The 72,089-nt window shown below is 35.0% G+C and overlaps 4 protein-coding genes and 2 pseudogenes across 6 annotated transcripts; 4 read left to right on the top strand and 2 right to left on the bottom strand.

Moving 5' to 3' along the window:
- The first annotated feature begins 9,346 nt into the window (after positions 1-9,346).
- On the top strand, positions 9,347-11,424 carry LOC145605903 (peptidyl-prolyl cis-trans isomerase CYP19-3-like). 3 transcript variants are annotated; one of them, XM_081661967.1, is made up of 2 exons: positions 9,347-9,508; positions 10,581-11,424. In XM_081661967.1, exon 2 carries the CDS (start codon positions 10,600-10,602, stop codon positions 11,128-11,130), a length of 531 nt encoding a protein of 176 aa, XP_081518093.1. In that variant the 5' UTR covers positions 9,347-9,508; positions 10,581-10,599; the 3' UTR covers positions 11,131-11,424. The 3 variants fall into 3 exon arrangements, with proteins under 3 accessions (XP_081518093.1, XP_081518092.1, XP_081518091.1); XM_081661966.1 differs by having other exon boundaries at positions 9,349-9,508; positions 10,559-11,424; XM_081661965.1 differs by having other exon boundaries at positions 9,351-9,508; positions 10,578-11,424.
- Positions 11,425-11,720: 296 nt separating this feature from the next.
- Positions 11,721-13,411, bottom strand: LOC145605902 (rubisco accumulation factor 1.1, chloroplastic pseudogene; annotated as a pseudogene).
- Positions 13,412-14,898: 1,487 nt separating this feature from the next.
- Positions 14,899-17,144, top strand: LOC145605325 (pentatricopeptide repeat-containing protein At1g11290, chloroplastic pseudogene; annotated as a pseudogene).
- On the bottom strand, positions 17,108-22,737 carry LOC145605326 (uncharacterized). Its single transcript, XM_081661361.1, has 5 exons — positions 22,294-22,737; positions 20,704-20,993; positions 20,507-20,596; positions 17,614-17,969; positions 17,108-17,527 (listed from the first exon to the last, which is right to left on the bottom strand). Exons 1-5 carry the CDS (start codon positions 22,505-22,507, stop codon positions 17,263-17,265), a joined length of 1,215 nt encoding a protein of 404 aa, XP_081517487.1. The 5' UTR covers positions 22,508-22,737; the 3' UTR covers positions 17,108-17,262.
- Positions 22,738-48,493: 25,756 nt separating this feature from the next.
- LOC145605045 (AT-hook motif nuclear-localized protein 14-like) lies at positions 48,494-58,622 on the top strand. Its single transcript, XM_081661059.1, has 6 exons — positions 48,494-48,960; positions 49,539-49,585; positions 55,784-55,915; positions 57,634-57,786; positions 57,886-58,126; positions 58,280-58,622. Exons 1-6 carry the CDS (start codon positions 48,564-48,566, stop codon positions 58,342-58,344), a joined length of 1,035 nt encoding a protein of 344 aa, XP_081517185.1. The 5' UTR covers positions 48,494-48,563; the 3' UTR covers positions 58,345-58,622.
- A 2,759-nt stretch (positions 58,623-61,381) lies between these two features.
- On the top strand, positions 61,382-69,640 carry LOC145604711 (protein EIN4-like). Its single transcript, XM_081660633.1, has 2 exons — positions 61,382-63,852; positions 68,738-69,640. The coding sequence occupies exons 1-2, from the start codon at positions 62,134-62,136 to the stop codon at positions 69,251-69,253; spliced, it is 2,235 nt and encodes a 744-aa protein (XP_081516759.1). The 5' UTR covers positions 61,382-62,133; the 3' UTR covers positions 69,254-69,640.
- Positions 69,641-72,089: the final 2,449 nt, after the last annotated feature.

The raw sequence follows: 72,089 nt of genomic DNA, 5'->3' as shown, positions 1-72,089 counted from the left end.
AGCTTTGCCCTGGAGGCATGAGCCCTCATGAACTTGTGTTGAAGATAAATAGTCCTGTGATTTTGCTGCGAAATCTTTTACCATCATCGGGCCTGTGCAATGGAACACGGTTATTATGCAAGCGTTTCTTTCCTAATCTTATTGAGTGTGTGATTGCTGTTGGGCAGAACAAAGGAGAGCATGTGTTAATACCAAGGATAAACCTAAGACCTTCTGCGTCTTCAGAATATCCTTTTCAGTTTCAACGAAAACAGTTCCCCTTGAAACTGAGTTTTGCTATGACAATCAATAAGGCACAAGGACAAACACTTAGTAGGGTTGCAATCTATCTCCCACGATCATGCTTTTCGCATGGACAGCTATATGTTGCCCTTTCGCGGGCTCAAAAGGCAGCTAATGTCAGTGTAATTACTGAATCACAGGATGATCAGGAACATTCTGGTCAGGTCAGAAATGTCATATCTTATGACATTCTCAAAATGGCTGGAATTGTATAGCTATAGGAGCAGGTAACAGAAAATATAGCTTCCTGCTGTTTTATTACAGTACTTATGCCCTTTATTATGCTGTGTGGTGTATAGATACAACAGCTGATAGTAAAATACTTGCTGGTGTAACAACACAATCATGCAGGTCTGCTTGATTTTTGCTGCAGGACACTTTGATCACTGTGTAGAAATTCATCTTCAGGTGTCATGTGATTTTCAGGTATGAATAAGCCATTTATATAAAGGATTCAGGGGAATTTTTCTCACATATTTTGTTTTGCACTTTTTGCTTCCATTATAATGACATTCTCAGACTGCTTGCAATTAGTTAACTATGTGATCAGATAATAAGACACTAGCTCCTTATATTTTACTATACTACTGGTATTTATTCTCATTGTCAATAGTCTTTCTGTTATGAATCTTTTTTTTTTTTTTAAATATTTTAGATATTCTATTTTTGCTCTAAATTAAGATTTACTCTTGCACTACCATGTTTCGAAAAATTACAGTTGTATCTAATGTACAGGGCTAAACCAAGGAGTCAATGATTCTCAGGTTGCTGAAGCTAGAGTATTTATCTAATCTGCAATTGCATAGCAACCAATCTACAGTTCTGGAATTGCAAAGCAAGTTAATATTTTGTTTCTATGTAAAGACTAATAGTCAGCTTAGAAAAATTAAGAGACAATGCTTCTATAAAGTAGATGTATATGCATATGCATATGTCTGCAGACTTTTCTTTGAGTGCATAGCTTTTAGTTTAATGCAATTAAGACAATGTTACATTGCTCCAGGCATGTTACATGTATTACCTAATAGTATGATGACAAACTTTCTAAATGGTATGATCAAACAAGGCCACATAGTTTTGAAGGAAGGGTAAAAAAAAAAAAAAAAAAGAAGAGAGAGAGAGAAAAATGAAAACAAACAGAAATATAGATTAGATTAGGTTGGAGTTTGCTGACAAATATTTATAGGATTTTGCAGAAAGACAGAATAGATGAAAGGGAGGGAGTTAAGGAAAACCATTTGACCATGAACTCTTAGAGCTTCCTTGAAAAAACTATAGTACAATTTTATTTGCTGCAATGAAATTTATAAAAATGAACTTATTGTGTTAGCATAGTTAAAAATTTATGGTCATGTTTTCGTAGCTCAATTAAGTGGCATCGTGTTGTCCGATGATATAATGCAAGAAATATGAATAAATGATTAGCATAAAATCTGAAAATTAAATCATGATCAATTCTACATTAAGGGTCAGTTTTTGACAGCTTTCTTGAAAAGATTAGAGTAAAACTCGATTTAACTGCAACGAAACTTAATGCAACTGAGTTTATTAGGTTACCATAGTTTAAAATTCCCGGTGGTATATTTGTCTTTGTGTAGTCCAATTAAATGACCTTGTATTTTTCGATGAAATATAGCAAGAAATATGACTAAATAATAAGCAAAAAATTTCTAAGCTTAATCATGATCAATCTTATATTGTAAGGTAATTAGAATAATAAATTGTAATTTGCTAATTAGCGTATACTCTTAACGAGTCACGTATTTTAACGATAATTCGTAGACAATGCAAATTAAACGTAACTTCCTCTAAAACGCATAAGTACAATTCTATATCCAACAAAAGAAAGTATGCAAACACATCATAAAATAAGCCAGTTAAAGTACAGCCTACATATCACAAAAAATCATCTTAGACAAACTAGGAGCATTGAATGCTGATTTTAAGCAAAAAAAAACAGCAGACCACTATTTAGCCACACAGTAACTTTGAATAGAGTACCCTTTGCTAAGCTTCCAGTAAATTGAGGTCCCTATAAATTCGTTGCTACAATTGAGCTCAAATTAACATCATAAGCTAGACTATTAATCTAAAGAAGCAAGAAGAAGGAGCTCAGTAGAATAATTAATTGTTCAACGCCAACGTTGCTGTCACATTCCTTGGCTCAGTCCACTGTCAGGTATGAAGAGACCATATACCTTTCAATTTCTTTATTTGAAATGTACAGTCAATTTAAGACCCAATAATTTGCTAACTAATTGCCAATTTATGCATATGCAAACATCATAGCATTTATTATAAATCATTGGATACTATATATGTAGGAAAAAGGTATCTTTTGTCGAAATGCTAGCTGTTTATGTGATTTCGCTATTGTTATTGTCCATGCTGTTAATGCAAATGCGTTACCATATATTTAGGCGGTAATTAGATCATCACAGGACCCTAACACTCTAAAATTTGCAATTTAACATTAGTTCTGTGTTGGTATGAAAAAACGATCCTATAAAAGATGGATTAATTAAGATAAATGGTAATTCATTTACCAGTGGTTTATATTTATACTGTGCATTCTTTTATAATAGTGCTTTGATTTAATTGAATTCAATACTTTACAAGCTAATTCTATCTAATTATTGTGATGATCAGTTTTATACTTCCCGTGATTTATTAACGTAATTGTTGTTATTATGCTTGCCAAATTGAGTTGAATTAGTAATTATTTAGTCATAGGTTTGTCCACCATTTGTATGTTACTTTCAGAATAAATAATGCTAAGTTCCTCTTTATCATTGTTAAAAAATAAAAAAAAAAAATTGGCTACTAGCTTATTTAACTGACTTAGGTATTAAGCTTTGCAATCAGTGTGTTTATCAACCATATTATAGCCAAGTAAATTATTTTGTTATAGAGCAAATGCAGTAAAAAAAAAAAAAAAAAAAAAAAAAAAAAAAAAAAAAAAAAAAAAAAAAACTACAATGCATGCAAACAATTATATATTATAAACAAATCGACTTATGTGTACAATATGTGTTCTATCATTATAATGAGTAGTCCTAACATAGTAGTTTTTAAAATGAAATTTAGTTTGGTGATGGTTGCCAACTATGATGCATAAATTGGTTGTGATTCTATAATATACTTTCTAACACAGTATGTGTGTTTCAAATTCTTATATATTGTTGGTATTTTTGAAATAGTCAGTTCTGTGATGGCACCTCAACGACGGTTTCTTAATGAACTTAACGCGTCAAGCAAATCGTTTAAAGTAAAGGTCTTTATTGCGGAAAAAGGTCGGCCACAAAAATCTGAAAAGAAGATCATATACCAGTACATAATAGTGCAGGATGACAAGGTATATTCTAAATAGTCCACATGCAAATGCACAACATGCTTTCTATAGATCATTATGTGTGGATGTGTGATTACATGTTCTTGTTGTGTTTTGTGTACTAGAAAAATCGCATGATGCTCACACTCTTTGGTGATCAAGTTGAAGCGTATAAACATGTGATTCTGTTTAGAGGCAATTATGACATTGCTAATGCCTTGGTTAGGCCACTTGATCCCCAATATAGACAGAAGGAATCAGATCTTCCATTTCAGATGGTATTGGGAAGTAGAACTGTCATTCAATCCTTGGATCCTGAAGGAGAAATAGTCTTTCCAAAATACCAATCCCTTGCTTCTATTCCAAGAGTTGCTGATGATGATGCTAGACATGGTACACAATAAATCTGAGCTTCTTTTCCAATCCATTTGTGCTTCTATATACAATATGTGCATGTGTATATATCTTGCTTATCACTTAAAAGCTATTTACACTTTTTTCTTTGATGTAGATGTACTTGTTATTGTGTTGTATGTTGCAAAAGAAGCAAGAAAGATTGTGACAACCCTAAATAAGGAGTCCTTTGTACGCGACTTAATGGTGATAGATCATAGGTAATTGCATCTACTGCTTAGATAAATAAGCATGTATATTCCACAGTCACTTATCCTCAAAGTGAAATATTTATGTATCTATATCTATGTATTTTCAGCACTGATCAGCCAGTGAAGGTTTGCACGTGGAATGATTTGTCTGGACCAGAATGTGAGACTCTTGTATCGGACAGTGACCTGTTTAGAGTTATAGGAATAACAGCCCTTCGTCCTATCACTCGTAAAGGTAGCTCATGATATAGCATGAAAACCATTTGCTTAACCTGTCCTAATTTACACAGCATTAATAACATGATATGCACCTAATATTGTTCTAAAATTACAGGCTTTCAGATTGAATCAACCATGTCTACTGAGATAATCAGAGAACCTGAAGGTGAAAAGGCAGCAGCACTGGCTGAATGGTATACTAATGCAAACTTTCTTCGTTAAATTCATAGCTACATTTAAATTCTTATAATAGTATTCCAACTAATAAGAAGCACATGTTTTGATGACAGGGCAAGGAAGCATCGATGTGTATTGATTGATCAGCAAAACAGAGTTACAGCTGCTTGGAATCCACCTACTGAGAGGATTTTAACCACCATAGAGCGCATTAGAACAAAAAAGGTATATATACTATCATTATTCTAAATTATCTTAAGAATATCCAAGTGATATCATTTCATTTTACATTGTCGGTGCAGTAAGAGCTGAAGCATACATTGCATGATATAGCTAACCTCGAACTAAAATGTCTTCATTACACATAAACACTTTTAGCATAAAACCCAAGTGTTGAAAGAATTCATTTTCATTCAACAATTTGCATATCTATATATTCATCATAGTTTCTATCCTGTAAACATTCCCTATATCTAAACAAACACTTTCAGTTATGTAAGAAACTAGCATCTATCCACACAATAATATTATTAATTATATCATAATATAGGCAACAACAACACTTCCACAAGAATTCTATTGGCTGAGGGTTGTAGCACCGGATCTTGCATTTGAAAAGCTCAGGGCATACATTGGATGTTCTCACTGTGGTAAGCGCACATACTTGAATGTTGGGGAAAGCTTTAACTGCATAGCTTGTGGAAGAAATGAAGTATCTGCTACATACAGGTAAAAAAAAAAAAGGAAGAGTTTCACCGTAAAATTATTGTGGTCTTCAAATTCTATGTATAGCTGCAACAAGCATATACTAACTTATAAGTTCCTGCAGAGCAACAATCACTTTCAATGTCTCGGATGGAACTGGAGCATTACAGTTCACTGCATTTACTGAAAACTGCATTCCATTACTTGGAGTGTCGGCTGAAGATCTCTATCAGATGAAAATATTGGTAGATACTTAACTGCTTTAAAATCATGCTAGCATGTACAATTCTTTTCATGCCTAAGGCAATGTTATTTATATTGCAGGAACAAACTGATAGGTTTAACGAAATTGCTCTCAAACTAGCAAGCACATATTTTCTTATCAAAATTGGTCCTACTACTGCCTTGGAACAAAATAAGGTTCTCCAATGGGGTCTAAAAGCTGTTGTAATGGAAGACCTCGACACAGCTGCTGGAGCAGGTAGTAGCACAACATCCAGTCGTTCTGTGCCTGCAACCAATGCTGCTGCACTTACAGCCATTGCTGCTGACCCAGCAGGTGATGCTGCACATGCATGTACTGGCACAAGTGATGGCAAAAAAACAACTGATGCAGAGGTTCTGAGCAAAACAATCAAGAAGGAAACTGTTCAAGCTTTTGATTCAGAAGTCTGGAGTCAAGAAGAGGAAGATGCATGCATCTTAGCAGAGACAATGGCTGCAGCAGATCAGGCTGCTCAATCTCAGACTGGAGATTCTGGACAAAAGAGAAAGAGATCTAATGATGATGATGAGACTGTTATCACTACACCAGCAAAGGATGTCCTTGAAGCAATAACACAGACAACAGAAAAGATTTCTGACCCCATCAAGGCAAAAGAAGCAGAACAAATTGATCGTTCTGTTCTCAAAGGGAAAGCTGCTAGCATCGATGGAGAAGAAAGTATTGCAGGGAAAACAAAAGTCATTAAGCAGGAAAAGCAGACCATGCGTCGAGCCCTCGTCTTTCCAAATGATGAGTCTGATGAAGACATATAAAAGGAAATAAACCAGATAATGCACATCAGTTGGGTAACAGCTTCACCTATAAATGTTTCCTAATATATCTACTCCTTGCGGCTAGACTACAAGCTTAAATTTTTTGCATCGTGTTACTTCCATCTTAGATCGGCTATGCTTTGGTGTATATAGCTTTTGGATCTAATGGCTTACATCAGAAGTAGATATACCTAGACTATTTCTTTTGAGATGATGCAACCTCAACTAAATGAGAATGCATTATTGTTTAGCCTTTTGGAAAATGTGGCTTTGAATAGGAACAAGTTCTATCACAGTCCATGTTCCTATATAACACCACATTTTAAAGTACTAGACTAGGAAGGTTGTTGTAATTAGTTAGCTTTTGCAGCCTGATTACTAGCAAGGCTCTAGATCATTAAGCATCAGACATTATGTGCTTTTGAAAGAACAAAGCTGCTACTGCTTTACTATTGTAAGCAAGTAAAACAAGCTTATTATGTAAATATAATGCAAAATATTATTATTATTATGGTTAGTTAAATACTTTGGATGTTTTAATTACCAGATAATATGTAATATAACAAATATAAAATCTAAGACAGCTAAGGAGATACCATCAACACTTCAAAATGCAACATACTTTCATATTCCATTAGATAGTTGATCTTTACAGCCTACTTACATACTTATCTAGACAAATTACAGACCATTCACTCCTAACAAATTTACTATACTTTACCACTAAAATAAACCCCCTGGCAGACTTTAAATCTACTAACATTTCTGAATCTAGCCAAAAAACACCACACCATCAGCAAACAAAAAACAACAATGGTGTCTAATTCTTTACAATTAGCTTTTAATCGGGAATTTTCATGGCAAACATCGAAGAGTCTTCGCTTGTCTCTTCATTTGCTCCCTGGTAATTCCCCGAATCAGACTTTGCGCCGCTGTCATCATCATCATCATCGTCATGCTCATGACTCTTTGACCCGAACGATACATCAGACTCTGCAATAGCTTTTTCCTCGCTCCGAGTTTCAGACTCAGAATTCATATCACTTTCAGCATTCTCATCAGTCTCATCATCTTCCTCGGTCTCCTCCTCTTCTTCAGTATCTTCCCCTTCTTCTGACTCACCTCCTTCTTTCTTACCATCTTCCTCAGCCGTATTTTTCCCTCTAGCATCATCCTCGTTCCCTTCTTCCTCACCTCCTTCTTTAGGATCATTTAGAAGTTTTTCGCTTTCTGATTCAATAATAATAACAGGCCAGTCTCCACAACCATCTCTCTCAATTTCTCTTTTTCTCTTCCTACTGGATTCCCCTTTTTCCTTTTTTCCTTTCCCTGCTCTTGAAATTTCTTGTTCTAGAAATTCCAAGTGAGTATTCATCTTCTCCGTCAAATCTGTCACATACGCACGAAAGCTTGCAGCATTCTCTTCCTTTGATCTCAATTCATTTGGTCTCCAAATCGGAGGTGTAAACACCCTCCCAGAAGTAGCAGTGCTGTCAGTACTAGCCATTGTTGCGCAAGAAGAAATTAATTTTTTAGGAGAAAAAGAAATAGAAAAAGAAGACTGAAAAGCAGACAAGAAAGGCAAAGCAGAATTTATAGACCACGCAACCCAAGTACATCAATCGACCAATCCAGTAGCAATCTCAGCAATCATGACAACATCCAAAAGAATATAGACCTTAAGACTTCCAAAGTACAACTTTAGTGTACGTACTCTTAAACAATCTAAAAATAGAAAATAGCTTTTCATAACCTTCCCTACATGTACAATATTTATGCACGCGTGTCAATCGAGTCTCCAATTATATAGACACGCCGAACTATTACTTTAAAGACCTGTTTTGCAAAAATGTAACCAAAAATCAGACATAAAATACCCCGATATCCACTAAACTAAAGATTGCATAACGTATTATTTCTAATCGTTACCTTTTCATCAAACATTATATCCATCTAACATGGATAATGTGAATAGTGTTAAAATTATAGTTGGTGCAATAATTCCAAAACAAAGGAAGTATTTTTGATTGAAAAGTTGACTTAACATAACTTATCGATTTTTTTAGCCGGATTTTTTTTAACAAATTAATCAAATATTATTCGGTAAAAATAATTTCAATATAGTAAAAATAATTTAAGTTTAGTAAGAATAAGTTTAATACTGTAAAATTAATTTCTATTAAAATGTTCACACTATTCACACTATGCACTAAACTAAAGATTGCATAACGTATTATTATATATAGGGGTGACCACAATTTGGATAAAAACCGAAATCCAATCCAATCCAAACGGAATTATCAATTCGGATCGGATCCAAACTTTAAATCGGATCGGATCGGATTGAGATTTTTTGAAAATTCGGATTTTCGGATTGGATCGGATTGACCCATTTGAATCCAATCCAAACCGAAAACCGAATTGCAAAATTAAGCTTGTGTAAATATGTTTTTTGAAGTTTAGGTTAAATAGTTACTTCTACATAAAATAAATTAGGGAGACTTTGTATTAATTAATTAATGGCTTGATGTTGAAATATTTATTTTAATCATGATTTTGAAGACTTATATTTATATTAAAACTTTATTTTTATGATCGTATTAGACGCTAAAAAATAATGTATTATAATTCGGATTTTCGGATCAAATCCAAATAACCGAATTTTAATTCGGATTGGATCGGATTGGATCAAGAGAGAAATTTGGATCGAATCGGATTGAAAAATTGAAAACCGAATTATATTTCGAATTGGATCGGATTCGGACTAAATCCAAACCGAAAACCGAACAGACACCCCTAATTATATCCATGTTAAGTAGCAACAACCCCGGCCATTTATACCACCAAACACAACAAATCCTTAATTTGTGTCCTTTAAAACGTTCGATTTATTTCGATCCAATACGTGTGAATTGGGCTATCGCGCGCATCGCGCGCGATGGCACAACTAGTACTCAATAAAAAAAAGAAATTCCTACCACAAAAATTAAGGGTCACCAAAAAAAGAAAAAAAGAAGCACTATAGAGCTCAGCCTCTAAAGACAGACTATAGATATCAAATCAACTCCATCTTAAAACCCTAAACCTCTCTGCATCAGCATCAGCATCACCGTCAAACGCCAAGCATTCTACACTCAACACTGAGTAACAGGTACATTTTCACACTGTATTCTCTCTCCACTATCATACTCATGTTTATCTGCTTCTTCATTTTCAATGTATCTGTAGCATTTTTGTTTCCTTACTTCAATTCCACATTCTAATTTCCGCTTCATAAGAATTCATGAATCCATTAAAAATTAGGGTTTTTCGATTTTGATTGGTGTAATAATTGTTTGAGAAAGAAGCACTTATCGAAGGCTTGCTGGTTTTATAATTTTAGTAACCTGTTGAGCTCAATAGCTGTGCAATATCATAAATGTCGTCAATCAGCTTATATTATCTCTATATTTATTGGGGATTTTTTTTTCTGGGTGACGAACATTGATTACAAATTCCAAGAAGTTAAACATAAAATTAGTGTATAAATGAGTAAATGTACCCATTTTTGTAAAGATTTGTTTTAATTGAAATAAAATTTACATTTTTTTTGTTAATAATTTGATTTTAGTGTATTGGGGTTGGAAGGATTTGTCCTGTATATTCAATCCAATATTGTGTAAGCATCCGAAACGATTTCCGGCGTTTGAATATGAAGAACAAGAACTCAGTTAGGTGTGGAGATGCATAATTTAGGAGAATTTTAGTTGGTGCTTTTGTTTGGTTGAGCAATGAACTTCATTTGGATATCAGTGATGCCACTTTACTTGATCATCGCTTTTGTCTTTTGGTGGTTTCATATTGATTTGATATCTGTAAATCACAGTTAGTTTAAGTTTGCTTATCTCTGCATTGGTTGATTACCTCGTTTATCATTTGGTTTTAGTGGTTTCCCATTGATTTACATCTGTAAATCACATTTAGTTGAAGGTTGCTTATCTCTGCATTGCTTGATTATCGCGTTTGTCATTTGGTTTTGGTGGTTTCATATTGATTTATTTATGTAAAGCACAATTAGTTGAAGGTTGCTTATTTCTGTCGTTAGTTAATGAGTGTGGCTACTGGCTACTTGGGTTAGTTTGTATCTGAATATTTTGGTCAGATGTTATGTAATTTTACTTGTGTTTTCTTTTTATGTACTTGGCTTTGTTTGATTCTTGAGGTTCTTGATTTGGATTCAGTAGCAACACTTTGAAGAGCAAGATGGCAAAGCCGAATCCCAAGGTTTTTTTTGACATTCTGATTGGGACTAAGAAGGCTGGTCGAGTTGTTATGGAGCTCTTTGCTGATGTTACCCCCAAAACAGCTGACAACTTCCGTGCTCTGTGCACTGGGGAGAAAGGAATTGGAAAAGCTGGGAAGCCACTCCATTACAAGGGCTCAGCATTTCACCGAATTATCCCAGATTTCATGTGTCAGGGTGGGGATTTCACCAGGGGAAATGGAACTGGAGGAGAATCAATTTATGGTTTGAAGTTTCCAGATGAGAACTTCAAGTTGAAGCATACAGGACCCGGTATTCTCTCTATGGCAAATTCTGGACCAAATAGTAATGGCTCACAGTTCTTTATTTGCACTGCAAAGACATCATGGCTGGATGGAAAGCACGTGGTTTTTGGCAAAGTTGTCGAAGGCTATAATGTGGTTACGGATATGGAGAAACAGGGTAGTGATGATGGAAGAACTAAATCTCCGGTTGTCATAGAAGACTGTGGGCAGCTACCTGATAATTGATTAGAAAGCATCAAAAGTGCTTTAGAAGTAAGTGTCCTTCGCAGTATTCTGAGTAGTTTTTAAACCCTCATAAGTCTTCATGTATCTTATAATAGGTCGTCCAAGAAACAAGAAATGTGGTGCTGGATAAGTACGTGTACTTTCCATCAGAGATGCTAGCTTTCTAAGGCTTTATTTCAGCAGGCTAAATAGTTGGGAGTTCGAAAATTTATTTCGAATAACAGTTAGATATTGGCAATTGCCCTGTTCCACTTGTTTCAAGTTAATATATTAATCTCTCGTTTCCTGAGTATTTGTTGCGATGGGAAAACAAAATCGCCACTATGCCATTGTGGATCCTCTGGTCTGTTATTCTATGTGCTTTTTGCGCATAGTGCTATGCCATTAGATCAGCTGAATTTCACAGTTTCTGAATCTGGCATTCAAACAGAGTTGCTTGAATTCAAGAGTGCTGAGTACTATTATTTGCTTGATTAAACTAGCTGATGCATTGGCAACATTGAAGAGATATGGCAGTTTTGTCTTTATTCTTTCACTGCTAATTACTCAAATAGACAATTGATTTGCAGAAGAACACTTCAAATTACATCTCGGTGTAAAAGATTGAATAATATGTATCCATTTCAAAACAAAGAAAACAAAATTACAAGCTCTATACTAGAGCAATAGTCATCATACAACTACAATGATCTTTGGTCTCTTTTGCATCTACATGAATCTACCCCAAAAAGACTCACCCCAAGAACCCCCTTCTAAACTAAACAATCAATCCCAATCTTCATCACTCAATTGATCATCAACCTCTTCTTTAGGCGGCCTAACCACAATCACAACCGTCCCTAAGCTCTCGGCCACCCCCATTTCCTTCAAAACCGAACCTTTCTCCACCTTTAACCCTCCATCATCACCACCCTTCCTAGCAACCAAGTAAAACCCATCATCAACCTCTACTTCCCTCCTATTCCTATCAATCACCACCAAAACCGGCTCATCCACATACCACCTATTCACCCTCCACGGCAACACTTTAGCATTACTAAACGCCACCGCCACACCACCACTCCCAATCCCCGCCAACGGAATCCACCTCGGTAGCACCACCCACCTATCCCACCCCTCATTAGCAACCACAACCCCAAACTCCCCTTCACTCCTACACTCCCTAGGCACCCTCCCCACCCCACTCTCCCCATCAACCGCCTGCGAAACCGGTAAAACCACCACAGTCGTGGCCTCCGCAACCTCCCCCATCTTCAACCTCACCACCGGCACCTTAATCGCCGCCTTCACAACCTCCTCCCCTTTCCCTTCCTTCTTCCCGTCAATCTCCTCCCTCACAGTCGCCCTCGCCTTATCCGTATCAGCAACCTCCAACGCCGTCGCCAAAGCAGAGCTCCTCCTCTCCGACGGATTCATGAACTCCCTCGAAAGCCGATAATGCCAAAACGCCCAACAATCCCCAGGAGAATTATAATCAAAACACCCAAACCCCGGCTCATCTTTCCTCGCCGGAAAATCCTTAATACTCCTGGCAATTTCCCGCGCTCTTTCCCCATCCAATCGATTCCGAACAACATAGTTCGCAGTAGCAGCCCTCTGCGCCGTGTTCAACATCCGAATCTCGTACAAAAGCTCAGCCCCACCATTTTCAAAGAAAGCAAGAGTTTCAGGCTTAATAATGGGGGACTCAGCAATGGATTCCCTCACCTGAGCAGCAACAACGAGGAGATTCTGCTCTACACCGGTGATACCAGTGAGTTCCTCAATTGAAGGTGGAGTAAACCCGTCTCTGAACAGGGTGGAGATAAGGGGGGCATACTCGTACCATAAACCAAGACGATTAGCAAGAACCTCGATAATCGAGGCGGTATCGAGGTTCTTGTATTTTTGGGGGAGGGGGTTGGGGGGAGGGCGGAAGGGTTGGTAGAGGTTTTGGGGTTGAGGGGAAGAAGAGGAGGATTTGGGGATGATGAGGTTGGAGACAATAGGTGGGGGAGAGTAAGAGGAGATGTGTTGTTGTTTGTTGGGGAGGCGAAAAGAGGTGGAGGAAGGTGGTGGGAGGAGGTGTTTGGTGGTGGTGGAGAAGAGGGTGGTGGAGGAAGAAAGGGAGTGGGAGGAGGAGAGAGATAGCATGGTGAAAGTTTGGGAATTGGAGGGAGATTGAGTGATTGATTTATCACCTTATCTTGTTTTGAGGAGAAAAAAGGGAGGGTAGTGTAATGAATGATGGAGTGATATGTGTATTTGTAAGTTTTGGGATATTTTTTGAGGAGGTTAAGGAGTGAAGACTATGATTTTGATGGTATAGTATATACCATATATAGAGAATATAATCATTTTAATTTATTTTATAAGAGAATTATGAATATTCTTCATAGGATTTGATTATTTGATTACTAATTAATTATTAATCGATTTGAGAAATATAGCTTGACTTTGACACGGACTGATGTGGGTTTGAGCTAAATTTATTTAAATCAAAATTATTAATCCCTCTGCCTTTAATTTTTTGCCCTATTACGTCTTTGTAAGTCATATTTTAGAACTTGACTGCAAATTGTCACTAATTTGTAAGTAATTATATATACGAGTAGTTATATGGAGTCTTGTTGGATATGTTTTAATGTACAATTTTATAATATCATATTCTTTTAATTTTTGCATAAACAGATTTTAAGATTTGTTTATAGAGAGTAGACATGAAGAGACAAATGGGGCAAACAAATGTGGATAGAGAGAGTATTCATTAAGACATAATCAAGACTAGAAGAACGATGAATTCTTAGCCTAGTGGTTAAGATTGAGGATCTATGTACGATAGGTCACAGGTTCAAATCCTCTCACCCCCCATTTGTAACCTACATTACCCTTGTGGCTCATTTTGACTTATTGAATTTATCTAAGTTAAAATGTACTTATTTGGAATTATTAACCTTTTGCTCGGGAAAAGGTGGCATAGGGTTTCCTTTAAAAAAAAAAAGGTGGCATAGGGTCATGTACGGGTTTATTAGCACGTTCTTACACGATATATGTTTGCATACATTTTCAAGAAAGGCTTACTGTGCCAACTATTTTGACTTTAGATCTAGTTTTAGTGTTTGACCTCCTCCCGCTATGGCTACGGGGTTGTGATAGAGGATATAGAAAAACTCATTCTTTGTCATAGTTTAGGATATGTTATGATGTACTTTCTTAATATTGTACCTTATCTTTCGAGATTTTCTATCACAGATAAGACTCGTATTATTGTAATATTATGTACATTGATCAATGGAAATCACTCAAATTGAACTCCAATTAACATAAAGATTATTTAAAATACGGCTCCAGTGAATAAGCAAATGTAAAATCATTGTAACTTGTGTTATTTTTGAGGAAAATAATTGTAACTTATGTTCTAATGCATTCTTATTACCAAATTGGCATTCACATGGAGAGTATATTAATAGATTGGGTCCAATTTTGTCATCTAGATATTTGCAAGTAGTACACAAGATATTATATTCCTTTTTATAATTCAAACAATCATGTAATATGTGGATGTGACAATGTTTTTGTGTGGCTACAACTCTTAAATAACAACCGTTACCTTACCAAATCTAATCCACCAAATTATGGCAACAACAACTTGCTTACCTCCTTTGAGAATCCAAATACACCAACACCAAAATCTTCCCACATTCAAACTTAAACTTCAACAACCAAATCATAATCAATTCACCACTGATGAAACTAAGCAAATTCATGCTCACTTTCTGAAAACAAACTTCCAAAATTCTTATGAAATTCATCCTACAATCCTTTTACATTCAACCTCGTTTGCTCGATATAATTTCCTCATAACATCTTATAATAAGAATAATCAACCAAAATATGCACTAAATATATATGCCCAAATGAGAGAAATGAACTTTGAAATTGACAGTTTTTTAGTTTCTTCACTTCTGAAATCTTGTTCACAGATTGGTTGTGTTTTTTCTGGTAGAGAGATTCATGGGTTTGCTCTAAAAAATGGGTTAGATTTTGATGTTTTTGTGGGGAATACTCTGATTCAAATGTACTGTGAATGTGGGTTTCTGAGTTCTGCACGGCTCGTGTTCGAAAAACTGGTGAAAAGAGATGTTGTTTCTTGGAATACAATGATTAGGGGATATGTTAAGCAAAGGGTGTTTGATGAAGCTCTGAGAATGATCAGACAAATGCAGTATAACTTAGTGAAGCCGAGTGAAAGTACGATGATTAGTATTCTAAAGCTGCTGGCAGATGTTGGGAACAAGGAATTTACAAAGCCCATGTTTGCTTATGTGATCAAGAATAGCAACATGAATCAGTTAGGAGCTAATTTGACTACTACTCTGATAGAGATGCATGCTAAGTGTGGGAATGTAGTTGTTGCGCGCTCTTTGTTTGATAGACTAACCGAAAAGAATGTCTATACTTATACAGCAATGGTTGCAGGCTACATTCGTTGCAATGCTGTAGAGGAGGGTGTAAGACTTTTTAGGCAGATGATAGAAGATGGGATTTTACCAAATGAAGTCACTTTGCTGAGTTTGATCGCGGAATGTGGATCAGTTGAGGCTTTGGAATTAGGAAAGCAGCTGCATGGTTATGTTATCAGAAATGGGTTTGCCATGACTTTACCTCTGGCTACTTCTCTGATAGATATGTATGGTAAGTGCTGTGAAATCAGTAGTGCACAAACGGTTTTTGATAAAATGGAGAGAAGGGATATTATGACTTGGACAGCCCTCATATCAGCTTATACTCGAGGAAATTGCATTGAAAAGGCGATTGATCTCCTTGTTCTAATGAGAGAAAGCAGTATAAAGCCTAATCAGGTAACTATGGTTAGCCTAGTATCATTCTGTGCAGAATCAGGTGCACTTGACTTGGGAAAGTGGATTCACGCGTACATAGATAAGCAAAGGATAGATACAGACATAGTACTCAATACTGCTCTTATTGATATGTATGCCAAATGTGGTGATATAACTACAGCCTACAGGCTGTTCGAAGAAGCTACAGATAGAGATATATGCATGTGGAACTGTATGATATTGGGGTTCGGTATGCATGGTTTCGGCGAGAAAGCTTTAGAGCTCTTTACTAAAATGGAAAATTTGCAGATCAAACCAAATGAAATTACATTCATCGGATTGCTTAGTGCTTGTAGTCATGCAGGTTTGGTAACAGAAGGAAACAGGGTTTTCGAAAAAATGAAGAACAAGTATGGCTTGTTACCAAAGATTGAGCACTATGGTTGCATGGTGGATCTTTTAGGGAGAGCAGGTTTGCTTCATGAAGCATATGATATTATACAAACCATGCCAATAAAACCTAATGTAGCCGTGTGGGGTGCTCTGCTTGCCGCTTGCAAGGTTCATAAGGACCCTAACCTGGGGGAACTAGCCTCTTCAAAGCTGCTTGAGATAGATCCTGATAGCTGCGGTCATAATGTTCTTATCTCCAATATCTATGCAACAGAGAAGAGATGGAAGAATGTAGTGAGTGTGAGAAAAGCCATGAAAAACAGAGGAATGAAAAAGGAACCGGGAATTAGTCTTATCGAGGTCAATGGTGCAGTGCATGAGTTCACAACAGGATTTCAGGCACACGCACAATTTGAAGAAATTGATGACATGCTCGAGGAGATGCTCTGCAAACTGGAGGAAGCTGGTTACAAGCCGGATACTTCTGTAGTACTGCTTAACATAGAAGAGAGAGAAAGAGAGAAGTCACTCAAGTATCACAGTGAGAAGATTGCCATGGCTTTTGGCCTTATTAACAAAGCTCCCAGTACTCCTATTCGGATTGTAAAAAATCTAAGGGTTTGTGATGATTGCCATACTGCTACAAAACTCCTGTCCAAGATCTATAAGAGGACCATCATAGTTAGGGACCGTAATCGCTTCCACCATTTCTCAGAAGGATCGTGTTCTTGTGGTGACTACTGGTAATGCATTACAAAAAGAAATAGGGAACGATAATGAATCGTTATATAACTAGAAAGTACAGTATATACAGTTGAAGCTTTACAGCTCTTTTGCTGAAAATGACATTCTCTAAACACCATTTGCTTAAATAAGTGTACAAGATTTAGCTGGTACAAACGAAGGTATATAAAGCCAATCAACCAAGCCACTGCTGACAACGTCGGTCCCCAGCACCCCCAACAGCACGACGAATGCTGATCTTTTCATTCGAGTACTTCTCTTGAAGAGATTCAAAAGCAGTCACATCAAGCTTACCGGAAACTGACTTCCCTTGTTTTCGACGATTAAGTTGCTCTCGTATTGAAGTCCAAAGTTTCCCTATAGCATCTCTCTGTTGAGAGGTAAACCGTGATACATGGTCATAGGCGTGTTTTACCAGTATGTCAATGACAGTCTGACACCTGCAAATGAGAATCCATTGTTGTTAGCACAAAAAAAAAAAGAGAATGAAGTAATTAACTTGTAGCAAAGGGGCGCAAGAACAAACCATGGGATTTTATAGCGCTTTGCAGCTATCTCCAAACAATTGATTATGGCTTCTCTTTGTAACCTCAGAAATCTCATCGTCTCTTCTTCATCCTCCTTCCCTTTATTATTTTTTGCTTTCTCATCTTTTTTCGGTTTACTTGAGATAAGGGCATCAAGCCCAAAAGGATCTAACTCTTCTTTGGTGGTAAGCTCAGTAGAAAGATCAGAAGGAATCACATCCTGGCTTGACTGAACCTCTCTACTTACCCTTTCCTTCTCATCTTGAAGTGCTGCAGCTTCCTCAGCATCATCTTCCTTGGTCGCAACAGGAAGATTGGATATCAAATCTTTGACACGACCAGCAGCTTTTGAGAACTGCATGTAGCCCGAACAAGAATGTTAACCAAGGTAGCACACGCATCATAGGCTCAGGAAAGTACATTATAAAACAATTTACACCAATGAAGATTCACATTGGCCAGAATGCCAAAAACTATCATTAGAATAGGAAATAATGTAAAAAAGTCAAGACAGCTACCAGCCTGGTAAAGCCTAAAAACTTAAAAGCTTCACAGAAAAAAAGGGGTTGCCAACTTGCCATACGAAAACTAACTGTGAAGAGGTCTATAGATGAAAAACAGAAATTGCTTACCTAACCCATACAATTTCATGCACCTCTCCAATCTACAAAATTTGCTTTTTACTATTACCCCATGTTAGTTACCTGTAGAGACAGGAAATGAATACTCATCTGCTTCATGAGGTTGAGATCAGGGAAAATATATAATTTAAATAAAAATAGCCACGTTTGGCATTGTTAGCATATGAGTTATGACAGACATGGATAAGAAATTTCCTCTCCATTCTTTGTCTGTTCTTATTTTAATGAATACTAAACCCTCTCTAGCTGCAACTAATTTTATTTTATTTTATTTTTTTAATGTATTTTCTATCTCCTGGCCCCAAAACTGTTATATAGAGAGTTAGCTGTAGACCTCTCAAAATAAGTAACACGCTGGTGTATTGATACTTAGGTTACACGAGTAGGGGTTTGGTGGTTTGATGTATCTCTTTGAGAATTGAAAACACTTAAATTTGACCAGAGCTTTTGTTGTAGCTTAACCAACGAATCGAAGAAACTTACTCATTTATATCTTCCTCGCCATTTTTGCGACAATTGAAATCTGCTTTTCTAAATTTTCATCTAATTTCTGGATTGAGTGCAATAGATGTGTCAGAACTCAGAGGCAAATAACATTGCAGGAGCATTAGATCTAAATATAAGATTGAATCCAAGTTAAATCATGAAAGAAAGGACATTCAGAGATCAGAAGAAGATATTAAAAATTTGTATAAATTGTTATAATGGGCAGTTGGGCTAACAAGGTGAGGTCAAAGGCACATATTTGCAAGCAAGTAAACAAAGTACATGTTCCCCATCCTCCCAACCCCCCCCCCCCCCTCCACCCCCGGGGCCATCCATGGTTGTGATCTAAGAAACCCATTTACAAGCATAAGCATGAAATGACTGTGGTGTATAAACACACCAGTATAGGCTGACAGTGTTCATCAGGTCAATGATCCCTGTGCACGAAGATGTAATTTCCACTGCCATGTTTCTGCAACCATTTAATTCCCTGAAGAACACATGTTGACAGGAATCATGCAAGACTAAATAAAGTATCTAACTTTAGCATAACACCCATTCTGAACCTGTTTGACAAACATAAATCCCAAACACCCTAGCTTCTACATTTGGAAACTCTGAATTGCCTACAATACCATCCAGTTAGCCACAGAAGCACAAAACATCTTAGAAATCACAGAAACACTGAAGGGTAAATCCTGCTGAAATCACAGAAACACTGAAGGGTAAATCCTGCTGTTCTAGTAATATATTGGAAATGGGAGCATGTAAAAATGTTTATAAGAAGAGACACTCAGAAAACTTATTTTTGCCAATTTCCAAAACACCTTGCACCTAAAAACATTTTTGAAATTTCTATGCCACCTCAAAAACAATTATTTACAAGGGAAAAATAGTTTGTAATCCCCTTCTTTGTTCTTTCCTCATTGTATTAATACACTTAAACCAACACAAATTCATAACGCAAGGCCCCAATGAGGTCATAACTTATGATTTGATAGGCACAAATAAACCTTTATTCTAATATAAATTATTATCCAGCAGCCATGCCAGAAAATCACTATGGACCAAAAGTGGTAACTAATATATAAGGGGCAACTCTGACCATAAGCTTCTATCTCACAGAAATAACACATGCCATCAAAAACTCATACATCAATCCATCCTAGAGTAGAAAACAAATCACTTTGAGCATAGAACATTTGGCAAATTCCTCTTCTTAGACCAACTTTATCCCATCCTCAAAGTGCATCAAATCCCCACAGCAGATTGCATGCATACCAATATTGTACACTATCCACAACTAAATCTTAAGTAAAATATTCTTATCAGAAATATACCTAAGTATTAAGCCCTAATAGGGCTCCTTTATTTCTATACAGTGTTTCTTAATTAGATCTATAGGCATCAGCCCCTCCCCCAGGTGATAAAGCAATAATCATCACTCAATCTGAAGAATACTTGATTACAAAAAACTTAGCAGCTTTCTCATAATAATTAATTAACCTATACTGCCATCATTTTAGTTACAAAATAATTATGGGTTGCAAAGTCATACTGATATTTAATGCTGACTAACCTATCTATGATAGTACTAACAGATATATCATCATCTCTAACATCATCTTCATTTCCAACACATTCTATAGAAGAAAATTAGTAACAGATAGCGCCTGAATGCATAACCCCAGCTCAATATTTTGATCACATATTCACTTTAAATTTGTGACACATGATATCATAAGCAAAGTTCCAAAATGCTTACCACAAAGCTGTCATCAGTATACAAGTCATTTGCCACCAGAGCTCGGATGGTCCATACAGTTAGTTGATTCTTCTGCTTCTTATTCAGACACTGCAGTCAACAAAAGGAGAGTCATCTCTACAGAAATGTATCAAATATGAAATCAACAATCATAATAACAGAGATAACCATGCATTCAAGATCATTGATAAACTTACATCTTTTGCATCTTGTGCCGCAGAGAACAATGCATGATAATCTGATCGTGCAGAAGCATTATTGCATGAAGTAGGCGAAAACATTGCTGCTTCCAGTATGGAAAAGAAGTGATCAGCCGTTTCAGGTTTGACACTTCCAGCCTGAATCAACTGTATAGCCAACTTCGAAGCTTTACTGAACTTAGCAGAATTTCCGATGTGGGAGGCTATCTTCTGCATGGCCTCTACAATTTGTGATATAGAAGCATCCGTTGAGGTTTTAAACCTCAATTTCTTTCCAGATCCAACCTCTGAAATGAGTTAAAAATAATTCAGCACCTTACTAGCATTTTAGTGTTATGCTTAGACATAAATAGTCATAAAAGATTATATAAGAACATAATTTCTCTCAAGTCTTTCCATAGCTCGAAAAGTTATGAAATGCATATGGAATTTGGAAGGTTACTGTAAGAAAATAGCAGTCAGCAATTGAAAATTGATGATATTGTCTCACATGAGACATCCCAAGACTAAAACAACTTTCAGTAGGATCCCTCTAGATCAACCTATATTCGCAATTTCAGCAAACTAAACCAGACGAAATTGAACCTTCATTGACTTATTGCTTTCTAGAATTCTAGAAATACAAATGATTCAAGATACCTTGGAAAAAATTGGAAAATCTAGATAAAATTATTATATCACCTACGACAGGAAAGAGTCACAAATATGTGAAACCAGGAAACTTCTTAATACCTAAATTCAAAGACAAAGGTAAGTTGAAACTTTTTTAGACCATAAAATGATACCTTAAATTGTTCTTGATTAACATCTTTTCATTCACCAAACTATCTACGCTTAACTAGAAACTTTATACAAAGTATAGTATAAACTAGATATAAGAATTTAAGCCGGCAACATCCATTGATCACCAAACTTTATCCAAAACCGAACAGCAACACCAATCCTCCTTCATCTCTGCTTATTTAGACCACTATAGTAAGCAGACGAATTCATATCCACAACAATCCTTAACCACTTAAATAATCCAAAGCGCGAATCTACTATAATCAATAGCATTTCTTGTTTCAATACAGCTCTGCTTATATGTTGCGACAAGCCTAAATCACCGAACTTCATTCAGAAGCCAATAAATTACAATCAATAGCATGTCTTTTTTTTTTTTATTAAAAATTGTTCAGTTAAGCTTATCTAGACCCACTATAGTAACAGGCCTATGAATTCAAATCGACAACGACCCTTAATCACTAATACTCAATCCAACAGCGAATCAAACGCAATCAACATCATTCAAAATTACTAAAACTCCGAACCATATAATCTTAAACTTTACCTTCTAATAATCATTCAATTCTAAAAAAAAATAAAATAACTAACTTTCCTAATCAGAAACCCTAAAATGACCAACCCCATTACTTGAAGTCAGCAATAATCGTAATCACCAGATATATATATACACAAATGAATCAACCAACAAGCAATAACAATCTAATTAACAATCATAATGCATAAATTAAAACATGAAATCAAAATTATACACAATTAAACAGATAAATTAAAGTAATTGATTAAAAAGGGGGGCAAAATTACCTTCATTTGGGGTAGATTCTGGAGGTTTGGATCGTTTGAGGGCACTTTTGAGGGGAGGAGGAGGGAGTGGATTTGTGTCTTTAATAATACTAGTTGTTGAATTATTTTCATTGATTTTGACAGATTTGCGAGGTTGAAGATGAAGTTGTTGTTCTTCAGGAGGAGGTGAAAGGTATGAAGGGGGTGGTAAGTCGCCGAATAAGTCACCCGCCATTGTTGGAGGTTGGAGGTTGAAGGTAGAAGGTTTTCTCGCGCTCTCAGTTACGCAGTTGTTAACTTGCTTGTGTTTATGATGGAAACTACAGAATTGCAGGCTTTACAGCAATACAGTGTGAAATTGAACGAGTAATAGCATAAATTAAACAAGTCAAACGACATTTACAGAAATCAAGTAGAGACCACAAAGAATAGATCTCACATCAGAAACATATTTTTCTCCTAATCTTTGAATGAGTACTCTCTCCATCCCTTTGTTAGTACGTAGATTTGTCAATTTTAACTCGAACCGTTAAACTTGAATGTTCCTAACCGATTTGAAAAGGAATCGAATAGTTAAAAATTTGTTTTTTGAAAATCGACCTAACCCAATTTTTTTCCAACCAGAAACAAAACTGAATTGTTTTGTGAAGACCATTGATGACTCGACCCGTTATCACGCCGAACCGTAACAAAAAATGAAAACAATCTCAACCGATTACGTCAGAAAAACTCCGTAGTAACCCGACCCATTTTTAACCAACACCTTTTAAATTCGATAAAAATCAAATAAACTTCAACTGTTCCAACCTGTAACGCGTTGTGACCGAACCGTTTATAACTCGTAAGGACGTAATCCATTGTGACCGTACCGTTTACAACCTGTAAACCACTGATATCAAACCGTTTACAACCTAAAACTCGTTAAGACCGATTTGTATTCAATATGTAACTCCTTTTAATCGAAGCGTTTTCAACCCAAAACCCAATATTTTTATAATGCGACTTGTTTTAACTCACCATTCGATAAACCCAACTTATTTAGGATTTAACTCGATTATTGTGATTAGTTTTTACCCATTATGTGATTAACGCAATACGATAATGATTTGACTTGATTTTAACTCAATATAATTTGAACTTAAACCCGCTTCAAATTGGGTAAACCCGTTTTCAAGAAAACCCTGTTTAACCCAAACCGATAATGAGCCGACCCGAATTCACCCAATCTATATCAAACCAAAATCCTTTTTCAAACCAACCCAATTAAATGCAAACTGATTATGATACGAACCGATTATAACTCAGCCCGATTAAGACTCGAAATCTTTAGAACCCAAACCCACTTTAAACTAGCTAAACCCATTTTCAAACCAACATAGTTCAACCCGACCCGATTATGACTCGAACCGATTACAACCCGACCTAATTAGGACCCGACCCAAATATAAACTGCAATTAAAAAACCAAACCGAACTGACCCGATAATTTTGAAAACCGACCTGAACAAACACGCTAATTATTTCAACCCGTTATAAAACATCCCATTATAACTCGACCAATAAACCCAACCCGAAATCGAACCATTTACCTGAGCTGACCCCCTAGATGTTAGTGTTACCAAACTAAGCTAGTGGTAAGGTTTGTGTAACATCCTAGAAATTCCTTTCCTTTAAAATACCTGCTTTACTCTTTAAAACTCGAAATTGAAAAATTTAAGACATTACCGCCACCGTGAAAATGGCTAAGGCAACTATTAAAGACACACAGCGGAAGACTTAATCCAAACCATTTAAACAAGTCAACTTAAAAAACCAAACCAAACAAAAGTAAAGTCAAAACCAAAGTCAAACGAAGTAAAATAAATTCAACCTACAACTTGGAACCATTGTAGGCCCTTATCAAAAACCAAACAGACCTCAAACTTTATGTTAGTCTCATGAAGTCATGAATAATAATATCAAAAAATAATTAAAGCATACAACACATCATAAACTAATAGAAACTAGCATGATTCGTTCTTCACTCATGCCCCGTCATGAATATGCTTCAATCACTTGAAAAGCTTCTCACTACTTGTTTCCACTATTCTCCATTAAAAATGGGTCATCATAGGGCCAAGTTAAAGACAAGGCCAATAAACACACAAACATACAATCAGCAAAGCTGAGTACATAAGCGTATATAAACACACTAATATGCTTTCACCTATCAACACACACTTACCTCAATGCACCTGTTTACAAGCACACAACATTTAACAATACTTCACAACTAGACAACTAAATAACTTATTTAGCGTTGATTACGCATCAAATGGGTTTCCCAACTAACCTCCCCCAATAATGGGGTTACTGACACAGGAGCTAACCGTGCCAGCATCAATAACCACTCGTAAGTGGTGGAATTCCTGCGCGTAATACTCCAGTAGAAGTTATGATCAAATATAAAGTCACATAAATCCCCCCATATGTTCATACTCAAGCTGTATACGTTCCAAGAGCTTTGGTGCGTAATCTCTTTCACTTTACGCTATTTACAAATTATTAGACTTGGTGATGACTCGCAAACCATAATCATTCAATCAACGACAATTATTCAAACAATCAAACATACCTATTTAATTCTTGAATAATTAATGACCACATAATATTTAATGTTGAATCTTTTTTAAACCTACCTCGGTGTCAAAGACACCTTAAACACATAAAGCGCCACTAATCCTATCCATCGGTGTTAAAAACACCTTAAGTGCACTAAGGCACCAAAATATAATTCATTCCTCGTGTACAAAGACACTTAAATAGTTTTTTCCTCATGCTTAGAGCATCAATAAAAATTATATGAACCATAATAAAATTCTTTTTTAATATTCCAAACCAAATTAAACATTTAGTTTAATTAAACATGCATTATAACATGCCATAAATAAAAGTGTGGTTCATATAAAACATGCCAAAATATAATTTCCAATCCATGCTTCATAATCAATCACCAACATTAATAATCCACAATTCCAAACATAAATCTTAGTATGATACTACTTGTAATTCAATTAACCAAACCTAGCATGCTACTACATCACCCATAAATATGCCAAGTACGCGAACGTACCTTGAATATGATCTTTAAATCGCCACGACTAAGCGAAATCACTTAATTGAAATTCTCCTACAAAACAAAATCATAAGGAGGTATTAATATCTACTCCATACCAAATTTACAACAATATATACTCTTATTAAACCACTCAAAATTAATTGAAAACAAGTTGAAATTTTATTTAAAACCTCATACTTTAATCCCAATTAATGGGTGATTAAAATCTATAATATTATTAAAACTCACGGGGACAACATGCTAACGACATGTGTCACCCATATGCCACATATGCACTACAAACATGCTAACGACATGTGTCACCCATATGCCACATATGCACTATGTATGATCATGTAAATCACCTTTTGTTAGAATACTATTCTCATTAGAATAATATATAAAGGCCCGTGTCCATGTACCACCCGTCATTAAGAGATTGCATGCTCATAGAACTGTAGGCCTGGTCCAATTCGGTATGAGACATTAGAGGCCCGTATCCCTGTTGAGGCTAGACTAGTGCAAAGTAGGCTTGCTGGGCCGTCCGTGGGCCTAAGATAGAGCTTTGAGGAGGGCGCTGATAAAAGGCAGCAGGTGATGTTGGGTAAGGGCAAGGAGGCGAGGCCTAATCCTCTTTCTTTGAGCTGGCCCACTGAGGCTGGCCTGCTGTTGCTGTTGTTGGGTGGCCCAATTCGGATTGGGCTGCTGTTGCTGGCAGGTTTGTTGAGAATTAGGTGCGGCAGAAGAGGACTTGCCACGCCCACTGCCCCCTTTGGTCTTCCCTCCACGAGAATTGTTGCGGCCACGCTCGCGGCCGTTGCCGCCACCACCCTGGTTGTTGGACCCACGTGTCTGATCACCGGTGGTTTGAGGTGGCGTTGAGGACTGACCCGAGGCAGATTGGGCCACCAACGCTTGTTGAGTATGCTCTTCTTGTTTCGACTTTCTCGTCTCCTCCAAGAGAAATCTCGATCGAGCAACATTGAAGCTGGGCAAGGGATCGGACTACTGAATCATGGCAGCCACCGTGTCGTACTCCCCCTTAGGCAGGCTAGTGATTAATTACAAAACCATCTTACCTTCCGAAACCGGGCTGCCTACGATGGTGAGTTGATCCGCAAGTAGCTTGATTTGCCTAGTGTGCTCGGACATGTTGGCAAAATTCTCAAGGCAAGTGGTGTTAATTGTTCCTCCAAATATACAGCACGAGTGTGCTTATTGTCATAGAAAAGTTCCTCCAATCGTTTCCAAAGTTCAAGAGCGGTAGCACCGGGTTTCATGATAGTGTTCACATGGTCCTTCGAGATAGTGCCATATATCCATTGCTTAACAATGGCATCCAAGAGTTTCCAAGTGAAATCATCAAGGTCGGAAGGTCGAGAAACGGTGCTGTCTATATGGTCTAGGACATTATAGGCACAAGCATGGATTTGGAAAAGTTCCACCCAAGTAGCGTATTGGCTTTCTTCTTGATCAAGAACAATAGGGATGATGGTCTTGATATTATTAACAACAAACGCCGGGTGATAGGTGGGAGGGGGAGGAGGAGGGGGAGGGGGGAGGAGGAGTTTGATCATCGATAGCCATGGAAGATGCGTGAGGCAGGAGGCTACGGTGAGGGATCTAGGGTTTAGGGAAAAGAGAGGAAACCCTATTGGCTGTGATACCATGTATGATTGTGTAAATCACCTTTTGTTGGAGTGCTCTCATTAGAATAATATATATAGGTGTACAACCCTATTCTAAGAGTAACCCTAATATTAACATATTTACACAAAGGTATATCAAGTATATTATTTACAAAATATCTAAAATATTATATATTCTATCACACTACATGTAATCCTACGTATCATCCCTCTTCTCTCACCGTATTAATGAATTGTATTAATGTTTAGTCTCTTTAACAAAAACTCTTCATTGGTCTAATTTTAATTGAAAAACTTTTCATATTATATTTTCATATAGTTATTAATATTTTTCAACATCAACCCTTCTAAATTAATTTGATCAAACAAACTTATGAATTTATGATGATCCGGGGCATCGCCCGCGTCAATAACTAGTTCCTTAAAGAAACTTAACTTTGAGCATACTACCAAAAATTCCAGCATTAAACATTAATGAAAACTTGCTATAATTATACTTTAAAACACTTAAATTAAAGGCTTAATCCACCCTACATCATAATCCTTCAATAATTATTAATTTATGAATCTAGGGTTTCAAAATTGAGGCTTTTTAATTAAAATTAAAATCTGAAAATTAAATTACATACTAATTATAATCAAACAACATAATTTTAATCATAAAACCCATAATTAACAATTAGATCTAGGGTTAAACAAGAAATAAAACAAAAATCAATTTTTTTTTCGGGAGTCGGACAACAGCCACGGCACCACAGCTGGCTGCTGCCGTGCTACTGGTGGCGTTGCTGCTGTTGCCGGTGCTTTGGTGGTGGCCGACGGTGGTGCTAGCCGAAAAGGGGAAGGGGAAAAAGAAAGAAAAAGTATTAGAAAGAAGAGAGAAATTTACCTTGGGTTTTCTCCACTCTAGGCAGAGTTTAATTTGGCCAAGTATTGATTATTTATACCCTTTTTTTTTCTCTAGAAACACTTCTTACCTAATCTTTCCTTCTTTACTCTTTCCTAATCCCTTTTCTAATAAAACTTTGTTAAAATAAAACTTTCCTAAAATAAACCCCAACTTTGATAAAATAATTAATCAAATAAACTTTCTTTTTATAAAATATTCCAAACTAATTAAAAATAAATAATTAAAATATCTTAATTAAAAACATTTCAAATTATTTAAATACTTCACAAAATACATATTTTAAATAAAATACGTACAAAAATATGGGGTATTACAGTTTGCATTTCTTAATCCAGAGGTTGTGGCATCAAACCCCACTAGAGGCACTCTGGAGTTGGAATACCCTTACCCTTCCTCTCCTCCTTCAATCCCAAAGTGTCTTAGCCAGCTAACCCGAGCCGGAAGGATTTGTGAGAGGTTCTAGTGTCATTCTTCTAGCCCAAAAAACAAAAACAAAAAAAAAAATTACACTCATGGTAAATGCACTAATCTTTTATAGAAGAAAATATATATATATTAATAAAAAAATCGGATTTTTCTACGTGGTTACCCTCTACTATTGACTTTTCTAAGTTGTCCCCACTCCATTTGAAAGTTACACGTTGTAACCTTCGAATGCAATTAATTAGTAACTCAACAATGACCTTGCCATCAACGAATTTCGTCTTATTGATTCAATTACCATTAGTGGGGCCCACACTCCACATATTAATATTTTTTCTCAATTTGCATGCTATAAAATATTTAGTTAGAGGTTTTAGCTGTCATGGCTTTTAATTATGAGTCCAAATTGAGCTCTGATTTGGTAACAAAATAACATTTATGTCTCGTTATACATATTAAGAAGTGTCACAATTCGCGTATTATTATTTTTTAGCAGTGGAAATTGCTTAGGTTAGGTTTCGTGTTTTTTTTTTTTATAATTCCAAATTTAGTTTATAATCAGCAAAAATAAATGTATTGCCTCATTATGCATGTTAAGAAATAACGCAATTGACGCGTTTTAAAATTTAAATGAGATAATTACATTATTTTTTGTCAATTTTGAGCTTTATTTGGGTTCTAACAAGACAAAAAATGACCCTTAAAACCTTGCTCGAATAATTTTTGCACCAAAAAAAACTAATGACACGCAATTTGAAACATTTTTTGATATGCTTAATGAGATATTTACACTATGTTCTTGCCAAATTCGAGTTCCCTTTGGTCTCATAACGACCAAAAATGACCCCTAAACCTTTAACAAAATATTTTTTACCACAAAATCGGAAAAAAATAGTAGCTGAAGAGTAGGCCCCACTAATGGTGATTGAATTAACAAGACATAATCCGTTAACGGCAAGGTCATTGTTGATTCACTAATTGTACTTGAAGGTTATATTGCGTGTAACTTTCAAAAGAGTTGGGCACAACTTTAGAAAGTTAATAATAAAGGGTTATCAGGTAGAAAAAACCCTAAAAAGTCATGCTACATCTGCAAAAAAATATTCCAATCAAGTAACCTAATTAATTCATAAGAAATTGGTTATAAATATAGGTAAATTTAACACCAACGTGCGATGCACGGGTCTGTATTAATATTTGAATTCAACATGCACATCTATTGTAATAATTATTAAATTAATCCTTGTATACCTTAGCTTATTCATTTCTCAAGGCATGTTTTGTTCAATTTATTTTTACTTATTTTAGGTTTAATAAGCTCATACAAGTTCAAATAAGTTCATTTCAAGAAAAATAATATTAGTTTTGATAAGGGTTACCCAAATTCAAATTAGAACTAAAATAAGTTTTAATAAAGTCTAATAAATTTAGATAAGTGAAAATCATGTGAACATAACACACCCTTATTAAGTAAGTATAAGTTGGTGGATCAAAGATTATGTGATTGAAATAATGATGGTGAGTGATGTGGGAGATTACAAACTTTACCATTAGAAATTTATACAAATTAAGGTTTATATATATAAACACTATATATTTTATAAAATTTTCTTTTCATTTTTTCATAAAGTTTAGACAACATAACAAACCAATTCTTAAAGGAAAAAAAAAAAGAAAGAAAATAAAATATGTGAAACTATATACAGTATATTTGTTTAACCTAAACTTTTTTTCACTTTGTGTAAAAGGTGAAATTGATTGACCTTCCACCTCCTTTGTACAATTAACAATATCAAGATAATACATGGTTAATTACTGGATCCTTAATTAATGATCGTTCATTGCGTTAAGAATTTTATGATGTTCAACTTCTAAATATATATGCTTCCATATGTAAAAGTGTTTCAAATTGTACGTTGATTTGTGTGGGATTGACATTGATTGAGTTTATATGGAATTGAAAAAAATGTTGAATTTTAAAATGGTGATAAATTTTTACATTTAAATATAATAAATATTGTTAATGTACTATTTAATCTTTTAGTCGAATAAATGAAAAATGATGAGAGGATTCAGGATTTTTTTAATATATATTTATTATAATCACTTTTCATATTTCGTTATTATTTTTATCTTATATTTAATTAGGATTTAGGATTTTCATAATTTTTGAATTAATATTTATCTAAAAAACTAAAATTAAAAAATACTCCCTTTTATATATTATATAAATATATTAGATATTAGATTGTATTACTCATTTGATGTATAGAATTGCTAACTTCTTTTGTAATTTCTTACACTACCTCACATATTCTCTTTTATATAATCAATATTGAAAAGAAAAATGTGTATATGTATATATATATATCGCATATCAATAACAAAGTAATAAATTAAAAAAAGCTCAAAAAAATAATAAATTCAAAATATGTTATGCTAAGGTGTGCTTTAGAAATTATTAGGATATTTGCATTATATTACCATCAAATAGTAGTCAAAACAGCGTCGGTGATATCAGAGCCTTAGTGGCGGGAAAGAGGATGATCACAAAAGTGTAAGAGTTTTAGTGGCAGAAAATCAGTAGCGGTAAAGAGGATGATCAAGAAAGTATAAGAGATTCAGTGACAGGAAAGAGGATGGCCAAGAAAGTATGACACTTTTGAGGTTGCCGCCACGAAAAAGAATTTTCGTGCATCCACTTAGAACAAATGTTACCACTACACACTCCTTGTTGTTCTGCTTCTTCTAAAAATTCTAATTTGAATTTTTGGTGAGAATTACCATGCATGTGTTTGATTTTGATTTTATTTTAACGTGGGTTTTTTTAGAGTTATTACAAATTTTATAAAGAAATAGGATTGTTTCACGAATAGAAAATTGCTTAGTTATTTTTGCAATTTGCAAAAAATTTCTTATCTTAATTTGTTATAATTGCACCTTTATTAAATGTTGTATTTCAAAAGTAACTAATGAAAAGGATTGAGAATATTAAATTACCATACTATGTATTTTTGTGATTTGTATTATAAAACCAAAACATCAGAGGTTTGAAAGAATGTTGTTTTTATTGTACTGATATAGATGCAAGTTCAAAAGAAGATGCAAGTTCAAAAGACAAAATTTTTTAATAATAATGTTCATATTGCTGTCATATTTATGATTTTTAAAGGTGTTAGATATGCTACTAATCAAAATCGAAAAATGTATTTGTGTGATATATATAATCTTTATTGACATCGATAGACAATATATTTGAAATTTATAATGCTAAGTAATATATTTGGTTATCTTTTAGGAAGTTGTAGTGTTAAGATTGTTTCCAATAGCCGAGATTGACTAGCTAATCTCTTGTATAAACAGTTTTTATGGTTTATAAGTTAGTAATAGAAGCAAATAGGAAGAGATCTAAGCTAAGCAAAACAGGATTACATATAATAGAAGGGTTAATTAATATGTAGGGATATTGGTAGAATGAATATGACTCCTTGTTTGGATGTGTGAACGATTACCCAACAATAATATATATAGTTGAAGATGGCTTGGATGTTAAAAAAAATGGCTAAAATATCTTAGATTTTGTTGTATCTAGAACATTTTAGTAATCTCGAATTGTTTCTAGTTGCTTCCAATATCAATCATTCTTTGCAATGTATCATGAAAAGCACAAGTTTGTAGATAAGTCCAAAAAAATCAGCAAACACTAACCTTCCTTGATTAATTTTGTAAGCTTCTAAAACATGCACAAAAAAACCCACCAAGATTTTAGGCTTAGAAAATTTAGGAACACTGAACACGGTGGATAATTAGTTCAAAAATGCCAATACCAGCGCGTGCGTGCAGGAAAGACGACCACTACATAAGCTAATGGTGTCTTAGGATAAAGTAATGGGAGAGAAAAGAAGGGGAAGGAGGTGAAGAGGAGGGGAGAGAGAAAGTTGAGTTTTCAATCTAAATCTCTCGTGGAAAAGATCAATTTCTTATAATTCAATCCTTTTTCCCACTCCTCCAATTCCCTTTTTTCTTAATTTGTTATCCAAATTAAAGAAACTACATCCCTCATTTTCCGTTCCTTCCTTTCCCTCCATTTCCTTCCACCCAAATAGAGTGTCAAGAGACTAAGATTACAAGCCAATCCAGAAGTGACTCGCTTCTATTCCCGTTGGGATTGAATATAGATAAAGTTTCTGCCTAACTATTTCAGAGGGAACCGACGCAGAATTAGACTAGGTATCAACGTCGGCTACAAGGAGAGCTTTTGCTAGACTACAATAGGGGGATGAATCATTGGCTTTGCCACATTGAGAGCGGAAGTAGTACCAATGTCGTCTTTACGAGGTCCTAAAAGCGTGGAAGTTGGCAAAGCAAGTCAAGGAAGCTAATTGCAACGGGTAAGCGCGCAAGCGCGAAAGCTGTTGTGTGTTAAACTACTCATATTAGTTTTTTTTTTTTTTTTTTTTTTTTTGAGTCTTGAAGGTAATCAACGTGTCAGCCATTATTCTCTCGAAAGGTAGAGGTCAACCTAGGAGATAAGTGAAATACTAACGACTTGACTTACTAGGTAAGTAACGGTTAGCGGTCAACACTACTAGAAAACACCTTGTTTCCGACGGAAATTTTTCGTCGGTGAAGGGTTAAATTCCGTCGAAAATCAGCTGTCCGACGGAAATTCGTCGTAACTGTCCGTCGGAAATACGTTCGTAGGAAATCAGCAATTTTCCGAGGAAAATTCCGTCGGAAACACTTTTTCGACGAAATTTCCGACGGAATTAGTGGCCTTGGAAAAAAAATTGACTTTTGCTCATGGTCCGTCGTAAATCTACGACGAATTATTTCCGTCGCTGATTATTGTTTGCGACGAAAAAATCCGTCGGAAAGGCTGTAATTTACGACGGAATATTCCGTCGCAAAAGGGAAATGATTGCGAGGAATATAATTCCGTCGCAACATTCCGACGGAAAAATCCGTCGCAAATTTGCGACGGAACTATTTTCCTCGCAAATTTTTCCCTTTTGCGACGGAATTTATGTGCCATAATTCCGTCGCAAATATGGGTTCCGACGAAATTTTTTTATCAAATTTCCGTCGGAAATAAGTGAAAACAAGGCATCAAATTAGATTATTTTCTGCCATAAAGTAATATTTAAAACCTATTCCTACACCTAGTCCAAAGGATGGCTGCTCGAAGTGTGAAATTTTGTTTCCTCGAAATGTCATATGTGATTGCCCCAACTTCCCATAATTGTTTCAACTCTTCTACCAGCGGTTGCATATACACATCCAAGTTGCCCTTAGGGTTTTTCGGACCGGGAACGAGCAACGAAAGGAACATGAATTGCCTTTTCATACAAATCGAGGGAGGCAAGTTATAAGGGGTCAAAATGACAGGCCAACAAGAATACTGTCCCCCAAACTTACCATGAGGAGCAAAACCATTTGTACACAAGCCAAGTCGAACATTACGAGGCTCATTGGCAAAATCTGGAAAGCAACTATCAAGATGTTTCCAAGCTTAAGTATCACTAGGGTGCGCCATCGTGCCTTAAACCCGAGGATTGTTCGAATGCCATGTCATTTCCTCCGAAACTTTCTTGGTTGCATAGAGCCTTTGCAACCTGGGTGTGATCGGGAAATAAAATAGAACATTCAGAGGCACTAAGCTACCTTTAGAAGTCTTCTTGTATCGATCGCTACCACACACCCTACATGTGGTTAACAGCACATCATCCTTCCAAAACAGCATACATCCTTTCGGGCATGCATGAATCTTTTCATGAGGCAACTCCAACCCCTTCACAATCTTTTTCACCTCATAGAATGTGTCTGCCATATGGTTGTTGTCAGGAATCGCTTCATTCACCAAAGAAGCAAACCCGTCAACACATCTGTGGGGCAAATTATACTCACACTTAAGATTAGTAATTCTAGCAGCCATCTCTAACACAGACATTGAACTCCCTTCGTAAAATGGTTGTTCGGAATTCTTCAACAAATCCAGAAAATGCTTAGCCTGTGCATTAGGCTCCTCCTCTGCAGAAACACTCGCCTCTTCCGAATGCCCTCGGTCTTCATCTTCATTATGACCAAAAGCATCGAAGACCATTTCACGATATTCATTTACCTCTCGTTCAGGAAATTCTGGAAACCCTTCCCCATGACACATCCACTCATAGTAATTAGGAACAAAACCGTTCCGGTACAAATGAAGTTTATCCGTTTCCGTGTCCCAAAGCTTTTTATTCTTACATTTAAAACATGGACACCTAACTTCATTGGGGTTGCTACTTTCGGGATGATCTTCCACGTATTTAAGGAATTCATCTACCCCTTTCACAAAGGCCGGATTAACAGATTGTCCAACTTTCCTTTCATACATCCAGCTTCGTTCAGTTCGTTTCATGATTACAACTTCTACACAACTCACGCAAATGTATAATCACATTAGTCACAAAATGTGTTGAATATTCATTACCCATCAAAGTGTCATGGGAATGCAAATAATATGTTATTCTCGTTTAATTAACTAAAATAAACTAAATGGCAATTAATATTTTTTTTATCAAAGTAAACTAAACTAATGCTTATTATAAACCAAATAAACTAACATACATAATTAAACAAGCTATTTACTAAACTAACATGTTATTTTTTCCAAAGTAAACTTAACTAACAAAAAATGTTAACATTATAAATTATCATATATCAAACTTAATTTTACTAAGTTAACATTTTTTTTCATAATAAACAAAACTAATGTCTATTTTTAACCAAATAACCTAACATACATAATTAAAATAAACTAAACTAAACTAACAAAAATGTTAACATTATAAATTAACATGTATAATTAAACTTAATTTAACTAAGTTAATATTTTTATTCAAAATAAACAAAACTAATGCCTATTTTTAACCAAATAAACTAAACTAACATATTTCTATATACAATTAAATTTATATATTTCACTAACATGTCATTCATCAACTAAACTAAGAATTTTAAGTTTAATAATGTCATTAAACTCTAGATCTACCCTTTTTATTGACAATTACACCAAAAAAATCCACACTTATAACAAATAAATTTAATTGACATATAATTTAGAGTGTGTAATGTGAGATTCAATTAATTAAAGTGTTTTAAAAAATAAAAAATTTTAAAAAACAAAAAAAAAAACAGAAAACAACCACAAAACTTACCACCTACGCACAGTGGACGGAGGTTGTGGTGGTGGTTGTGGTCGTCAACCCAAAGGTGGTGGTTGTGGCGCCTGTCAACCCAAAACAGGTAAGGGTTAGTGTTTTAAAAAAAAAATTAATAAAAACCACAATTCACTTACCGTCGGCAGCCAAGCGGTGGTGGTAGAAGGGAAAGGGGCGGTGGCGGTGGCAGAGAAACCTCAGGGGTCAGTGGCGGTGGCTGGTCCATTTGTTAAAAATAAAACAAAAATTAAATTAAATTAAAAATCAGAAATTAAAAAAAAAAAAAAAAAATTCCCCCACCCCACAAACCACCAGTTCCCTACCTAAACCACCCCATCCCCACCCTTTCCTCCAGCCCCCACCCCCGAAAATACCCTTACCCAGCCCGGAAACTCCCCCCACCCCCAGACCTCCACTCCCCACCCTCCCCCTCCCTTCCCCCACCCACGAAACCCCTACCCTCCCTTCCCCTCACCCCGTAAAACCCCCTCCCCCTCACCCTGTAAAACCCCCGTCCCTCACCTGGGTTAGATCTACGAAAATTAAAAAAAAAAAACACATAGTGCGGCACTTACCTGAGGTGCGCACCGACGGTGGATGTACGGGAGAAAGTCCGGCACCTCAGGGCGGTGGCGGTGGCTGGTCATTAGTTAGGGTTAGGGTTCTTCGAAAATAAAAAAAAAACGAACTGCGGCACTTATCTGAGGTGCGCACTGACCACGGCGGATGAACGGGAGAAAGTCCGGCGCGGCGGGCGGGCGGTCTTCCTCTTTCTCCCTTCTCTTCCCCTTTCTTTCTCTCTCTTCTCTTCCCCTTTCTTTCTCTCTCTTCTCTTCTGTTCTGTGGCTAAGCCACGAGAAAAGGGGATTTGTGTTAAATATTTTCCGACATAATGTAATTTCCTCGGAAAATTTAAATTGCGACGGAAATTTCCGTCGAAAATTGGTTTCCGACGGACATTTCCGTCGCAAATTATTTTTTCCGAGGAAATTAAATTCTGTCGGAAAATTAGCAAGGGATTTTCCGTCGGAAGAACAATTTTCCGACGAATTAATACGAGGCACACAATTCCGTTGTAAATTTCAAACTTTCCGACGGAAATTAAGGTCCGTCGGAAATAAGGTGTTTTCTAGTAGTGCAAGTAGTTCAAAGCTGCTTGTCTTAGTAAATACTTAATATAAAAATTGTAGGAGATTATAGGTACTATAATGCGGAAATACATAGTCATAAAGCACCTAATCCCAAGATCACATGCATAACACACAAGACACATAATTATACTTTTGAAGTGTGAATTCCACGTAGATATTCAACAGGTAAATCAGAGAGAGAATAGAGCCCCAAGTGTTGCTCCTCTACTTAGTCCACAGGATTCGAACGAGACGTCCACCGATACTAGATTGGTCGAGTGAAGGGGAAGAACAACGATCACCACCTTTAATGGACAACCGACCACTGCACGAACCACCACCACCAAGAACCACCACCGACGTCAAGGAGGATGAGAGAGCCGTGAGAGAAAGAGAGGAGTTTGAGAGGGTTAGGTTTCGTGTTTGCTAATTTGGGTTTGATCAAACTGATCACTGAATATTATTTTCAAATCCTAGGCACCTAGTTTATTTATAATCCTATTATAATTAGACTAGGTCATGAAGCCCAAAATTAAACCCTCCTTATTCCTCCCTATGACCGGCCACCTAGAGTGATGAGGCCCGTGATGGGCCTCGTCCTCTAATGATTAATCTAGGCCCTTTGTGTGACCTTATATGATCCATCCAATTTGGTTTTGGCCTATTTTACTAGCCCAAAGATCGTTAGTAACTCTAGCTATGATATAACGACGACCCAAATGTACAAACTTATTCATCTCCAATTTTGATCTATTTAAATATCTAGTAATTGCACATGACAAAGACATAAATCCTTCAAAAATGTCAAAACTTGACATTAGAATGTCAAATAATACAAAATTTTCAAAATCGGATAATGTGAATGGAGAACTCACGATGAGTCTAGTCTCACACAATACCTGTAGAAGGGAGGAATGATGGACCGCTACCCGGTATAGGTCGCGTCGCCCAATACCAAGTGACGTCACTTTTTTTTTTAGCTTAAGGTAAATAACAGTACTTAATAAATAAATAACAGTACTTGATAAACTAATAACAGTACATTGATTTAAAATAACGATTTACACAGATTATTACTATAATTTAATTTGATAATTTATATGACTTTTATTGGTACTAGTTTTCACTACTTTACTACTTATATCTTAAACAAATTAGTTTTTACATTTAATAGTTCACCATGCTTCGCAATAAAAAATGTTTTACGTAGAGAGTTTTGACCAATACCTGAACTTAGTCGACAATGGAACTTCCGGCGTTCTGAGCTTCCGGCTTTACCAAGGTAGCTAACCCCAACCCCGTCTTCCTTAGATCAGGCACAGATCTGATTCGTTTCCTACCTTAGATCGTAATCTCTACTTAAACAATCTTTATTGTATTTGTGATGGTACTTTTTAAACATAAAACTAACTCATTTGTGACATAAGTTTTGAGAGGATAAAGGTTTCCTTCTGAAAGGAAAATTTTATTTAATTTGAAGAGATTACAACACTCATTTCTCACAGAAACAAAAACAGAAAGTCTAAACAGACATGACAAGAAATGGAGTTTTTCTCTACTTTAAGAGAGATGGAAAACCAATCTATCTCTTAAGGTGAGGATTTTCTCTAGAGAATTCTTTTGTTTTCAGAAATGCTCTAGCAAAACTCACTTCAAGCCTGCCTTCACTTCTTTGCCTAATGCCCTTTATATAGGGGAAGGCTTACAAAGGTCACCGACACTTTCTATGGTTTACAGAAACCATGATTCAGCAAGTGAATATCGTTCACTGCTTTCCTAAAGATTCTTTAAAACAAATAAAACGTGCTACAACAGTAAAAGTAGAATACATAATTTCTGATGTGGGCTCAGGACTCCATCATATTTTGTAAACCACCTTCGTTGTCCTTACTTTATTCATAATGGACATACATTTGGTTGTCTTCTTCTATTCCGAGATCCATCACACATTTGGCAGCATAGGATTCGTCCCATGTGACAAAGATCTCAAATAAGTGCTCTTTTCCCTCTAAGGATAAATATCTTCCAGCTTCAACTTGTTCAAGATAATCATACACTGATTCACCATGTAATATTCCTTCTTCTAAATAATTCTTTAACCATTCTGGTGCTACTATTGTAGTATTTCCCACATGTATTACGATTGGTGGCTCTTCCTTTATTGCCATAAATTGGTTAAGATACTGAGCAATATAGAAAAATCCATATGCTCTAGCCTCCGTGGGATCCCTTACTCGCCTTTGCTGGATACAGATTGGATCTTTGACTTTGCGATGAACATCTTCAAACATGATCAGGAAATGTGGAGAGCTAACTTTTCCTTCCACCATTTCAATGTTTGCACTTTGTACAAGGACTTGTTCAACTCTCCCTTTGTATCTTGTTGCATCATAAATTCTCCTAAATACATACTTCTGAAATTTTGTGAGCTTCTCAATGAAAGTAGTATTGTGATCAGGAAATGGGACAATACTATGAACCATTCCATAATCCCAAGCTTTGTAGTGCTCTGCCACATATGGTGTTCTCCAATCCGGAAAATGTGGACGAATTGACACAGTACCCACTCTGGAATTAGTGTTGAATACTATTCTACTCCCCCATAGATCATAAACATCATACAACTTGTATGACCTTGATACAACTAAATCGTACCAGAATTTGAAATCGTTATCTTTTATTTTATTTAGTATTATATCCTGAACATCTGGAATGAGTCGTAGGATAATGACCATTACTTCGTACATTAGGAACCTTCGAACTGCTACATGACAACTCTTAATCAAACCATCTCGAGATCTCTTTTTTGATGAAACAATCATGGCCTCCATCAAGGCCCAAGTGGAGGGTGAAACCCGCTCCATTGCTTTATTTGTTTCTTCAATAAGAGTTTTTCTCTCTATCTCCATCTTTTCTAGTTGATGGGCAGGAGGTTTTTCTGATGTCTTGTGCTTCTTCACCATTGGCTAACTCTTTGGTCAAGCTATCTGCCAAAGAATTCTTTGATCCCTGTATATGTTCAACAGTAAAAGAAAATTGGTTAAGCCATAATTGCCAACGCAGGAGTCTCCCTTACGCTTGCATATTTGACAAATTCTTTTTAACAAAACCAAGTATGCCTTTGCAATCTGTTCTTATTAAAAACTGTTTAGGGGCTAAGAAGATTAAGAACTTCTCGATCCCTCTAATAACTGCAAGGATTTCCTTTTGCATGGTAGGATAATTTAACTCAGCTTTATTAAAACTTCCACTGTTATATCTACAGAGTCTTTCTCCTTCTTTGACTTTTAATACATCACTCCAGTGCTCATTACTAGCATCTGTTTCAAGAATCAAATCATCTTCACTAGTAGGTAGTGTTAGTATAGGAAGATGTTTACACATAGCTTTTAAATTTTGAACAATTTTGGAATCATCTTCTTTCCAGTTCCAAGCGATTTCTTTCTTGAGTTTGTGTTGTAATGGTTTTCTTAATAGAGCAAGATTTTCTATGAAATCAGAAGCATAAGTTAAACATCCTAGAAATCTTTCTAGTTGTTTTCTATCTTCAATCTTATCTGGGAATTTTTCAATTTTTTCTAGGATATGTTTTTGCAATACTATTTGTCCTGCTTTAATCTCTAATCCTAGAAACTCAATTTCTTGTTTAGCATAAACACATTTATCTTTTCCAAGGATTATACCATGCTCAGCACATTTTTGAGTTACCGCTTTAAGATCATTCTTATGCTGCTCTAAATCTTTTGAGAATATTAAAATATCATCTATGTAAACTAAACAACAATGATTAAGTTCTCTAAAAATATTATCCATTCTTCTCTGAAATATTTGTGGAGCATTTTTTAATCCAAAAGGCATTACTAACCATTCATAATGCCCTTGAGGGGCACTAAATGCAGTTAATGGAATACTTTCTTCTTCCATTTTAATTTGCCAATAGCCACTCTTACAATCCATCTTAGAAAACCATGTGGCTCCTTGAATTCTATTAAATAACACAGTTTTATTAGGAATGTAATAGCCATCAAAAACAGTATTGTCATTTAGTTGTTTATAATTAATGACCATTCTAGCTTTACCTCTTTTTTCTTCTGCATGGTTTCTAACCATGAACGCTGGACTATTATGAGGACTTTTGCTATTCCTAATTAACTTCTTATTCAACAATTCTTTTATTTGTTCATCAAATTCTAATATATCTTGGTAGGTATAAACCATTTGTCTTACTCTAATAATCTTATTAGGATTTGTTAGAGTTATCTTAGCAAATGCCTTATCCCTTTCCCAATGTTCTAATGGATATGTTGAATATAGTTTTTCACATAATTTTTCTTGTTGCTTATTTATCTGATCTATTAATGATACATCACACTGAGAAATTCTAAGTGCAACCTCTCGTTGTGTAGGTGTAACCCTATCACCACGCTGGCTGCGCGCAAATTCCATAGTCTGATGAGTATATGCCTTTGTTATTTTTTGTATAGGAACAGAATGACCATTAATAGTAAATATTATTTGATCAATGGTTTGAGTGCATGGAGAGTATAACCTTTGAAAGTTATTTCCTATTATCATATCATGACTAGGTTGATCAGTAGCCCATAAAATAGGAATAACACATTGAACTCCTCCAATTTCTATTGGTAATTCTTCAATTATTTCCGTATGCATCATGACACTATTATTAGCAATTCTAACTTGCATAGGATTTTTAGCCTTTTTCCATAAGAATTCTAGGAATAATGACCTTTTTCCAAAACATGTAGAACAACCACTATCAATATATGCACATAATTTATATTTATTATAATCTTTAATGCATATATCAATTGGAATATAAATGCTATTAGGATTAGTACTAGATATTTCATTACAGGCTTCTATTTGCATATTGACTTCATTTTCATATACTGGTTCACTCACGGTTTTGGTTTTATATCCAATAACCTTTCTTTTATCAATAATAGAATTATCCGGATCTTCATGCACTTCTAGATTAGAACATGAACCAATATCTATACTATGTCTTGCTGGTTGTTTTAGGGCTTTTTTAGCTTCATATTTTTCATTTAACTTTTTAATTAAGTTTAATATTTCTTCTTCATCTTCTTCAGGTTTCTCATTGACTTGTTTTTTCATTCTTATTATAGCTGAATTTTGTCTACTTAGACTTGGTGTTCTAAGACTCATACTTCTTTGCATTTTAGGATTCATAGGATTCCAATATGGAGTAATCTTGATTCATCTATTAACATCTTACTTGACCTATTTTTTACCGTAGGATTCATAAAGAACTCTTCCCATGTTTTTTCAATTTCTATCTCATTAGGATTTACCTTTATAGGGCTTCTTTTCTTTTTAGGACCTCCTCCTTGCTCATATTTCTGAGCGTCTACTATTTATTTTTTGAAAGATGAATCTATAGTGTTTACTAACTTATAGACTACCTTCCATCTTAACTGTATAGGTCGAGTCCCTATATGCATGTTTACTCCAAGGGTTAATAACTTGATCGCTAGAAACTTTGGAGCATATGAATCTTCTAAGCTCACATAATATCTTGGTTCACATATATAGCTTACCGTTCCTTGACTTAAGCTACAAGTGATGCCACTAACAATCTGATCATAAAACTCTTTATGTCTAACATCACAGACAAAGCTTAAACATTTAACATTTTTACCAAAATCTTGTAAAGGAGTTATGTATACCTGAACTGCACCAATACAAATATAACTATAATTTCCTTTTTCTTTATGGTTTTTAATGCTTTTCCAGTTTATGATATTAATTTCTGCTGCTTTCTTTTCGCAATTCTCAATTACTATACTTCCTTCCATTTCTTCACATACATATTTAGTTCTAATTTTGAAGAGAGAAGTTTTAAATATTTTATCTTTAGTAATCTGGGGAAAATTCCAACTTTCTTTGTTCATTTGGTCTAGGTCTTTATCATCAATAGAATACTCAGCTCTTTTTAGTTGACCTATAGTCATTTTACTTTTATCCTCATCGTCATCTGATTCAGAGTCTTCTAATACCTCTCCTTCCATCATATTATTTATTTCTTCATAATTTTCAAATTCACACTCGTCACTATCTTCAGGTTCTTCATTATACTCATTTTCTTCTTCTATTATTTCTACTATTCCTTTATTATTACTTAAAGCTAATTCTAAAGCCTCATCTTCTGGTATTTCTATGTAATCCCAACTTCCTAAGGCTTCCATTAATTTATGATTAGCTTTTTTACATTCATTAGCATAATGTCCTAATTCTCCGCAAGACCAACATTTGCATGTTTTCTTTTTCTTTGGACAATATGTTGCCTTTCTGAAAAACCTACTTGGTTTTCTATATTTATGTTTATAATACTTCTTCTTATAGGTCTCTCCTCTTGATCTATCAAATTTATTTCTTTTATAATATCTTCTCTTATTATAGTTTTTCCTTTCACATCCATAGTTATTTGGGAAATCCCAACAAGTGAGGAATTGTCTCTTCATTTGTTGAGTTCCAGCAACCTCTCTACATTTCTTTTCAATCCATTTTCTGAGAAAAGCAATTCTATTACCTAGGGCATCCCTAGCTAAGAATTTATCTCTCCATTCTTGATATTTTTCACTAATTTCTTCATAGATTGGACTTGGTAGTTTATCGTAGAACATTCCAAGATTTGTTTCATTTTCGCCAATTTTATAATAATATGTTTCAAATTCCATGATGTAATTATCAACATATTTCATATTACAGATGGACAAATTACTTAACTTTCTTTGATATTCCATTCGTTTTTCATTAGGATCAGCTCTGGGACCAATGAATTCTAACTCGATGTATTGACATAACTGTCTGAACATTCTAGTAGGAGATTCACTAGCTCTTAGTGTAGCTTTGACTTCTTCATCTATTCCATCGTACCAATCTTCTACACAGCCATAGAAACTATGTTCGATGTAATTTAGGAAATTTTCAGAAGTCCATTCGGTGTTTAAATTGAGTACACTACTCATGCTCTTTTTCCATTGATCTAAAACATCTTGTCTATCTCTTACACCATCTAACTTAAGCTTATTGCCAGTTTGACTTATAGGTTCAAGGGTCACCTCTTCATGTTTAGGAATTTGATTTGGCATAACCTTGACACTAAATCGGGTAGTCTTCCCTGGTATGTATCTTGGTCGTGTGCAACTTCCTTCTCCTTGATACCTGGGTCTTTGGATAACATTGTTTACATTATTATTCTCATTAATAATTTCTTCTCCAACATCATTACTATCCATTACCCTTTTACCTAGTTTATTTTCAATTTTTTTCTTAACCCTTTCTATAGGTAGAAAGTCCAAATCATCTAGTTTCATTAATCCCATTTGTTGATACAAGTCTTCTTCTAAAGTAGCATAGTTATTCTCATTAACTACACCGGCATCAATCATTTTTTCAGATATTATTTTCATGATATCATTTAGTTTATTAGGATTTTCTTCTTTATCAAACAAGAATTGCAATTCTTCAATTGTTTTCTCCTGAAGATGATGGCTCATTTTTAGTTTCTTTATTCTTTTCTAGATTACTAGTAGGTCTTTTAGGGAGTGATACAGTAAATTTCTTATTTTTATCTAAATTTTGAAAAGGATACTTATATTTATAAGGAATAACCTTATCCTTATTGGGTGATACTTCTTTATTAAACTGATGTCTTACTTCGTTTGTTAAAGCAAGTTGTACTTGTTTAACTTGTTCTTTTAGCTCACTTATGTTTTTACTAATCTCTGATATCGTTGTTGATAGTTTATGTTCACTACTCATTCATCGACAATGTATGCTACCAACTTCTACTTTAAGCTCACCAATTTGATCTACAATATAATTAAGAACTGGGCCAAAATTATTAGTATTTTCAGGAACATGATAGTAGTGTTTAAAATCAGGCTTCTTGCACTCAGTAGATGGTCTAGTATTCTCCAGCTTTACTTAATTATTTAATTTGATTAACAATTTTATTTAGATTCCACCGTCTGGCTCTGATACCAAGTTCCCCCAATTATACTAGTAAAACAGTTTCTAATTCTATAATAACAGTATTGTCTTCCTTAATAACAGATTTTTCTTAGGCAATAACAGTATGCAACTGTTTGCAAATAAAAGTACTACTGAAAAGAGCAAAACGACACTTTGATAACAATATTAAAGGAACATATAACAGTTTTCAACTTTATTATAACACGCATAGACCTAAAATAACAGTATTAAAATAGCGGATTTTGATTTTCCAACACTTAGCGAAAAAAAAAATTTCAACTTAGGTATGGACATATGTTGTCCCTACCTGGTAGCGGGCAATACTTATTGCTGTAGAAGGTATTGACATAACACAAGTAATGTTTTTATGAAGTTCTTGTTTTACTAAACTTGTCTCAATTTATTTGCTTTTTTTCTTTTTTATTAGAGTGTTCCAACTTCCAAGTACTTTGTCTTTCTTCTTAGGCCCCGTTCATTTCACCTTATTTTTGCTGAACGAAAATTAATTTTACTAATCTGAAATTATTTTTACTAAACTTAAATTATTTTTACTGATTTTCTATTATATTTATTCTTTAGAGTTACTAATTTTACTGAACTGAACTTATTTTTATTGAACTGAACTTATGTTTATTGAAATAAAATTAATTTTACTTGATATTATTTTGTAAGGTGAAGTGAACCGAACCTTACTTTTTCTACAGATTTAAATCATAAAACAATCAACTCATTTTTTTCCATATACTTATTCACTTGCATAAAATCTTGTGCAAACAATTTCGATTATTGAACAAGTAAATTGAGCCGAAAAAGATCATTTCTTCTGTTACAAAGTATTGTTGTTTACGTTGTCAAACATGTTCAAGGGTGTAATACTCCGTATTTTTATATGTATTTTAAATTTAAATAAGTATTTCTTAAAGTATTTAAATAAGTTAAAATTAATTATTTATGAGGATTTATTATTTAAAGAGTTTTATTAAAGGTCCAATTTATTGATTTTAGAAATACTTTATTTTATAATTTTAAAATATTGGGGCATATGATTTAATAAAAGGTAATTTTTGTAGTCAATGGTATTTAAAGGAAAGTCAAAATAGTAGTTGGAATAGGAAAGGAATCATTAAGGGTAGAAAATAAGTAAAAGAGTTGTTGAGAGAGGGTGTAAATACCCATCATATGAGCAAAACCAAACTTTGCCCAAGGCGGAGAATACCCAAAGGTAACACACTCTCTCTCCTCTTATTTTCTCTTTTTCTCTCTTATTTTTCCCCTTCCCCTTTATTTTTATTTTTGATTTTATTTCACCACCACAGCAGCCCGCCGGCCAGCGGCCACCACCACTCGCTGGCAGCAGCAGACACCAGGCAGACGCTGCAGCAGCTGGCCATGGTGCACCGGTGGTGCTCGAAAAAAAAATATTCTTTTTGTTTTTAATCCTTAATCTAATTATTGTTTAGGTTATGTGATGATTTTAAGATGTTTGATTATAAGTATGATGTATATAAATTTTTAGATTTGGTTTGAATTAAAAAGCCCCAAATTATAAACCCTAGATCTCTAAGTTTTGAATATTGATGGAAATTGATTATGGGTGATTTAAATTATTGAAATAGGTGTTTTAAAACACAATTACAGCAAGTTTTGATGATTTAATAAAGCTGAAATTTTTGTTTATAAGCCATACTTAAGTTTCTTGAAAGGATTAAGGGTTTTAAATTAAATTTCAGCTTGTTTTAAAGGATTTATGAGTGATTTAAGGAGTGTGTGTACTGCTGAAAATTTGTATGGAATAGGTATAATGCCTCTTTGTAATTAGAATTATTATATGAGATTTCCAAGTGAGTGATTTCTTGTAGTCGTGGCGATTTTGAGATCGTATTCAAGGTACGTTCGCGTACTTGGTATGTATTTGATGATGTAGGAACATGCTAGGTTTTAATTAATTAATTCCAAGTAATATCATGATAGATTACATTGATTGGAATTTGTTGTATGGTTGATGTTGGTGATTGAATTGTGAAACATAAATAATTTGTGATGAATTGGTGATTGGAAATAATTATATTGGCATGTTGAATATGAACCACACTTTTATTATTGGCATGATTGAAAGCCGCATGTTTAATATGATTTGAAATATTATTGAAAGGGAATTTTATTATGGTTCATATAAATTTTGTTGATGTTTTAAGCATGTGAATATAATTGAGCTATCAAGTGTCTAAGTACACGGGAATAAATTATATATTACGATGCCTATGTGAACTTAAGGTGTTTCTAACACCGAGGGATAGGATTGCGGTGCATTATGCGTTTAAGGTGTCTTTGACACCGAGGTAGATTAAAAAGGATTTAACATTAAAAGTTATGTGGTCACTAATTATTCAAGAATTAATTTGGTATGATTGATTGCTTGTATAATTATAATGTTTTTTGTTATGGTTTGAGAGTCATCACCAAGTTGAATAATACGTAAAACAACGTAAAGTGAAAAGAGATTACGCACCAAAACTCTTGGAATGTATATACCTCGACTATGAACACATGAGGGGGAGTTATGGGGTTTTATATTTAACCATATCTTCTACTAGGAGTATATATGACGCTGTATTTTCCTTTTATTATTTATATTATTATGTGCAGGACGTCCGTCACTTCATGTGACATTTGCCTACTCGGTTAGCTCCCGGTGTAATTTACCTTATTTGGGGCATGGATTTGGTTGGAAATCCGTTTGATGCGTAATCAAATTTAATAGACATTGGCATTTGTCTAGTTAAATGTTGTTGAATGTCTTGAATGCTTGTTTACAGGTGCAACAAGGTAAGTTGTGTGATTGATAGGATGAAAGCATGTTAGTGTGTTTTATTACGTTTATATGTACTCAGATTTGTTGATTGTGTGTTGTATGTTTGTTTGACCTTGTCTTTATTTTGGCCCTACGACGACCCATTTCTAATGGCGAGTAGTGGGGACAAGTAGAGAGAAGCTTTTCAGGTGATGGTGATGAACACATTCATGATGGACATGAGTGAAGAGCGAATCATGCTTAGTTCTCATAAGAATATGATGTGTTTTATAGCTTTATTATTATTTATTTATTATGCTTTTAGACTAACACAAAGGTTTTGGTATCACTTGGGTTTTAATTAGGGCCTTTAACGGTTTTAAGTTGTAGGTTGATTTTGTTTTAACTTCGTTTGACTTTAATTCCGTTGACTTGTTTTGAATGGTTTTAGAAATAGTCTTCCGATGTGTGTCTTTGATAATTGATTTAGTCGTTTTCACGGAGGCGGTAACATCTTAGATTTTCCTACTTCGTATTTTAAAAAGGGCAAAACAGGTATATTAAAGGAAATGAATTTCTAGATGTTACAAAGGGTTTAAAGTTGATCGACAAACAACTATCCTATTTCATGTAGTTAGATCTTTGCTCCAATTACATGCTTGAACATACTTTTGAAATTGAAGAAGATTCAAATCCTATCCTTTCAATTGTGGGACACACATACTACTCCCTTATAAATCAGATAACTCTCCCTACATTTCATTATCATCATTATTATCAATATTATCAAAAATAATTTTTTTATTTTTTTAAAATAAAAAAGTCAAAATCTCACTCACAAGTCACATTTTCCACTTTACCCACCCTTTAATAAAAAGTAAAACACACTCCCAAATAATCAATCTTAACCACCTCAACCCAAATCCAACGGCCCAAAATCCTCATAAATATTAAAAATAAAAACCTAATTTTTTTTCTTTTTTCTCAATTTATTTATTGAAATCAATTCTTCAAAAAATAAAAAAAATAAAAAATTCCCTAAAAAAAATCTTCATCTTCTTCTCTCTAATGGAACCGAATGAACAAAGCGGACTAACCTCTTACTACCACCCACATCAACACCCTCACCCCCAACAACAACAACAACCCTCTTCCACTCTCTCTCCTCCTCCGTCTTCCGCCGGCGGTAATTCTCCGGTCACCAATGGAATGTCCGATGGTACTGCCGGCGCACTCTACCCTCAAACAGTAGCCGGTAAAGCGCCTGTGACATCGGAGCCTCAGCGAAGAAAAAGAGGACGACCAAGAAAGTACGGAACCCCTGAAGCTGCTGCCGCCGCGAAAAGGGCTTCCGTACCTTCTTCTATTAATAAGCGGAAAGAACAGCAGCATCACCATTTTATTCATGGGTCTTCGTCTCACTCGTCTTCGGCTTCTTCTAAGAAGTCTAATTTAGTTTCCGTTGGTGAGAATCTTGGTGTTTTTATTTTAATTTTTTTTGTTTATTGCAATTGTTAATATGAAAAGGGTTTTTTTAGCTTTTGATTTTATTTGTTTAATGTTGGTGTTGTCTCCATAGTTCAGACAACTTGTCTTTATTATTTATATGAATATAAATATTAGATTTGTTTAAAGATGATATTTTTAATGGTGTTTATGATAATTGGGGCATTTGCTGAGTTAATTCGCAATTTGTGAAGTTTTTAAGAATTTTTTTTATATGCTCGATTAAATTCTTGTGGTAGAACAGTAAGCTGATGTCTCTGAGTGACTGAGTTATTTGTTTCCTCACATGCTGAAATTATAATAATAATGCAGTTATAATGTGATCTATGCACCTCTTGTATTATCTGAACTTATTTTAGTTGTAATTTGAATTTTTCCATATCATAACTGATTCTTGAACTTATTCAATTTGAAATTATGAGATCCAAAATTAATAAAGCGAACAAAATAGGGTTTTGCATAGTTGTTAGATTATATCTAAGTTCTATGAAATATTGATTGTTTTTTCCCCTAATTGAGTGAAAATGCTTTATGCAGGCGGTCAGGGTTTTACACCGCATGTCATCAATGTACCTTCTGGAGAGGTATGGAATTTTAATTTGGTATAATTGCGCCATGATTTCTTGAATGTGATATTCTAAAAGTATATCATTTTAATATCATGTTTTGTTTTCCTTTTGAATTGTGTCATCAACTTGTTGGTAGATGCCTTAGTTGTGATCATTCTTTTGTTTAAGAACTTTCAAGGGCAGCATTGTTTAGGATAGGGAGAAAGTAGTTTACTGCCAAGCGGGAGTGAAGCTGTATTTTTTTTTTGAAGTTTTATTTATTTTGCTGAGGGAGGGGAAGAAAAATGGCAAATTATTTTTGTGCTAATGATATGTAGAGAAGTAGAAAGCTATGTTTTACGGAAGTGTGAAGCATGAGCATGGAAATAGCATTGAATTGGTGATAAAATCAGCTCCTTTTGTTGTGGATATAGAGAGTTTCAATTCAACTGTCATCTACACTTTTGATTTGTGATCAGATTCCCCAAAGACAATGTTCACTATAGGATGATAAGTGACTTTAAATTCTTGTTAGCTTAATGCCCATTGAATTGGTCTAGTGGAGAGGAGTTTCTGAGTTGAGAAGACCGGTGAGTATACACAACTTCCTTTATAACAACATGTGAGGCTTTTTGAAAGATATTAAATAGTATTTTGTTTGGTCTATACTGGAGAATGCAGCAATATCTTTAGGGAAGATTTACACGGGTTATAAAAATTTTTTTGGCAATGATTTAAATTCTACGTATTGTGCTACTACCTAAGGATGTTGTTGTGCTGTTTTTTCCCTAGTACATTGTTTTGGAAAAAAACAATTACTTCCTCCGTTTTTTAATAGTTGCAACACACCATTTTTCACGGTATTTAATAAAAGTGGGATTCACATGGTTTAGTATACTTTAAAATGGAGTGAGAGGTTGTTGAAAGTGTAATTTCGTGGGCCATGTACTTAAATAAGGGAAATAGCGCAACTTTTCCTCAAAATAGCTTTCCAATTATAGTGTGTTGCAAGTATTGTGACATTTCCATTTTAGGGAAGTGTTGCAAGTATTAAGAAACGGAGGAAGTATGAATTTGGCCTAAAAGCTTGAACTCCATGAAAAAGATGAATATATGTATGGGTAACCAAATCACCATACTGAAGTAATTATAGATGCTTCATTTTTTTTTTCTTGCCATGGTAGTGGTTATTAATTTTACCGAAGCAATAGGTGGGTGTTATGAGTGGAGACAAGAATCCAAATCTTCTTGCTGTAATGAAGTTGCTTTTGGGGAATTTGTGGTAGACACCTATGAGTACTCCAGTATGAATAACTTCATAGCTGAATCTGATGTTTCAACTCACATCTTCAAAGACGGTCATCCTTGAATAAGTGGCTGACTGGTAGATTCTTTCTTGATCCACATGTCTTTCAGTATTTCTATTTGTCCTGTTTATCCTGGACAATTAGAATGCGATGGAAATTGGGTATCCTTTCTATACCAAAAGCTTTCTTACTCTTCATAATTATTCACCAGACCCATATCTCCATTGCTGGATTGCTGGTCTTGCTCCCATTTGATCTAAGCTGTTGTTTTATGATGTTTTCTTAGGCTCTAGCTTCCTGACACAATTTGCAAATACTTCCAACTTCCATACCAGCTATCTAGAAATTGAATTTAGTTTAAGCTGAAAGTTGAATTCTTGAAACTGGAAGTGATTGTGGCCCAATCATTGGAATGAGATGAGTGATCAGTTTCAAAAACTTTTACTTTTAGTTCTAAGCTTTATAATTCAATTTTGCAAGAGTCAAGCAAACATCAATGGATCCAGTAACTTTTCGGAAGTTTTCTTTTCCTTATTTTCATAAACAGATAGATAAGAAAGAATTTGAAAGAATTTGTCCTCACCTCAATGATTTGTTTTGTATAGTTGTTGATTTGAAGAGCTGAGTCACAATTTTGGTGGCAGTCTTGATTTGAAGAGATTACTGCAACACTTGGAAATTCATTTGCAATTAAAAGTAGCATAAAATGTAATCCCTCTGATCCAATTTTATCTTCTACTTAGGCTTCAGCATGCATATAAAAAAAAAAAAAAAAAGAAAAGAAATAGAGTTGATGTTATGGAGACAATCAAGAGTTTGGAAAAGTGAGCTGGTTTTCATATGGCATATTGAGGCTTGTTTCCATTTTAGCTAACCTATAATTTATCTGGGACGACCTATATAGTTAAGTAGAGGATTATATGGAGGGATTGTGTGAATATGTGTAGAGTCAAATTGAAGGTGAGAGGGGCGTAGATGACTAGTCAATTCTAAAAGTGTGATTTAGCAATAAAGAAAAAAGTAGTTTTAGACTCTAAGGAGAGGACATATGGCTGCTGAGGTTTGTGTTTGATGTGGGAGCTTCACTGTATATTGCTTAATGTGTTTTGATGTGTAGACTTGCTGTACTTATTTAGGTCTGTGGATGAGAGGTCATTGTGATGATTTTAGGGTTATGCTACCTGACTTGAGCAAGTGATCTATGCATATTGTTATACCAATTAGTTTACAAGGGAAGGCATTATTGCATACTTATTAAGTTATTAGATAAAGCATACATTTTAGTTATAAATGAGTGATGTGGAAGTTTTGTTAAGATTACAGTTCTAGATTGATCTACTTGTGTTGGATCTACTTGTAAAATGAGTTTTAATTTTAAATTCAATTCAGTCATTGTTTAGTTGACTTTAGGAAGGAAAAGTTTGAGGAGTTATTTGGTTGGAGCTTCCTTGGAACGTGGAAGTTCTTTCACATAGTGGGGAAAATTGTTCATCTAGCGACCTTTAGGTAAGCAGAATTCGCCTTGGGAATGTCTACTTTCTAAATAATTTTGCTCACTTCGTAAGATGTGAAACTCCATGGGTATTGAAAATTCAAGGGAAGTGTAACTTCCTACATGCAACAGCCAAAAAACCACTCAATTTGGCCTTAGTCAAGCCATGAATTTTACACTTTAAAATTTTTTATGCGAGTGACGGTCTATATTAAACTTTTAAGTAAGGGTGTTTTTGTAATTCCATTGAAATAAATTTACTAGATTTGAAAATGTTGCAGATATGTTTAGTGTTCGTTTTTAGTAAATGTTGTAGACAAGATAATATTATTTTACAAAGGTAGTATACATTTAATTAGAATTATTAATTGAAGATGACTTTCAATGGCTTCATTGTCAGATTCAACTAACCCTACACCTTTTTATTGGCACCGGAAACTTGTAAGATACCTACATTGGTCAACATCACCTAGCATAGTAGCGTACCTAGACTTTATCATCCTCCTTAGCCATCTTTTTGTTGTGTCTATGTATGCTCTCATCACCTCCAATCCACCTATGATGGTAGGATCATGTATGACTGTTAGGCTTGGGTATGTGTTCAAGAATTAAAAATGTTTTTTAAAGTGTTACTTGGTACTTTCACCCTTTTGGCAAGTATTGAGGTGTTTATGTTTGAGCTAATTTGAAATCATGTGTATCAAATTGCCTTACCACCACCCACAGTCCCACTTGCATATACTCTCTGCCGTCCCCCTCTCCTCCCCTCCCACAAAAAAAAAAAAAAAAAAAAATAATAATAAAAATAAAATCCCCAAGCCTCAGCCATTATATTTTGCACAAATTCTTGATTAAGGGGGACTTTCATTAACTTATTGTAAGACGAGTAAAGTTATGCAAAAGTAATTTAAAGTTACCCTTATATACTACAAAAGTTACCGTTTCTTAACATAAATTTTATCAATAAAAAACCCTTATAATGTATGAAATTAATCATATTAGCCTTCATAACATGTATGCATTAGAAATTACACATTAAAATACAATCAAACTCCTTACAAATTAAAAGTTACCCTTAAAAAAGATCAAAGTTGCCATTAAAATTAAAAGGAAATTTTATAGGAAAAAACCATTTATAACAACTATTTTGTTGGAAAAAACCTTTTAAAAATTTTTTGGCAAGGAGAAACCAGATTGTAAAATATTTTTGTTGAAGACAACCAAAGATCTCTAATCACGTAGTCAATCACTAATTTACCCTTAATTTTTCTAATTAGTCATAACTTTCACTAACTATTTAATAATTAATTGATTTATAAATTAAATCAAATATCACCCTCACCACCACCACTCAACCACCCCCTCCTTCTCCCCTCCCATGGCAGCAACCCCTCTCGCCTAGCCTCCACCATCCGCTGCCGTCGCCTTAAATCCCTCACCTCTGTCGAACTGACCCCCTCCCTCTCCCCTTTACCCTCGTCGACCACCCTCATCTGAAAACCACCCACCAATACCACCTTCTTCCATAACCACAACCCAGAAACTACCCAACTCCAACTCGAGAGGAGAGAAAATCTGCTGGAAAAGCGCTGCCGAATGCGATAACGGAAGGAATTTAGGAAGAAGTGAAGGAGAGAGAAAATGAGATGAACATAATCGTGACAATAGCTTCAACAATTGAACAATGTTGAATCGGGGAAGAAGAGGAGAGAGAAAATGGTGAATTGGGGAAGAAGAGGAGAGACATAAAGAGAAAGAGTAGTTAGAAAAATGGTGAATTGGGTTCTGGAGGAGGGTGTGGTTGGCGAGGGTGAAGGGGAAAGGGAGGGGGTCGGTTCGGAGGGGGTGAGGGGTTCCAGGCGGTGGCTTGGGATGGGGGAGGCCGGGAGGGGGGGGGTGCTGCCATGGGAGGGGGAGAAGGAGAGGGTGGTTGACTGCTGGTGGTAAGGGTGGTTTTTGGTTTTTTTTTTTTTTTTTTTTTAAAAAAATTTATAAAGTAACCTGTTTCTTTTATCACGCTTGCCAATGTAAAACTTTAACAATCAATAACTTTAATTCTCCATAAGTAAAAATTGTAAAATTTACATATTATGATAGTACTTATTAAGACGAATTCAAAAAGATATTACATGAATATATTTTTCCTTACATACTATTCACAAAAGACGGTCAAAAGAGAGATGATGAATAGTGTAAAAGTCAAAGCGGGTCAAGTAAAAAAGAACGGAGGAAGTAATTATCAAATAATTAGTGAAAGTTATGACTAAATAGAATAATTAAGGGTAAATTAATGATTAATTGAGTGATTAGAGATATCTGGTTGTCTTGAACAAAAATATTTTACAATCTGGTTTCTCCTTGCCAAAAAATTTTTATAAGGTTTTTTTTAACAAAATAGTTGTTATAAATGGTTTTTTCTGACAAAATTTCCAAATTAAAATTGTAAAATTACCCTCAAATTGATCGTCTTACAATACATTAACGTAAGCTTACCTTTATACAAGACTTGTTATATATTTTGACTGTCATCACCATCACAACACCCTTTTTGCATGCCCCAAAACCATAACTATTGCCAGCACCATCATAGTCGCAACCACATAATTCTAAATCAAATTCACACCTTAATCTTTATTTTTCCCTTTTATCTAACTATTAAGGGTTGTTTTTGGCTACCAATATTTTGTAGTTGAAACTTTGGTAGATAGTGCCACATACTAAAGGTCACTTTTGCTAACGTACTACATCCGGGGTTTTTTTTTTTTTTTTTTAAAAAAAATTGTTATTATTATTTTATTTTAAATGCAACACTTCCTATACTTAATCGTTATTCTAAATGCAACATTTCCTTAAATTGAAATACTTTACACTATTATATTATCTCTCTCTCTCCCTCTCTCTCTCTCCTCACATGGTCCTCACTCTTAGTCCACTCACACTTTTTAAAAAATTTTCCTCTCTCACATCTCTTTTGTATAAACTATTCACCCACTATGACTTGTTTATTTTTTTTTCTTTTTTATATTTTTACACCAACAAACCCCACTTACATCATATCTTAACAAATTTAACTCAACTGCATAAAATGTGTTGGCCAAAGTGTTGCATTTAAAAAAAACCCGGAGGGAGTATGTAGTTCGGGGAAAATGAGTTGTTTGTCTCTTTGTTACTATACGAGGGACATGGGTGGAGATGGCTGGAGCCAAATGTTGGTTGGGGGGAGGGAAAGGTGTTGGTGGTGAAATTGCAAATAGTTTATCTTTAATGATTAGACCTCTAATTTATCTTGTCATTAGCATCTCTATATGCTACTCTGTCTCCAATTCCGTCTCCCATATTATGCAATTGTGGTTGCTTCTAGGCTTATATTTCATTAAAAGGGCAATGGGGCATACAAAATCAATCTTTAACTTTGTGGTAATTTTTTAAACACAGGATGTTGGCCAGAAAATTATGTTATTTATGCAACAAACAAGAAAGGAATTATGCATCTTGTCAGCTTCTGGTTCTATTTCTAATGCATCTCTTCGACAACCAGCAATTTCCGGAGGCAGTATTGCATATGAGGTACCGTAATTGTGGATTTTCCCTTTCCTTTTTTTAAATCAGTTCAGAATAGGCACTTAGTTGAGACTCTTTCATAATGTCTCCACACTTTTGTTTTTTGTTTTATGTCATTCACTTTCCTTGGATTCTTTATAATGAAATATTGCCTGCTAAAATAGTCTCGAGTGTCACATATAATAAAGTCTATGTTGTAGATTATGCTTGCTTCATGTCCCGTCCCCCGTTTGGGCTCTCGCTGGTTGATCTTGCACAACTGTGCCTTGTGTTTATGTAATAGACTAGACAATTTGATTTGTATAATTATATAAATAAGCAGAAGTTTAAGACTGAAAGCTTGAAATTGTATTAAACTTAATAATGGTTTCTTCAAAAGGGTAGTAGGTTTAGCCTACAAAGCTCATATGAGTGACTTGAGGTCACAACTCTCAAAGGATTTACCCCAAAATTCTGCATACTTTCTTCTTTCTTCCCTCTCTTTATTTATACCAAGGCTAAAAACTACTAACCTAATAATACTAGACTTCCTAAATTGCCCCTTTTTAGTTTAGTCTTTTACAGTTTAATTGCATTCCACGTTTCCATCGCCACCAGGTATTTTCCATGTTCTAGAGCTGTATTTGATGCAGTTGTGCTATGGCAATGAGCATGTATTTATATTTTTTGTCCAGACACCAGAGTGGAGAATTTACATAAAGTTTGTGAACATATTTGTTGCTTAAATATGGAAGTAGAAGAACAGAGTTCTAAGACCTAGAGTATCTTAAAATATTCAGGCAAACAAAGATGGAGGAAATTTGTCATTGATGTTTCATCTAGTCTGTTAGTAACCCTGAAAAAGTATCTTTGTAGGCCATTCTTATGATATATTATCCATGCTGATAGTAAGAAATGGACGGCCGTTGAAAGGTTGATGTTTCATTAAATGGGTTAGTATAGACTATTTAGTTAAAGAAGTTCCCCAAAGCCTTTAGATTTACCAGAAATTATTGGAAGTGACTGTTATCTACTCTTTGAGATGTGTATCATTGTCTGTGTGTGAACAATATCTGAACTGAGGGCTTTAAAAGAGGCTTAGAAGTCTGGGTCTGAATACAGATGTACTTCACATGTGAAGGGTTTGAGGCAAGCAGTTTCTGCAAGTATGGTGTATCAAATTCGGAAAATTGTTCCTAGTAGTGAGCTAGTGAATACTGCTAATATGTACGAGCTGGAATGCTTTGATCCAGTGTCTGATCAGCAGTCCAGCAGATACACAGGAAGCAGTTCGCCTTTTGTAATTAATTAATTAATTTACCCCAGTGATTTTTTTTGGGCATCTATAGCTCTAGGTGAGGTAGTTGTACTTATGTGTTCTTGAGGCTCCTGAGGAGCTATAGATGCTTGTGCTACAAGTGGTTCTCTTCTGGGTTTCGAATTACAATGTTGCTGCTTTGAAGCTTCTTTATACAGAGTTTTAAGGGATCATGCTGCTCTTTGGTTAGCTTAATTTTCTTTTAATCTTCTTTAGTACTTGTTTGAATGTATCTCTTTTTGAATGTATCTCTGTGTCTGGAGTTCTGCAGCTATTCCTCTTCATTTATGGCTTTATGCCTTGATTTTATATTGCTTCAGTATCTCTTTTACAATTATCACTACAAATGCTGATATGCAAAAGACGTGTTTGTCTCTTGTGTGTTGCATGGATAGCTTATGTTATACATTCTGTGCTATTTTTTCAGGGACGTTTTGACATTATTTCGCTTACTGGCTCTTATGTGCGCTCAGATCTTGGAGGCAAGGCAGGGGGCCTTAGTGCATGCCTTTCCACTACAAATGGACAAATTGTTGGAGGTGGTGTAGGTGGCCCTCTAATAGCTGCAGGTCCTGTGGAGGTACCATATATATGCTAACTTTTGGATATATAATAATACCCGAAGTCCCATTTTTGTTAAAAACTGTATTCATATATGATTGATTGGTTCTATATACAGGTTATTGTAGCTACCTTTCAGATGGAGCCCAAGAAAGATGTTAATGCTGGATTTAAAGGCGATGTGTCTACCAGTACAATGCCTTCACCAGTTTCAGCTTCAACTGCAGTTTATAGACCAATAGTTGAATCTGCTGGAGGATTTACAGTGGCCACTGGGGGTGATGATCATCAGAATATGGATGGAAGTCAGTTTATGATGCAAAGTCAATGGAGAAGTGGAATTAGCTATGATATGGGAGGTAACGTATCTTATGCTTGCTTTAAACACGTCAGTTTCCTCTAGGTTCTTTAAAGCTTCTTATCCATTAGGGCCTAGAAACAAGAACTTTATGCTGTATTGCATGCTGAGATCTATATTGGTACTGAGGCTGAAATTTGTTGCCATTTTACAGGAAATACTGGCCACAGCTCACATGATTCGCCTGAAAATGGAGATTATGAGCAGATGCCTGACTAGGTGTTCGCTTTATTTGGTTGCCAGTCATTTAATATTTTAATCACAGGCTTTTCCATGCTCATGAGTTGCTTTGTTAGGTGAAGTTAGATATATATTTCCTATTCATATGGACAATTCGATACATGTACAGGTGACTAACAATCTTTCACTCATTTTACTCGATTTCTGTTGCTCACGTTGCTGTAGCTTTGATCTTAACATTTTTAGCGATTGTTAAGCCATTCACATTATATGCCTGTGCATTTTCCACTTATGCGAGATGACCCTTTATTTTTTTAGCTTTTCTTTGATCATCTGTTCTATGTCTTATAAGTGATTTCTGAGGGCGTTTTGCTGTATGGGGGAAAACCACAGCAATAAAGACAACTTATAAAGATAACTTTGTAATGGTCACACGAAATGAAACAATATAGACAACTTATAGATATCATAATGATATTAATATTGTTACAATGTGATACAAAACCACATATTTTGAAATGTTAGTTGATACGATGTGTGCAAGGGTGCCAAGATTATGATTTTAATCAACTTCGAGTCTTACAAAAGTCTCACTTGATAACATTATGTAAATTTATTTTGACTTGTCAGTTTTTGCAACATCAATTATGTATTAATGATATGTGCATAATTGCATATAAAATGAGTAATAATAAACATTTTAAAATGGTTTATCATCTTATATTATCATTATATGTTGGATCAAATCAGTGGATTGTAAGTCATATTAAAATCAGTCAAGTGTAAAAGATCCTACAATCACTAAGATTCCTGATCCTATTTGCTCATCATGGTAACCCCCTATTACTTAATTAATTACTTTATTGTGGAGTGGCTACAGCTGCTACACCGTGTGACTAGCCACATATAAGACTTTGTGTTTTACATAAGATCAAGGACGATGACAAATTTTTGTGATCGGATTCGGAATTTAATGACACGTAAGATCTAAAGTTAATCAAGGCTGTTTTAGCACATTGTTTTTTATATGATTTGTGAAAAGTTCATAAGAGAGGCTCGCTTACATCCAATCTTATATGTGCTAGGTTTAAGGACTTTAAAACTTGAAGGATTACAAATTACAAAAAGTCAAAAACTAATCGATATAGTATGTTTTTTCAGAGCTCAATAATGTATCAACACCTTATTTTTAAGCTTTGGTGGAGACAACTACATGAACAACATGTGCATGCAATTATGTGAGGATAAGAACATCTCCATAATTTTGATGTGGAAATTGGGGAGGGTGAATTGTAACATGTATGAGGATTGAGGGGTGACTCACCTTTCCAAATAATATACTTCGTAGTATCTACAAGTTACAACTTATAGTCTCTCACTCTATTATTTGTGTATTAGTGTCCTTCTCTCTTAGTGACGGACTAACTAACACTATATATTATACGTAGTACTTTGCTGCCCAAAATTATAATAAAGGATCTGCATTAATGTATTGTAAGGAAGAGTATCAACGTTATTATATTATTCTTTTTCAAAACAACATATTTTTTAAACCAAGAAACATATTCATATAATTATTTCACAATCCGCCCATTGTTTAAATTCTAAACTCAACACTATACTATATACTTATAATATAGTGTTGAGTAATATGATATAATTACACTTTTCTCAATCACATCAAGCTTGGAATGAAATGACCTACCCACCTAGGTCCTCTAAATCCACTAAAGAATTAGAAGACTCCTTTTTTCATTAAGGGAGGGCTTTTTTCTCATTGTAATATTAAATTAAGTCAACAGAAGGTTGCCTTAAAATAGCCGTGTAATAAAAAACATGAATTTAAAGTTCGATTTGACAAAAATATTAAAAAAAAAAAAATCAAATATGATATGAAAGTATCATTTTGATATTGTCATGGTGAGTTCAGTCTCACAATACCTTCTCTTATGTTCTTATGAAGGTCAATAAAAGTTTTTCTACTCAATGTCCTAAACCTTAGAATTCTTTAGGTTAGATTTATTTTATTTTAAATCCGGGGATATCTTAAAATCGGGTTCATTGTCTAATTAATAAAAATTTTAAATTTCAGTCGTTTAAATAATGAGATTTATATGAACAAAATAAATAAAAGTAAAGAGAAAAAATATCATCCAAGAGTCCAAAACTACCTACAAAAATCAAAAATTGATTGATCCAATGGGGAAAACAATTATTAGGAAACAGAGAGATTAGTTAGATATATTCTTGCAACTTAAGTTAATATTATGCAAAATAATGTTTAATAATTCACATTTGTAACACAATTTGTCAATGGAAGGAAATATGGTTAGAATCATGGTTATACAAAAACAAGAACTAATTAGCTTATTGGCGATTAATAATTCAAAAAAAGATAAAATGTGCAAAGAGTCAGATGACTATTTTATTTGGAGGAAAGTTGACCTTTGCAATTACCATCAAGAAACTAATTTGAATACAACTATACTACTAGCGCAAAATATTTATCTCAAAATGGAAACAATTCAATTTCCACATTGATGTCCATTTACCACTAAGCCAAATTATTTAAAATTCACAGATGCCAACAATTAACTTATACGAGTATTTGCTTTTGGTGGGTGTTTACTCAGATGCCTTAACACTGCCCCTATTTTTATTTAAAAATTTTATTGTAAACCTGGAGTAAGGTACAATCTTCTTTATATATTCTCTTTGTATTTGCCTAATGTTTTTAGATAATAAGGTGTGTCGAATGTGGAGGTGTCAATTCGGGTATCTGAGTCGAATTCGGTAAGGTCGAGTTTATTTTGAATTTGAACCTTACTAAATTATGTGTTTATACAAGTCGAAAATGGATTTTGTTCTAGTCAATTTCAGCCCGAGATTGATCAATCAGTTTTCAACACTTCTAATTTCACTGGTGTATATATTGTTGATTGACCTCTAGTGCATTGTACATAAATAAACCCATTGTCAAATCTCTAGACATCAATTTGAAATTTTTTGCAAATTCAATAGATTTGTTTTTGACGAGGTTGCACCGGTGCAACAAAATAGGGTGTAGACTGTCGAAACGTCTAGGTTCGGTTCATAAAAATCTTGGTGGGCCTTCTGTGACCTGCCAAACGCCCAAACCGCTTTCTCTCTCTCTTATTTTTCTTTCATTGCTCATACTTCAAAGCAAGCTTGTAAGATTTTTTTTCTTTTTTTTTTTCCCAAGTAGCTGCACCATTTCTGCTTCAGAGTGAAATCTGCCATCTGAAGCTAAACTCCATCAAAATCAAAATTGGATCCATAAAAATTGAGTTTCACATTTAATTTGTTTTGGGTTCTTTAGATTTCTAAATAAAGGTACGATCTTGCATGATTTTTGTATTTGGGTTGAAGATAAATTGATGAATTTGAACTTGAGAACTTTATTGTAACTGGGTTTTTGGTGTTCTTGCTGAAAATGACTTTTCCAGGTTAGTGTTTTTGTGAATATTCCTACAGATTATTCAGATTTTGATTTCCAATTTTAGCTTAATTTCTTTCTTTCTTTTTTTTATTTAATTTTTATATTTCTGGGTCTTTGATTACTTGAAGAAATAGCAAAGGAGTTTAAATTATTGAAACAGTGGATTTTATAATTTTAGAATAGATTCAGTTGAATATAGACATGGGTATTGGCCTGTTACTGATTTTCTACCAAATTTCAATGTTTACAATTTAAGGGTTTTTCTTCAAATTTTAAGTCCAATTGTTAGAAATTAGACTTTGTTCAGACTTTGAGAAAAAGGGTTTGTATTTGTTTTATGGGTTAAGAAGAAGTGTGGTGTTGGTGCAATGATGAGAGTGATTGCCATTGGTTTGTTGGTTTGCACTCTCATATTGTCTGTATCCACCATTGTTTGTGGATATTCACATTGTAATTGTGATGATGATGGGTTTTGGAGCATTAACATCATTATGGAATGCCAAAAAGTGAGTGATTTCTTGATTGCCATTGCCTATTTCTCGATACCAATTGAACTCGTGTACTTCATTAGTTGCGCGAATGTTCCCTTCAAATGGGTACTCGTCGAATTCATTGGTTTCATTGTACTTTGTGGAATGACACATTTGCTCAATGGATGGACTTACTATGGTCCTCACTCATTTCAGCTCATGATGTCACTTACAATATTCAAATTCCTAACAGCTTTGGTTTCGTGTGCCACGGCAATAACCCTTTTAACTTTGATCCCTCTTTTACTTAAATTGAAAGTTAGAGAGGTGTTTTTGACTCAAAATGTCTTGGAATTGGACCAAGAGGTTGGGATAATGAAAAAGAAGAAGGAAGCTAGTTGGCATGTTCGAATGCTCACTCGAGAAATTAGGAAATCACTTGATAAGCATACTATATTACACACTACTTTGGTTGAGCTTTCCAATATTTTAGACTTGCAGAATTGTGCTGTTTGGATGCCAAATAATATTAAGACTTCAATGAACTTGACCCATGAGCTGAAGCCTAGCCCCTCAAATATCTTTCCTAGTAATATCCCAATTAATGATCGGGATGTTCAGGAGATACGTGAATGTGAGGGAGTGAGGATTTTAAGACCAGATTCAGCACTAGGAATGGCAAGCAGTGGTGGTTTGGAGGTTTCTGGTTCTGTGGCAGCAATTCGAATGCCATTGCTGAATGTTTCAAATTTCAAAGGTGGGACTCCTGAATTGGTTCAGACATCTTATGCCATACTAGTTTTGGTTCTTCCAAGCTCAACTGATAGGGCTTGGAGCAATCATGAATTAGAAATGGTAGAAGTGGTTGCTGATCAAGTGGCTGTGGCCCTTTCTCATGCTAATGTTCTTGAAGAGTCTCAGCTGATGAGAGATCAGCTAAAGGAGCGAAATCGTGTTCTGCAGCAGGCTAAGAAGGACGCGATCATGGCAAACCAAGCAAGAGATTCATTCCAAAAGGTGATGAGCCATGGAATGAGGAGGCCAATGCACTCAATTCTCGGTCTTCTTTCAATGTTTGAAGAGAATATGAATTTTGAGCAAAAAATCATGGTTGACACCATGGTGAGAACGGGTAACGTGATCTCAACTTTATTAAATGACGTGACAGAAATAACTACAAAAGACAGTGGAAGATTTCCTTTGGAGATGAGGCTTTTCCACCTGCATTCCATGATTAAGGAAACTTCTTGCCTGGCCAAATGTTTATTTGTTTATCAAGGGTTCAGCTTTTCTCCTGATGTTGAGAGTAGCTTGCCAGCCCAGGTGATCGGTGATGAGAGAAGAACATTTCAGGTTTTGCTACACATGGTAGGGCACCTACTGCATTTTTCACTTAAAGGAGGCTTAATGATTTTTCGAGTGTCTGAAGAGACTGGCAGTGTGGGAAAGAATGATAATAAGTGGGGGATGTGGAGGTCGGCTTCTGCTGATGAGTTCATTAAAGTAAAGTTTGAATTTGACATAAGTGGAGGTCATCCGACAGACACTGTCAGGAGAACCCAGAATGATGCAAATAAGGAAGTTTTGAGCTTCAACATGTGCAAAAGGCTAGCTCAGGTCAGTGCTTTAGAGCTCCCTTTCTTTAAGCTAAATTATCTTGCACTTGTCTCATTATCATATTTGGTTTCAGGAATATTATCTTGAATAAGTCTTTGAATGACTGTCTTCTGAAATTTCTTCTACACTTATTTGCATGATTATTTTTCTAAGAATTACTATCAATGGCAGTTTACATGGTTTCGGCAAATTATGGTTGTGATGTTGATGATTGGGTGAAAATATATGAAAAATTGATCTCAATATGCGGAATTCAGTTTTGGAGATTGAATCTTAAAAGTTAGTTTTATGTGCTTGAAAAACCTCATATTTCATTCTAAAATTTTAATTTTTGCTATGCTTTTTAAGAAGCCATTTAAATTCCAATTCCTACATTTTATATTTTTCTAGTTTAGCAAGTTATTAGAATTCCAATTGCTATAAATCAAAGTATAATTCTAGTTTGTTAGTTGCTAGACTTGCTACTCAACTACTCTGTAGTTGTTATGTCAATATACAATTCTCTAAGGAGCACTGTAAAGTGGAATATGATACACCAAGTACAAGAATATAGAAAAATAACTTTGTACTCACATGTAGCTGGATATTTCCTTGGGTCAATTAGAGGACTATAGGGCTGTGGGCTGCCTTTCTCATCCATTCACTATACTCTTATTCTCCCAAATAAGGGTCCTTTGGCCTCTTTCAATTAGCAAATAGTGTACATGTCACTTTCCTGTTGCTTTGAGCCTGTAGACACGTTCTGTAACTAAAATACAGTGGAAAATGATTTTAATTAGTATGTGCTATTATTAAATATATGGCTGTAGGTTGCCTTGGCTATAGATTTAATAAAAGCACGTACTCCCTCCGTTCCTGAAAGAAGGTTACTTTTGACACTTTAAGTGTTCCCTTTTAATGGTTACTTTTCAATTATTTTCTAGATTTGTGTATTTTTTTTTTACACATTTCCCCTTACTTTTCAAGCGCACTTGGTCGAAATCGGAAAAAGGGAAGGGAAGGGAGGTCGAAATCATGACGGGGAAGAGGATGGGGATGGGATTAGCGGGACGGGGGAAGGGAACGAGGCGGGATCGAGACTGAAAATTCGTGGGGAAGGGGGTTGGCGTCTTGGCGGGGCGTCGGGGCACTGGGTAAGGGGTCTGGGATTGACCGGAGTGAGGGGGCAGGAGGTTCGGCTGGTGTGGTGGGCGGTGGGAAGGTGGTTTCGTTAGTGGCGTGGGAGGTGGTTTTGTAATTTTTTTTTTAAAGGTGGTTTTTTAATTGATTATTGTAGTTTTTTTATTTTTCTTTAAAAAATTAAACATTTTTTCTAACCAATTAGGTGCCGACACGTGTCAAATAACTTGTTACAACAAGTTAGATGACCAGTTAGGACCATTACAAGCAAATTCATATCAAAGTTCGGATTATTAAAAATGATTGAAAGTTGGGATTATTTTGGGTGAATGAGGCAAAGTTGGATTATTCTTGTCAATTTTCCCTTACAATTATCATTAACCCTCTCTCAACCCTTCACATTTCAAGTACTTAAATCTAATTTTCTAGTAATCAATCTTTCACATTAACACCCGTCCATGGCATAACAAACTCTACTCTCTAGACTACATCAGTACATCTTGCATCTTATGAGTGTTTGTTGAAATTCTCCTTGATGTTGTGTTCTATATTCCAAGGCCCCAAGCCTTCTTTATATAGAGGATTACAAGCAAACAATATCTTACAAGATCTAGAATTTTACACGGATTAGGAAACTAACAAAATTATTTCCTAATTATACTAAAACCTCATTTCCTGAATACAATTTATTTAATCTAGGAAACTAATTCAACATTATCTTCTAATTAAAATTCCAATGTTTATAGGAAGCTATTTGATTAGCTAAAAATAATCTTGCCAAACCAAAAGCAGGATGCTGTGGAGTTAATTACTTGCTAAACCTTGACTACGCCTTGTGTCACGTGTCTCATCGCCAAGCATCTCAATGTCAAGTCTTTGCCAACATTATACATGGTTACAAATAAAACCCAACTACCTCCTAGAGCATGCCTACAGAGCCCTTCTGCTCCCCTGTAAGAGTTGTGAGCATGTGACAAAGCCTACTTGCATGACTACACGAGTCCACATAATCTGCCCAACTAGACCTACTTTTTATGATTAAATCCAAGACTCATCATGATTTCTCAGACTTACTCCCATGTTGGTGTTGTAACCTAACAAGTAGTTGATTAAATAAAGAAAGATTTTTGAAGGTGGAGCATGAATTAAAGGATTATTTTACTTTTACCACCAAAAAAAATCAAAAGGTTTATTTTATCACCAAAAGAATCTCTAAAAATGTTTTTTACCAACTACCGTCAAGAGAATCGTTAAATCTAACGGTTAAAAAAAATTCTTCGATTTTCATGCGCAAAACATGTTCTCCATTGGTTTAGGGGCATTTTGGACCTTTGAGTCCAATTTGAGATCATAATTGACAAAATATGATCGGAAATGCCTTGTTTTATGTGTATCACGCAAATCGAGGTATTTTTAAACACGCAAAAGGAAGCATTTTCGATCATTTTTTATCAATTCTGAATTCAAATTGGACTCAATGGATCAAAATGCCCCCCAAAACCCCTAATGACCATGTGCTTGGCACAAAAATCGAAGAATTTTAAAAAATTCAGTTAGGTTTTTGACGATAGGTGGTAAAAAACAATTTTTAATTTTTTTTTGGGTATTCACTAATTTAAAAGTTTTATTTACCCTTTCTAATTTATTCTAGAATTTTCTAAACTATTCACTAGATTTTTCATTGCACATCTAGATTAACTTCTAAAGTTCTAACAATAGAATTCTAGAATATTCCTACTAGATTACAATAGAAAACAAACCACAAAATATACACATCGCAGTTTTGATTTGTAATATAGCCCAAACCCTAACATTTCAAAGCCCAGCATAATGATTTATTTTTAGTAGCCCTTTGCTATGGCATCTATAGCCTTATTCTAGATTCAGCTCAAAGGCAGCATATGATCCACTTAAATGTAAAATTAGTGCTTGTCAAACATGATACTTCATCCGTTCTTTTAATATTGCACCACTTGCCTTTTAAGGAAGTTTCACAAATATTGCACCATACCCATTTTTGGAAACCAACGTGCTTTTACTTATTAATACTTATTCTTTAGTTTACGCTTACAGTCACATGAACAATTTGGTATTTTTTTTCCCTTTCTCTTCCTTTTTCCCACTCCCAACAAAATTGTGCCCATCTCCTATGGTGCAATATGAAAAAGAACGGAATAAGTATACTTGTTACTAAAGTTAGTAGCATAGGACTTGCAGGCCTTCAAGAAAAGATTATCAATACACCTAACGGGCTAACACACCACAAACTAGAAAGTTAAAGTTTGAACAAAAACAACTTTATGTGGTCCAACTTTGATCTTTGCAGAAAAAAACAAAGCAAAAGCATGATCTAAATCAGAGGGACTATTCCTCAGATGAGATTGTTTCATAATATAAGTAATTTTTTTTGTGCTTCCAAAATCATTATGTCTTCACTGCGTCATTATAACAACTTTACCATTATTCTATTTTACATCGTTGCATTGTAGCTTGTAACAAATTGATATAGAGGTTTAGAGGCAAAGCCATCCTAGCAACCTTGCTGCTCTTTCCATTGTAATTTCCATCCAGAGACTATGTTCCGGTAATTTTTGCCAGAAGGTCAAATGAGTTATTTCAAATTTCATCTTTTTGTTAATTTTCAAAGTTAAAATCTGGGTCAGTTGCTTGACAAAGTAGGAAGGCATCACACTATGATTTTTTGGAGTGAAAAATCTATTGTTTGCTCTGTGTAGTGTGTGGTCTCTTATAGAGAACATGGGGGGTTTGTCACACTTGTAGGGTAGTAACATGATATTGGTGTATGGTAGCTGATTTTGTTGAAGTAGTTCTCAAACATAGTGTTGCACCATATTCCATGAGCCGGTATTAATGTTCCATGTCATGGTTTGAGGGAGGATGAGTTAATCGAGTCACATTGGTTGGGTGACAAGTACTAGGTTTTTTTTCTTTTTTTTTTTTTCTTTTTTTTGGAAAGCAAGGATATTATTTTGGCTTAAGTAACTGTTTGGTTAACACTACAAAAAAAAAAAATCATAATCGCTAGGAAATGAATTTTCAGAACTATTGCTAGAGGCCATATGTTAGAGATCCAATTACTTTGAGAGTTTGAGGAACTAAGTTAGCAAGTTCTGTAAAATTTCCTAGGAAGTTGATTTTCAAACCTTTCAAGATTTCAAATTTTCAACAAAATGACCACTATGTTTGCCCACTATCGTGTATTGCCTTTAGTGTGATTAATTTAGAGTGGCATTAGCAAGTAACACTATGATTTTTGGAGTGAAAAATATACTTCACTCTCAGTCATGAATGAAAATTCATTTTTCTTCATGAGGAAACTTACTTTTCCTCACTAGGTGTAAATAACTGTATTAACTCGCGAGGAAAACCAACTCTCCCCATAAATGTGAGTAATGAGGATTGAAGAACCTTTTTCCACACCATCTTTCCTCGCATGGAAAAATTTCTTCATGGATGGTACTGTTCTAATGGCCATATCCCATCACTCTTCCTTAGGCTTCTATTATGAATTTGGATACTAAAATCGCTGTAGCCTTTTTGGGCTTGTTTCTGTCATTAAGAATCTCAAGTATTTGTTCAGTAGTTGATAATTGAAATGTATTTGTCTTGGCTTAAGCTTAATCTTCTTTGTTAATCACTTGATTTTTTTTTATGTTCTTGATATATATACTTTTGCCTTTTTTTGTTTACATCACTTGGTTTTGATCTTACATACAAAATTCTGACTTCTTTTATTCATTAACAGATGATGCAGGGTGATATCTGGATATCTCTGAACTCATATGGCTTGCCACAAACTATGACTCTTGTTCTACGATTTCAAAAGCAAAAATACCTTCCTGAAGGAAATTCTTACATGCCGGAGCACACATTTTCTAATTCTCGCTTTAGAGGCTTAAAGGTCATGATTGCTGATGACGATAATGTAAATCGGACAGTGACAAAGAGGTTGCTGGAGAAGTTAGGCTGTGAAGTATTTGCCTGTGCTTCTGGTTACGAGTGCCTCACTGCTTTGGCACCTTCACAAAACACTATTAGGGTTGTGTTACTTGATCTTCACATGCCTGAAATGGATGGCTTTGAAGTCGCAAGGAGAATCAGGAAATTGTATAGCCGAAGCGGTCCATCTATTATTGCCATAACAGCAAGTGCAGAGGATAATATATGGGAGAAATGCTTACAAATTGGGATGAATGGTCTAATAAGGAAACCTGTGGTGCTACAGGGAATAATTGATGAGTTCCGAAGGGTACTCAGGTGACCAAGATGAGAGTTTCTCGAAGTATTATATATTTTTTTTAGAACATAGGCAGCCAAGGAGGTCAATTTATACGTACGTCGTTACCCTTTCATCTGGATTAGGAATGTCCATTACAGGCATTAGAAGTTCGGTTACTTTGTTTGCTAACAGTAGCTGATGTCTGAGATTTGTTTTTTACATATTTTTTAAAAAAACTTTTGTAAAATGTGTTATTCAATTAACATAATGTCTAGTATGAACTATACTATACATGATATACATAGCAAGGATAGAATATTTTATAAGACCATAATCTATAGCAATTTTTGAGATAAAAATACTGCAAATGCTATGCATTTTTATTGAGGAAATAGGATTAAACTTTACTGTTATCTTAGGGAAGTTGCCTCTGTGCTGTTTTTGTATGTTAAGCATATTTCTTATGTTCTTATGAATTATGATAGTCGGATTCTCTGATTAAATGTGACCTAATAGTTCTATTGACTTGTCAAGAAATTGGACCGTTATGGAGCTAAGAAATTGTAATTATTATGGATGATAAACTATTTTAGTTGGTTTAAGTCTTTAAAGGTGGTACTCAAGACCGGGATCTAATTCCCTCTACATTACTTATTCTTGCAGGTGTCTCTACTAATTCAAAAAAGTTTATTACAAGTTGTGAAGTATGAGTATAATATATAAAAGTTAGTTAAACACTCAACATCTTAAAAAGTAAATAAAACTATGTACATTGGTTTATTGATCAAAGATGGTGGCATGGTGGCACTCCTTATTGTGTTACGTGCACTTTAGGGTGACAGTATGAGATAGCAAGGTCATAGAATGAGTTGTGTTTCGAGGAGTAAATGCAAAAGTTGGGTACTAAACTATGGCCTGTGTTGCAGATTGGGTACCCAACTTTTGGAAGTTGCAATTTGGGAACTAAAGTTTGGATTGCCTGAAAGTTAACCTATGAAAACCGGTTACCACCATTTAATAAATTTAAAGGCAAAATACATTATCTGCAGCTACAACAATGTCAGACAATTAAAAAAGTAGCCGTTACAATGCATCCAACATATAAATAAGTTTCATTGTCAAAAGCTTTGTAATTTTGTAAAGGTAGTACATATAAATCTTGAAATACTTCACATAATTCTTGAAAATCTTGTCCTGAGTTTAAGAAGCAGCCACACATACAGCAGCAGCAACAGTTTTATTTTTGCGTCAAAATCTGTGGATTAAGCAGGTGAAATAAATTACTGTTTACAATGAACCATGAAATAGTATGGTGTATTAACAATGCATTAATGTTTTAATATCAGCAGAATGTCAAGGCTTAGTGTTGGATATGTAAATGGAAATCCTATGAATTGTGGTTTGTTGGTATCGAGGACGAGGGCTTGGACTAAAGACAAGCCAGGGAGGAGGTTTTTGGGCTGCCCTGATTATGATGCTAAAACTGAGAGGAGAGGCTGTAAATTTTTCAAATGGGTTGACAGTGAAGACCCTACAGAGTGGCCGAATGAAGTGATACTTAGTTTGATGCAGGAAAAGCAGAAGCTGAAGGAAGAATTGATCTCCATGAGAAAAGAACTCAGTCAAGCCAACCAATATTTCAGGATAGTGAAGGCAGACTACACAATGTTGAAGATGAAGAGAACAGCTAGGATGACTGCTGGGTTTAATTGTCAGTTGTGGGTTATTGTAATTGTCTCGACTATTTTATGTGGTTGGTATTTTTTAATTATGTAAATTAAGTCATGGTGATTAGTTTTTGTACCTGCTGTTCAATGTCATGCATTTCTCCCTCTCTTTTGTCGGCCTAGCTAGTTCCTATAAAACCAGCATTGGAATAAAATTAATAAAAAAGTTTGAAGTGCTCTGAAATTTGTAGCAGGTGTAACTGTGGTTTACATAACTGACCTGTAGTGCTTGACTTGAAATTGATTTTGGTTGTTGGCTTAGCTGACTTGGTTGACTGGAAGGAAAATCTTCAGCAGGGAATGAGTAAACTGTTTGATCCCTTCATAATCTAAATAAAATTCCCTCTGCACACTGTGAGTTTGAGTTCGTCTCTGATTGTGAGCACCTCCCTAGGACCATATCATGACAGAGTAAAATTACATATTGTTAGCTGGTAAAAACTTTATAAATGGTTCAAGAAGAATAATATAAACACGTAGTACAGAGACCACTTATAGTTGCCACCCTTTGGTAGCCATTTGGGTAAGTATAAACACCCACTCCCCTCATGTGTATTGGGAGTTCAGTACTCCTTGGTGCTTATTCTGAGGGTTGTTCTTCTTGATGAGTGTTGGTTGCTGGTCTTTCAGATGCCACATTTTTGCATCCCCTTTTATTGTGTCTTGGGACACCACAAAGACGGCCTGCCCTCGAGGGGGTTCACATCACAAAAAGCGCGATTGAACAAAATGGTAAGTACAAGAGATCCAGTTATGAAGGGTCTCCCATAGTGGGGTTTTCTGGCCTGAGGCAGCCCTGGCGTTTGCCAGTCGAAAAGCCAGTTACTCAATTGTTCCAGAGTAAGGACTTGAACCATTTCTGGAGTCAAGTGTGCTCCATCTTTGTAGAAGAAGACATAAAGGGAGGTGAGCAGCCAAACCATGAAGCTAATGAGACGATAAAGGACCGATCTTATAATGAAAAGTAAAGAGGACCAAAGGCTTTTCATTATTTTTTTTTGAATAGAGACGATAAAGGTCTTTTTTCTCTTTTGAACCACCTTGCCCTCTTTGGAGGCGGGCTTCGTCTTTTCTATTTTTTTCTTTTGTCTATTTTTTTTTGCCAGTTCAGGTCATAACGGTACCCTTCTTCTTCATCTTCCCAGTTGCTG

The sequence above is a fragment of the Chenopodium album genome, chromosome 22 (genome assembly GCF_948465745.1).
Source record: "Chenopodium album chromosome 22, dcCheAlbu1.1, whole genome shotgun sequence".
Lineage (NCBI taxonomy): Eukaryota > Viridiplantae > Streptophyta > Magnoliopsida > Caryophyllales > Amaranthaceae > Chenopodium > Chenopodium album.
The sequence above is the reverse complement of the archived record's forward strand: the minus strand, read 5'-3'. Positions and strand labels throughout refer to the sequence as shown.

What these genes read in the sequence shown, in the direction of transcription:
- LOC145605045 (XM_081661059.1), top strand. Translation starts at nt 48,564, where the DNA reads ATGGAACCGAATGAACAAAGCGGACTAACCTCTTACTACCACCCACAT. An exon ending in GAGGCAGTATTGCATATGAG is followed by an intron (nt 55,916 to 57,633) that starts GTACCGTAATTG and finishes CTATTTTTTCAG; the next exon opens with GGACGTTTTGACATTATTTC. An exon ending in TAGCTGCAGGTCCTGTGGAG is followed by an intron (nt 57,787 to 57,885) that starts GTACCATATATA and finishes TTCTATATACAG; the next exon opens with GTTATTGTAGCTACCTTTCA.
- LOC145605326 (XM_081661361.1), bottom strand. Translation starts at nt 22,507, where the DNA reads ATGGCGGGTGACTTATTCGGCGACTTACCACCCCCTTCATACCTTTCA. An exon ending in AGAATCTACCCCAAATGAAG is followed by an intron (nt 20,994 to 22,293) that starts GTAATTTTGCCC and finishes AACTCATTTCAG; the next exon opens with AGGTTGGATCTGGAAAGAAA. An exon ending in AAGCGCTATAAAATCCCATG is followed by an intron (nt 17,528 to 17,613) that starts GTTTGTTCTTGC and finishes TCTCATTTGCAG; the next exon opens with GTGTCAGACTGTCATTGACA.
- LOC145604711 (XM_081660633.1), top strand. Translation starts at nt 62,134, where the DNA reads ATGATGAGAGTGATTGCCATTGGTTTGTTGGTTTGCACTCTCATATTG. An exon ending in TGTGCAAAAGGCTAGCTCAG is followed by an intron (nt 63,853 to 68,737) that starts GTCAGTGCTTTA and finishes ATTCATTAACAG; the next exon opens with ATGATGCAGGGTGATATCTG.
- LOC145605903 (XM_081661967.1), top strand. Translation starts at nt 10,600, where the DNA reads ATGGCAAAGCCGAATCCCAAGGTTTTTTTTGACATTCTGATTGGGACT.